This window comes from Primulina tabacum, chromosome 6 (genome assembly GCF_025594145.1).
Source record: "Primulina tabacum isolate GXHZ01 chromosome 6, ASM2559414v2, whole genome shotgun sequence".
Lineage (NCBI taxonomy): Eukaryota > Viridiplantae > Streptophyta > Magnoliopsida > Lamiales > Gesneriaceae > Primulina > Primulina tabacum.
This window is the reverse complement of record NC_134555.1, coordinates 27,847,103-27,919,191: the sequence shown is the minus strand read 5'-3', so window position 1 is coordinate 27,919,191 and position 72,089 is coordinate 27,847,103. Positions and strand designations below refer to the sequence as shown.

General features: G+C 38.0%; 1 protein-coding gene across 2 annotated transcripts; it reads left to right on the top strand.

Annotated features, from left to right (window-relative positions):
* The first annotated feature begins 16,854 nt into the window (after positions 1-16,854).
* Positions 16,855-20,641, top strand: LOC142549215 (zinc finger CCCH domain-containing protein 34-like). 2 transcript variants are annotated; one of them, XM_075658044.1, is made up of 7 exons: positions 16,855-17,157; positions 17,233-17,378; positions 17,671-17,736; positions 18,710-18,829; positions 18,938-19,270; positions 19,347-19,664; positions 19,769-20,641. In XM_075658044.1, the coding sequence occupies exons 1-7, from the start codon at positions 17,064-17,066 to the stop codon at positions 20,147-20,149; spliced, it is 1,458 nt and encodes a 485-aa protein (XP_075514159.1). In that variant the 5' UTR covers positions 16,855-17,063; the 3' UTR covers positions 20,150-20,641. The 2 variants fall into 2 exon arrangements, with proteins under 2 accessions (XP_075514159.1, XP_075514160.1); XM_075658045.1 differs by having other exon boundaries at positions 16,856-17,157; positions 18,938-19,267; positions 19,769-20,638.
* The last annotated feature ends 51,448 nt before the right edge of the window (positions 20,642-72,089 follow it).

Sequence of the window (72,089 nt, the reverse complement as noted above, 5' to 3'; positions counted from 1 at the left end):
GGATTTTTGGGAGCACAATTTAATTAAATAAATGGACATATCCTAGACTAGAAAATGAGCAAAGAATCGGCCACTACCTCCTAGAAGCATCCGCCAACTCATTTGATATCAAACCATAATTCAAAATTCAAATTTCAAAAGAAGAGTGGACTTGGTCTTGATTATTCCTTATATTTTGCACCCATCTTATCTCACTCACCAACCATTTTCTCCCTCCCTCACCACCGAATTCAGCACCATTCAGAGCCCCATTTGTGTGAGAAAAATCGTGAGTCTTAGCTAGAGGGAAAGAAAGAAAAAAACGAGAGCAAGAGAAGCGCTCCACCTTCTCCGTGCCGCGTCGTCGTCGTTTCGTTCGTTTTCTTTCGAAACGAAACCAGGCATGTTTAGATTTCTTTCAAACCTCAATCAAGTCATATTATCATTTATTTTTCAGTACATGATCATGTTTATTCAAGTAAAAATCGAGATCCATGTCAAAACATTTTGAAACCACACATGCAGAATTTTCGATTTCCTTGGCAAGCTTCACGGTTTCTTTTGGTTTGTGAGTTTCAGGTATTGGATCGACTCCAGGCTCCCAAGGTGGCTTATATACATGTAGTAGGATGCATTAGGACCATGTTGGTCCATTCAAACCAGCCCCATGCTTGCTGGAATAACCGAAATGACAGCAAGCCCCATAGGTGCAGAAAATGTTGTTCGAAATTTCAGTTTTTATGTCAAGGGGTGTGGATCTGATCTTGGCTGTCCTAAGGGCTCTTAGCCATGGTTGGATCACTTCCCTAGCATGTCTAAGACGTGACTAAGTCTCCCTTTTGGTGGCTTGGTCCATGGTTCATCGGTTTTTAATAAAAACATCACAACAGCCCCTATACCCCTTCGGCTACTTCGGTTGGACAGCTTTCGGTTGTTTCTTTTGGTTGCTTGGTATGGATCTTGGTTGGCCTATGGCCCTTAGCCACGGTTCATATCATGCTCCTAGATGTCTAGATCGTGCCATGGTCAATCAAATGGCCATTGGAACGACACGAGACATCGATCATAGCATAAACACTACACACGCATGCACGTTGCTCTCGGTTGGACCCTTCGGTTGAGTTATGGTGTGATGCGGATTGTGGCTGGCCTAGGGCCCTTAGCCATGGTTCAAATCATTCCTTGGGATGTTGGTAAGAGTCTCTGGTCGGTGGTTCACGCCCCAATGGCTGGAGTCTCGAAAACAACACAAGTTACACGGGTGTGCAGCTGCTGGAAATTTACAGCAAGTTGCTGTGTCGTTTAGAAGGCTCGTTTGAGTTCTTGGTTGGCTTTTAGCCCATGGCCTTGGACTGGACAGTGCCTCATTGAGTTAGGAAGGTCATGTTTTTGACCGTTTGTCATTTGGATCATTTTTGAGGTCGTACGAGAATTTACGGTGCAATGTGCCAAATTGACTCTCGAAAGAGCGTTTCGTGTTTTGGCCTCCATTCCACCTAGATTTCGACCCTATCATTTTAGGAACATTATTTTGTGATTTTTCAGCGTATTTTAATCATGACTATACGTCGATTCGGTGCCGGTTCAGGTTGGCTCGGAGTCATGATTAAATGCGAAGTCATTAGGCGTCATAGTCGCATCTTTTGAACGTAAATTGCATAGTTGGTCAAGTTTAAGCTATTGCATACTTTTCATGGCACAGTTAGGTTGCAGCGAGCCTGGGAACGATCCAATCCAATCCAGTTGGTAAAATTACAGGAATTTTTCATTTCGTCAGTTAATTATTTTACGTGCATTAAATAGAAAATGATTATTTTTGAGATTTATGCGATATGGCTTGTGGTTCATTCACTATGTGGGAGTGTTATTTTATACGGTCGCCAGTGACCGATCAGTTCAGTATGGTACCACCCGGTCGCCAGTGACCGGCCAGCTCAGTTCAGATTCAGCCTCCCCGGTAGCCAGTTACCGATCAGTTCAGCTTAGTGCAGTGACCACAGGCGTAAAACATAATCTCAACAGAAAATTTTATCAGTTATTTCAGTACAGGCTCCAAGGAGCAAACATTTTTACTGTGATTATCAGTTCAGTTATGCACGTATTATAATTGCTCAGTACAGATTATTTTCAGCATGCCTCAGGACAGGATATGTTAACTCATGCATATTTTAATTCAGATTTTTACTCGTTACCTGTGATATATGCATGCTGAGTCTTTAGGCTCACTAAACTTGATTGTTGTAGGTACTGATGAGGTCAGGGCCGAGGGCGGGGACCAGTGAGCCAGCTTGGGTCGGCAGTAGTGGCACCTGAGGACCTCAGTGCAGCAGTTGTTATGTTATTCCGCAAACAATTTTATCAGTCGTTGGATAATTTTTAAATTGTTGTTGTTGGCAAAAACTTTAATTTTCTTCCGCTGCTATTATTTTAAACATTTAACTTGATTCATCAGTCGATTTTATGAATGAGGCCATTTAAGTTCTTTTAAAAAAAGAAAATTTTTAATTTTCCGCAAATTTTCAAGAAAGTAGTTTTAGGCCCTTTACACTACAGTTCCTGGATATCCTCCAGTATCTAGATAGTCCACTCCAACTATCCGTCAATCTATAAACCATAGATATAACATCATGTTATACATTCTGTCAAAAATTTAAAATCAACCAAAAATCACGGTATGATATAATTAACTTATGGCATTCAATACCATTTGACCCCCTTTTCTGACTTACCTCTCAGTCGTCTTGTCATATCTGTACGTCATCCTGTACAATATACATATGCCGATTTGAACAATCGTTCAATCATAACCACATCCTGGTACATTCTTGGCACGATTTCGGTAAGTCTATCACCAGATCCATAGAAATGTACTCCTATTTCTATTCAGGAATCGATAATCTGTATAACCAATCTCCTGGTTTCTATCTTCCTGTCTTAATCTGTCAGCGATTTAGACATTTCAATACAAATTCTGACAAAACTGATTTCATTTGTTTATATCAAAACTGTCCGTTCGTATTATCACTCATTTCTTTTTACTAGAATAATACGGAATCTACTACTGTGTGCCTCTGACAATACCTGTCATTTCAAATTCGAAATATCTGGCACAAACAAATCAGCTAATTATATAAAATAAAGCATTACCTACCTGGTATCCTGATTGACACACTGTTCTGACTATCAAAATCAAGTTCTGAACAATCTGATCACTGTCTCAACTGTGCTACAATCAATCAGTATACTATCTTCAGATATCACAGACTCTGAATACAATCTGTTGCAATCTGGATTCATAGCCGAACAATTCTGTTTACAACAATCTCAGTTCCCAGAATATCCAATACAAATTTCAACTATTCGATTCAATCAATCATACGCTGCGAATATATCAAGATCTCATAGATAAAACGAGCATAAGATCATCAGAACACTTCGGAACACAGGATTTATCAACCCATACACAGAACAGAAGTATTTCTAAGATGAACACATAATCAGATGTAACTCTAACTCTCAGGCAGTAAATCTTCTAACTGACATTTCGGTTCTTTCAATTCAATCAATATCATTCTGTACAGAAGTCTAAAATGAAATCCATACCTACTATCAAATCAAGGCTGAAGTCGCTCTCTCTGATATAAGACAAACCCGGAATTTCATCTGGAACGACTATAGCAACTCTCCTGCTACTGACAAATCATTCCCAGATAGGCTCAAATTCAGTAATCAACTGAATACATAAGAAATTACTCCATTCTTTTTTATAATCATCGAATCATACATATTACGGATATCAAGGAATTCAAAATCGAGAATCCTTACCGTATATCATTCGTTCATCGGCCATTTCAGGTCCGAATCTTACCATCTCCTGGCAAGAATCTATAATAGTTCTGTATTTGTTAGCATATCAATATCAATAATATAGTCAGAATTAGATAACACAAGTACAATACAATCTAATTCAATCTCATTCTCTTTTTACTGCAGTACACAATATATTACAGAATTCACTGATATCAATTTCTCTCCCCAAAAGGTATAAAGATCAATACTATAGTAGTACAGACCCAGATGGTACAACATATATCAATACAACTCAGTCAAAGATAATCGTAGGGAATGCATTAGTATATATCAATACATATGCAACGTAATCATAAAAGATTATTACCTGCCACTATATCATCACGTGTGTCCTGGGTCTGTTCCTCGATCACTACCACCAGATGATTCTACTCCCTGAAATCTTCGGGAACCTCTCTGTGGACAGACTCTAGCAAAGTGTCCCTGCTGTTTACAAATATTGCACCTACCAGTCACTCCCTGGCACTGCTCCATGGGATGTCTCCCTCCGCAAGTCCTACAATAAACTCCGGTGTAACTCGGGCTAGAACCACTGGAGCTAGATGAACCGCTCCCTATCTTCTTGAACTGCTTCTTTTGAACTTTCAACAAATCTCGCTTCCCACTCGTACTGCCACAATCCAATCGGAGAGGGAATTTTTGTATCTGGAGTTGCATTGCACACAACCTTTCTTGTTGTCTAATCAGACTCGCCTCAGCTCTTTTTGCTTTATTCAAAGTATCAGCAAAATGGTGGGGTCGTTCTACCTTTATCAAGGCAATTATCTCAGAATTTAATCCATTGATGAACTGATCAGCTACAGCTTCATCATTCCCAGCTATCTGAGGAACAAAACGCAGTAAGGTAGAGAATTTAGCAACATATTCTTCAATATTCAGTTGGCCTTGTCTCAAATTCTCAAACTCTGCTCTCTTGTCCTCTCGGTACGATCCTGAGAAGAATCTTTGATAAAATTCAGCTTTAAAGACTTCCCACGTAATCACCGTACCCCGCTGTTCTAGCATTCTTTTGGTTGTAATCCACCAACTCCTAGCGACCTCGTGTAACTGGTTGGGCACCAATTTAATTCTCCGTTCATTTGGATACTCAAGTGACTCAAACAGTATCTCTATATCATCTAACCAATTCTCACACTCCACTGGTGGCTCATTACCCTTCAGAATCGGCGGTTGAAACGATTGAAACCTCTTCATCTGTGTTTCCATCAAAGTTTACGTCTCATCCACCTGATCAATCGAAGTACTACCCATTTCTCTAATTCTTCTGGGAGGGATATCTGATTACCACAAGGGTTAGTACCACATGAGATAAATCAATCTCAGTCCCTTCCTGATCAGCTTACCTTCTGATCAAGAATTGGTTCTGATTCATTTTCAAATCAGACATATTACCAAATCAATTCAGGTATTTAGGTAACATGTACTTAAAAGTAGTAAACATAATATCATGCTAGCATACACAATGTAATTCCACATTATAAGTAAATCACATGCTAGCAATCACATGCAGGAAAGAAAACTCAATCTACCCCGCTCACTCTCTTCTATCTCAATCTCAAGAATCTACAGTTCTAGAACCTACTGTTCTGGAACCTGATGCTCTGATACTACCTGTTGTGGGGACCCGGACGCTAATTCATTCCTTAATCGTCCTTAGAAATAATTCAAACAATTATATATAATAAACAGGGTCTAAATTTTTTTTTTAAATACAAAGTGGAAACGTAATGTAATTCAATTCAGATTACATACTAAACATAAACATATAAATCTTGTATTATCTACAAGAATTCAACTATGTTCAACTATGTATTAGTGCTGAATCCTAAGTTGCTTCAAAGCCCGGATCTCCACGCTATCTAGTCCAGCCTCGTTCTCTTCTTGACCCTGATCCTATCCCACCTGTTGCCATGCACACATACAAACAAGACAACAGCCGGATAACTCCGGTGAGAATTACATTCTCAGTATAAATCATGTTTACATGCAATTATAAAAACAATATAAAAGCATATAGCAGATATGTCTAACATGTATTCAAATCATAATATAAATCCATATCAAGAATAAATCCTATTCTAAACATGTACCATCATCAGGAACATAAATCAATATGTACCATATTCAGGAACATAATCAACATGAATCAATATAACTGTCAATTAGACTCATGACTTCACATTTAAGACTAGACTCAATCCTAGTCTAGGGATCCCGGTTCCCAGAAGTTAGCATTCTCATATCGACCAACAGTAATAGAAAAGACTCCAGTTCTATCCACGTTGATAGGATATCGATCACCAGTAATAGAAGAAATACCAATTCTATCCACATCGATATGGTATCGATCACCAGTAATAGAAGAAGCTCGTATTCTATCCACATCGGTATAGTATCGATCACCAGTAATAGAAAGAACTCTGATTCTATCCACATCGATATAATATCGATCACCAGCAATAGAAGAAGTTATGATTCTATCCACATCGATACGGTACCGATCACCAGTAATAGAAGAAGCTCCGATTCTATCCACATCGATATAATATCGATCATCAGTAATAGAAGAAGTTATAATTCTATGCACATCAATAGCCAAACATCAGGTGACAGACTTTGGCACAATCGCCAATACACTATCTTGTGACATCGTGCAATGTGCCCGTGGCGATCCCACCACTATCGGGCACTTCTGCAACAAGATTACTCGTCTAATATCTGCTATCTATAAATCAAGAGAACAAGTACATCAATCAAATCAATACAATAAGGTAAAGTATGTGATTTAGGGAAACTCGAGCCAAACATCACTCGAGTTGTGCAATCCCAACACAACATTAATTTATACATTTATCTTCTCGGTCCGACGAAGACGAAGTATTGAAGTCAACTCTGTCCATACCCAATCTGATAATGACAATTGCATAGATACAATATCAGTATATAACTCAGTTCAAAACCTGTTCTGATTAATACTCAAATCAAAACATAATCTGATCAATGCCAATCGACATATGAAACCCAATACAATCTCAACCAATACCGAATCTGCTCAATATCAATCAACTGATGTTTCGACGGTATAACAATACAGTCTCGATAACCTCGTCCATTCCAACACCATAGATATAATACCAGAATTCATAATCAATATCGGTGCAACTCATAATTTCAATAACAATACAAATCTGATATCGAATCTCAATCAATCAATTCCAAAAAATCATAACAATCACATAATCAGTCCGTTCTTAATCTGACTTCGATTCTATGATGTCTAACATGTCAAGAACATCATATATGAATTCCATTCAATTCTGTCAATATCATAATTTCAAATCGTATCTGAACGTAACAAAACTTACGTCCAGTTGTAGCCTGCGTTGATAGGAACACACTACTGAAATCGGATTACAATTCAGACGGGCGGATCTTTCACAAAAGGCAAACTTCCTCGACCCTTTTCTCGTTTTTTCTTGCCAAATTTACGTTTGTATGTATATATATATATACATAACTCTTGCATGATAGAAACGTGGCATGTTCTTGTTCTGCATGACTCGCGCATATGCGCGACTCCGAATGGCGCATATGCGCGAGACCTACTGGTCTCCATGCTCGGCTTCGCAACTACTGGCGCATATGCGTGCCTCAATCCAGCGCATATGCTCCAAAGCTTCTGTTCCAAAACGTTGGCTTCTGGACTGCTCGCGCATATGCGTGACATCACTCGGCGCATATGCGCGAGACACCATTTCTCGGCGCGTGTGTCTCGGCATCTCTCGCGCATATGCGCGCCTCACCTCGGCGCATATGCGCGAGGTTCTCTGGACAAAGCATACTACAGCTCGCGCATATGCGCGGGATCTTCTGCCCAACTCGCGCACAGCTCGCGCATTACGTCGCGCATATGCGCGGGATCTTCTGCCCAACTCGCGCACAGCTCGCGCATTACGTCGCGCATGTGCGCGAGTGGCACCTCCCTCGCACCTAATTCGTGTCTTTTCTCATCTGTCCCGGTCTGATCTGTTCCGTCTTTAATCACCTCAATTAATCAAGAAATCATTCCAGATTAATCTCAGATTACGGTAAATACACCCAAATCAGTTCAGATTACGGTAATCAAATTCTCGGGCCTTACATTTATTTTGATTTATAATTAAATATTCTACTCTATTTTTAATAGAAGATTCTATTTCTTCTCTTATTTGAGAAGTAAATGCTCTAGAATTTTGTGGAATATCAACCAAATAATCTAAATGAAAAATAAAAGAATGACTAGATTTTGATCTAGCATAGACAGAAGATGGTAATAATCTATTTTGTTCATTATTAAATTATATTTTAACTTATCTTTCATTATTTTGTATAACTTGTTGTAAATATCTATTTATTATAGGATTTCTTGGAACAGCTTGTTCAATTATCCAGTTTTCTGAGAATTTAATTTCTTCCCATTTTATAGATCTACGAGTTGTAATATTAGATATATTAAAATTAGTTTATATTAGAATAGTTTCATTTAATTTTTTACCTATCCTTTTACACATATGATTTAGTGTAAATAATGGTTTATAATAAATATGATAACAGATACATATTACTTCTGTTCCAAGAGTATAATTATAACAATGTGTTTTAATATTTAATGTTAAAGAATATAATATATTTATATCAGACAAAGATATAGATAAATTAGGATAAACATCAAAATATACTGGATCATGTGTCATACTAGATTGAATTATTATTGTGGGGATCCGGACGCTAATTCATTTTCTTAATCATTATTAAGATTCAATATAACAATTAAGTAGTGTGGGACATAAATTTTTTTTTTTAAATGCAAGTGCGGAAACGTAATGTAATCAATCTGATATACATGTCAACATAAAAGTACAAGTCTTGTACAACATTTCTTTATTTCAAACTAGGGTTCAATAACTATACAGCAAGTGCTGAATCATATTCTACTTCCGAGCCCGGATCTCCATGCTAACCGTAATCTCTTATCCTCTTCCTGATCCTGATCCTGTCCAACCTGTTGTCATGCACATATACAAACACGACAACAGCCGGATAACTCCGGTGAGAAATTCATTCCCGTATAAATCATGTATACATGCAATCATATAACATATATAAAAGCATGAAACCAATATCAATAACATGTATCAAATCTGAAAGACATAGAATCGATATAAAGCTGTAAATAAACTCTGGACTCGTCATCTCAGACTCGACTCATCTCTAGTCTGTAAATCAAACTCTGACTCATGCTCTCTAACTCGACTCATTCCTAGTCTAGGGATCCCGATCTAAATAAGAACGCAACAATCTCCCACCTACTCTCCCGATCGTGGTGGCGGTACGTTCTTATTTACGGACTTTGGTCATGTCCATATCGAATCTCGACAATAAGAGTTGCTCTACTCCTAGACAACATCGATATGACCAAACGTCCGGTGTCTTGGCATATCTGCCACAGACTTGGCATATCCTGCCAATTGGCATCTCCGCCAAATATCAAGCACATCAGCCCAAGGACTAGGCATATCCGCCCATGACTCCTTACATAACATATGCTTAACTATAAATCAATAGAATAAGCATATCAATCTCAAACATTGCAACATATCGAGGCAATGGCAATTCAGTATGTGATTTTGGGAAACTTCAGTTAAATCAAACTCGAGTTGTGCAATCCCGGATCCACATTAATTTATACCTTTCTCTTCTCGGTCTGACGAGGTCGAAGTCTCGAATTTAAATCTGTCCATACTCAATCTGGTAATAACAATATCGAGGAGTATAATATCAATACACCAGTCAAATCATTACTGAATATACTCAGAACTCAATCAAATTCTGTTTCAACGGCATAACTGCATAATCTCAAAATACCCAGCGATACATTATCAATCAGATATCAATCCCAACATCTCATAATCGATAGTAATACAAATCTGATATCAAATCTCAATCAAATCAATTCTGATAATTCATAATAATTTTGTACGGTATCCGTTCTTCAATCCGGTTTCGATTATACGATGTCTAATATATCGAGAACACAATATATGAATCATATCCGATTCTGGCAATATCATAATTTCAAACCATATCAGAACATAAGAAAACTTACGTCCAGTTGAAGCTCTCGTCGATAGGAATACGGTACTGAAGTCGGATTGAAAATCGGACGGACTGATCTTTCGTAAACTTCAAATTTCTAAAATAAAGGCGTAAGAATCTTTCACACCATTTTTCTGACCCTTTCTCGTTTCTTGCGGATGATTCTGAAGAACAAGTGACAATTTGATAGATATATATAGATATATATATACATATCATGCATGTCTCGGCCATGTGGCATATCTCTTGTGCTGCACGTCTCGCGCATATGCGCGACCCTCCAAGGCGCATATGCGCGAGACATTCTGTCTCGGCGCGTGCCATCACGGTAACTCGCGCATATGCGCGCCCTCGCTCGGCGCATATGCACGAGGCTCTTCACAACTCTCTGCCATCCTCGCGCATATGCGCCGATCCATGTCGCACATATGTGCGAGGTCTTCTGCCTACCTCGCGCATATGCGCCCGGCTGGATCGCGCATATGCGCGAGGCTCCTTTGTAAGAACCGATTTTTTTTCATGCAATCAAGAACTATATGGAAATTTTAAGATTTGATTTATTGTATTAAACAAGATATACATATGGGAAAATAATTGATTTTGGAATCTTAAGTCAATCAAATTAGGACCAGGGCATGCAAATTTCGAAATTTTGGGAAGGGGATTTGCAAGATTGAGATATCCCTCAAAATCTAGAAGATTGAAGCATTATATTACAAGCATTTTCGAAATCCTACAAGATTATATGACTAAATATTGTGATGGGTAGATACATGATAAAAATGAAGCAAATCATTAAGGGATGTTCAAAATCATTCCCATCTAGCAACCATATTTTTAGCCAAATCAAGAGCAATGGATTAGGGAATAAAAAACCTCACAATCTAGGTAACTCAATTTTCGAAATTGGGCAAGGATTTAGAGTCAGATTTGTGAGATATGGCATGAATTATGGTATGATTTGAGTGCCAAATTTAGACCTTTTCCCTCACCTATAAATACTCCATCATCCCTACTCATTCTCTACTCAAGATTTTTGAAGTTCCCTTGCTGAAATCTCGAAATTCAGCAGCCTCTCTATAGCCAAACTCTGCCCAAATATCGCCCCAACATTAGCCTTAAAGTCGAACCGAAGCGCTGCCCGGACAAGGAGCGAGGAGCGAACTAAATCCCGAAGCCAATCATCCACGTTTTTAGCAAGAAAATACACTGTAAGTGGGCTATTTTAAAAAATTATAATTTCGGTTTATGCATATGTGAAAATTTTCGGTTTTGTTGTTTTAAAAATACGGTCGAGCACCGTCGTTCCGTCTATACGTTTTTACGAAATTTTGGTACGTTATGTTTGACACTGTGAGGATTCCCTGCAAATGGGTGGAATTCCAACATATGGCCCTTAACAGTGGGATAAAACTTTTTTATGCCTCGCCCCCTTAGAGGATCAAAACTTAGGGACTGACGTCAGTAAACCGTTAAAGGTGAAAAATCGCAGTGTTATTACGCTATGGAATTTATGTTATGATTATGAAAAGCATGTTGTACGTTTATGATATGTTTCGAAAATGTTATTAAGTTGGTTATGTTGTGTTCAAAGTCCCCCATTTACTGAGTATTCCCAAATATTCACCCCCCTTACAACCCTCCCCAGATAAGTCCGAAGAACAGATTGAGGAGGAAGAATCCGAGCAGTTTTGGGGATGGTGAATGTTCAAGGAAATCGATTATGTTTAAGTTGTTATTAATTAGATTTACGTTTCCGCATTAAAACTCTGTCGTCTTATTTAATTCGGTATTGTAAAGACAATTGTTATTTCATTGAGATTATGGTATATAAACTGATTTCGGTTTATACTGTGCTAAGAAAGGCATGTTGTTTTCAATTGTGTGATTGCTAAACGACGCCGGTGTCAATCCCGAGTTTCGGGATGTGACATTTAAGTGGTATTAGAGCCGCAAGGTTCATAATCCGAGTGGAAAAATCGATTTAAAAAAAAACGAAAAATTTTCGGACGAATTTTGACTCGAGGCCGATGCTACCCCCTCCGAAACGGCCCAACGATCGAGACTCACGACCCTAGAGTCGTGAGCACCAGGCTGAAATCGCGAAATTCCTCCGTTTAGGCCTCCGAAACGTCGTTTTTGCCGTTTTAGGAAATATTCGTAGACCCTATAACTTCTCGTAGGAAATTCCGAATTCGATTCCGTCAATCGTTCCAGAATCCTCTCGACATATGCTTCGAACCCATATGTCAAATTCCAAACTTTCCATTTTTGGAAAAAAAAATATATTTATTTAAATTTCGAAAATTTCATATATATTGCATATTCTCACTTGTTATATACTGTCTATTTCGGATTCTGAGCATTTCCATTTTTATTTTCCAGGAAATGGCTCGTTTTCATGTCACTGCCCGTAAGAAAGTAGCCCCGATTACCCATAGGGAGACTATTCAGTTGGATCACCACCAGCATCGCACCCGCGCTCAGGCTGCTATACATTTAAGGGAATTGGCTATAGGACACCAGGATAGGACTATCAGGAGGCTGAGAGCTAGAAATCTTGAGAGGATGCATCAAGTGGAGAATCTGACTACCAAGCTGATGGCAGCGGAAAAGAGGATAGATGAAGTCTTTGAAATGTTTGAGCTCGTTAAGGAACATAACTGCGAACTGTGAGTCATTACAAATAACGATGGGTCAAGCCAAGCAAGATAAGGAGGAATTGGATAGACCCACCATAGAGCTGTCTGAAGCCCGTCAAGCCCGGCTGAGGGATAAGAAAAAAATTGAAGAGTCTTGGAATGTGATCATGCAATTATCCGAGAATAACCAGAGGCTATCCAAGGAGGTAGACGAAAGGAAAGCAAAGGAGAAGAAGCTCATCCAGAAGAATGAAGCAAACTGCGCATATGCAAGAAATGAATTGAATGACGCGATAGGAAAGATTCTGACCCACAGGGAAGAGATTGTTGAATTGGAATCGGAAAATCAGAGTCTTCAGATGCAGCATGCAGAGTTATTAGACCCAGAGATGCCTGAAGATCCCGAAGAGGAAGAAGCCCCACCTGACGTGGCCATGGGGAATGGAGAGATAGCGGATTAGAGCATTTTAGTGAACGATTCTTAGTAGTCTATTTCCATGGTTGCTACATTTTCTTTTCTTCAGTACGATTTGTTCATTCAGTTGTTTACTTACGTTCGAAAATTAATAAAAGTATGATTATTTATTTATCTCAGTCGTTCATCTATATTCAAGTTATGCTTACTTATTAACTTCAGTTGTGCTAGCATAACTCATTTATCCAATCTTGTCGTTATGCACGTCAAATTCTTAGAAGCGTTTAACTTGTAGGAAATGGCCGGTAGACATCCAAGACAAAATCGCAACCCCCGTTACGCTAACAACAACAACAACAACAATGCCAACGAAGAAGGCAACGTACCTCCACCTCAGTTCAGTCTCAATCAAGCAGACTTGATGGCCATAGCCACGATCGTGGCAACAACACTACAAGGGTTAGTGAACCCGAATGCCAATCAACCACCACCACCTCCACCACAGCATGGAGTCAAGTTCCATTATGAATCCCTCCGCAAAAACAGGTGTCCAACCTTCAGTGGGGATGCCGACCCCGAAATTAGCCAAAGCTGGCTAAAAAGCGTGGAGACTCAGTTGCGACTGTTGGAAGTCCGGGATGCACTGAAAGTGGACGTGATAGTGCCTTCCTGGAAGATCGAGCAGGCAAGTGGTGGGAAGCAATCTCGCCAGCCGTGACAGCTGCAGGACCAATCACGTGGCAACGTTTTAAGGAAGCTTTCCTGAAACAGTATTATCCCGCCGAGTTCATACTACAGAAACTAAGTGAGTTTGAGAATTTCAGTCAAGCTCTCGACATGTCAGTTGTAGAATACACCTCCCAGTTCAACGCCTTAGGATCGTATGCTTCGGCAATCATGGCGGACGAAGTTCTGAAATTACACCGCTTCAAAAAGGGTTTGAACAGCAGAATACAGTCGGCTTTGGCAGTCTACCAACCTGCGAACTTCTCAGACCTGATGGGTGCAGCTATCCGAGCTGAAGCTGATATCCAGCGCAGAGAGAAGGAGATTAGGAACAAAAGGCCTATGAATGATCAGTCCTCTCATGGCAGTCAGCCGTTCAAGAAACCGAACCATTCCGGTGAACCATCTAAAGGGCCGTCGCCTGCCTCAGGCTACCAGGCCATTAAGCCTTGCCCAACTTGACACTTACGACACCTGGGAGAATGTCGTAGAGCCAGCGGCGTCTGCTTTGGATGCGGAAAACCAGGACACCGTATGGCAGATTGTCCAGCCGCCAGCAACAAAACAACTGGACTAGGTAAAAGAGACGGGTCGAGCTCAGGGGCGAATGCCAATAAATCACGGGAGAACAAACCAAATGCCAGGGTGTTTGCCATAACGCAAGAGGAGGCAGATGATGCAAGCGATGTTGTGACAGGTACCATATTTTTTCAGCAAGTGCCTGCTTATGTGTTATTTGACTGTGGCGCTACGCATTCTTGTATATCTAAGAGATTTGGTAAGAAGTTAGGACGTAAGCCCGATAATCTAACCGAACCTTTCCAACTAGCCACACCTACTAGTAGAGCCATTGAGACTGACGAAATTACAGAGATTGAAAAAAAAAAATCAGTATTGGTAATTAGATTTTTAGAGCCGACCTGATACAGTTGATCATTGTCGATTTCGGTATCATCTTAGGAATGGATTGGTTAGCAAGAAACAATGCGGTAGTAGATTGTAAGGAAAAGGAATATCCCTACCTATTTGGAGACCAGGCCAACTCCAGTTTCGAGTACGAAACTTCTCATAAGGAGGGAGGGATGTAAGAACCGATTTTTTTGCATGCAATCAAGAACTATATGGAAATTTTAAGATTTGATTTATTGTATTAAAATAGATATACATATGGGAAAATAATTGATTTTGGAATCTTAAGTCAATCCAATTAGGACCAAGGCATGCAAATTTCGAAATTTTGGGAAGGGGATTTGCAAGATTGAGATATCCCTCAAAATCTAGATGATTGAAGCATTATATTACAAGAATTTTCGAAATCCTACAAGATTATATGACTAAATATTGTGATGGGTAGATACATGATAAAAAGGAAGCAAATCATCAAGGGTTGCTCAAAATCCTTCCCATCTAGCAACCATATTTTTAGCCAAATCAAGAGCAATGGATTAGGGAATAAAAAAACCTCACAACCTAGGTAACTCAATTTTCGAAATTGGGCAAGGATTTAGAGTCAAATTTGTAAGATATGACATGAATTATGGTATGATTTGAGTGCCAAATTTAGACCTTTTCCCTCAACTATAAATAATCATCATCCCTACTCATTCTCTACTCAAGATTTTTGAAGTTCCCTTGCTGAAATCTCGAAATTCAGCAGCCTCTCTATAGCCAAAGTCTGCCCAAATATCGCCCCAACATTAGCCTTAAAGTCGAACCGAAGCGCTGCCCGGACAAGGAGCGAGGAGCGATCTAAATCCCGAAGCCAATCATCCACGTTTTTAGCAAGAAAATACACTGTAAGTGGGCTGTTTTAAAAAATTATAATTTCGGTTTATGCATATGTGAAAATTTTCGGTTTTGTTGTTTTAAAAATACGGTCGAGCACCGTCGTTCCGTCTATACGTTTTTACGAAATTTTGGTACGTTATGTTTGACACTGTGAGGATTCCCTGCAAATGGGTGGAATTCCAACATATGGCCCTTAACAGTGGGATAGAACTGTTTTATGGCCTCGCCCCCTTAGAGGATCAAAACTTAGGGACTGACGTCAGTAAACCGTTAAAGATGAAAAATCGCAGTGTTATTACGTTATGATTATGAAAAGCATGCTGTACGTTTATGATATGTTTCGAAAATGTTATTAAGTTGGTTATATTGTGTTCAAAGTCCCCCATTTACTGAGTATTCCCAAATACTCACCCCCCTTACAACCCCCCCAGATAAGTCCGAAGAACAGATTGAGGAGGAAGAATCCGAGCAGTTTTGGGGATGGTGAATGTTCAAGGAAATCGATTATGTTTAAGTTGTTATTAATTAGATTTACGTTTCCGCATTAAAACTCTGTCGTCTTATTTAATTCGCTATTGTAAAGACAATTATTATTTCATTGAGATTATGGTATATAAACTGGTTTCGGTTTATACTGTGCCACGAAAGGCTTGTTGTTTTCAATTGTGTGATTGCTAAACGACGCCGGTGTCAATTCCGAGTTTCGGGGCGTGACATCCTTCCTCGCACATAATTTCATTCTTCTTTTCGGCTTTCCCGGTCTGATCCGTTTAATCTATAATCACCTCAATTATCAAAAAATCATTTCCGATTATAACAACAAAATTCTCGGGCATTTCAATTATCATAATAGATTGTTTTCAATCTGCTAGAAAACTTTCTGGCAATGTTTCTAAAGTTAAAGATCTAAAGGCAATTTGAATTAAACCTATATAAAGAAATCTATAATATTTCCTATAAGGTAAAATATTTTTATTATTTAATAATCTAATAACTATTTCTTCGTTATGATGATGTATTGATGATTCTGTAGTTTTAACTACTTGTTTGAAGTCAATTATTTCAAAGGTTCCTAATTTATAAATTATTTTATATTCTATTTTCGGAATAGTTTATTTATTTAATAAATATAATTTTTATGATAAATCATATTATTTATTTAATCTATTTTGAACAGTTTCTTTTTTACTGAATAAATTCATTCAATAAAAATAATAATAGAAAAAAAAAAGTGCACAAAAATCCCACACAGACAGTAAATGTGAGAGATATAAATGCAAAGCGCATTATAATAATTCCACTAGGAAACCCCACCCACTCTCCCTCTCCCTCTCCCTCTCCCCACCAAACCCCTTCTCCTCTCTCGATCAGACTGCCACCGGTTCTCCTCAAGCACATACACACTTTCACTGCGTGTTTGCTGTATATATATATATATATCCACACGATCGCTAAACATCTATAGATTATATTTGTATATACACACTTCGAGTTTAGGAGTGAGAGTTATGGAGAGGTACAGCAGAGCCCATTTTGTCGAGGCGGCTCAGGTGGATCCTGTGGCGGAATGGGCGGCGTTTGGAGGTGAAACGGGCCTTGAAGGTTCGGGAATTTAGCTCGATTTCTGTAATGCACAAGGGAAGTTTATTGATTTGATATTTGGGTTTGTGAATGCAGAGCCTATGTGGCAGCTGGGCCTCGGTGGTGGGTCCGAGTCGTACGCTGAAAGACCTGATGAAGCCGATTGCATCCATTATCTGAGGACTGGCTTCTGCGGGTACGGTCCTCGCTGCCGGTTCAATCATCCCCACGATCGTGGCGCGGTACGATTCCCCCTTTCTTTCGCTTCGCATTTCTGTCGTGGCTGCTCAATTTCAACCTTTTTGATGCTTTATGGTGTGATAATTGATTTGAGGAGCGTAATCAACGAATCTTTAGGGCATGTTTGATTTTAATTTTGGTAAAAAAATGTTCTTTGCTACTTTCTCGAAGTTGTGTGGTTTTGATTAGACTGAAAACTAGGAAGATCATTTACTGCACTGCTATCGTTTTGATATTTGGTTCTTGATTCATATGACATGAATTGGATTAACGTGGCTGTTCTACTGATTGCAGGCAACGGGATCCTTGAGGTCTGGTGGAGGTGAGTACCCGGAACGCTTTGGGCAACCTGTCTGTCAGGTATATATTTTCATGTCATATCACGAACTTTTTAAAAGAAAGAATCGAACCAGTTCTGGATACGTTCTCACAATGTTTTGGCAGTTATAATGGTTCGACATGTATTCAACTAAGGAAATGATAATTGAATTCAAACGCTTTTTATTACCGGTTGAACTTGACGTGTTAATCGATAATTTAATTTGTCAATCCATATTAACTATATCATGTTCCTTGAATAATTCTTCTGAATCCTACATGTTTTTGAGAGGCCGGTTTCTCTTTCTTGATCTGTGTTTCATTGCTTATTATGTGATATGCTTTTGTTGGATTCTGTTTTAAAGATGTTGTCTTATGCTACCTTCTAATTGCCAAGTCTATTCTTATGGAAAACACTGGAATATTGGTACAGCAATGATGTAAGGATTTAGTTCAGGTCGATGCTAGATTTTGCTATAAAATTTCAAATGGGCTCGTCCTTACCTTTTTGTTTGTCCAGTAGTATAAATTCCGAAGAGTCACTTTCTGAATTGCGTTATTTTGTTTGGGCAATGTATGTTGTTAATTTCTATGATATCATCCTTCTGAGCAGTGATGCAGTTCCTGAATGAGAGAGTCACCAACTCCTGTGGGACAAAACGATGCAATGTTTTCGTTTTCATATTATGTGTCGCCTGCATGCTTACAACTGAATGGTTGCAATTCCCTTCCTTTACTTTGAGTCCTTGACAAGTGTTCTAGCTTCCTGGATCTTTTGTGCTCTTATGGCATGCAATAGAACTGTATTCATGGATTCTCTTTGATCAAGGTGACTGACATAATTGATTAATATTGAAACTTCAGTTTAAGTAAACACCTCTCTTTCCTTAATCTTTCATAAATAATCTTCGTCTTGTCTATTTAAGTTTTAATCTCTATTTTATTTAAAAGTCAGTTATATTTTTATTCATACGATCATTTTATACATATCAAATTGTCTGCACTGAATATGTAGCACTACATGCAAACGGGAATTTGTAAATTTGGTGCTTCCTGCAAATATGACCACCCAAAGCACAGAATTGAATCCTCCGCCGCTGTGACCCTGAATTTTTTTGGATACCCTTTGCGAGAGGTCTGGTACTTACAAACATATTATTCTTGTTGATAATTTCTTTTTCACCCACCCTCTATTATTGGATATTATCATTGCATTTAGCTACTCATCAAGTCTTTATTGCAGGGTGAAAAGGAATGTGCATATTATATTAAAACAGGGCAATGCAAGTTCGGTATCACCTGTAAATTTCATCATCCACAACCCGCTGGGTTACAAGTGCCTGCTCAGTTACCTGGTCCTGGTCCTTTGGCTGGTCCACCAGGTTTGCCAGGAACCACAGTGTTTCCAACTGCACGGTCTCCAATTCAGTCTTCCCAACAATATGGGATAGTTCCTGGAAACTGGCCAGTGGCCAGACCAGCCATACTTCCTGGATCATACGCCCCTGGAAATTATGGTCCATTGATATTTCCTCCTGGAGTTGTTCCTGTTCCTGGTTGGACACCATATCCGGTAGTTGTACATGAAGCAGCTCATTTATGTGAATTTTGTTATCTCATCTTTTGTGCTAACTTGTGAATACCTGGTACAGACTGCTGCTAGTCCTGTGCCCCCTTCAAGTACTCAACCAACTATTGGTGCGAGCCCAATGATTGGAATAATGCCACTCTCAACATCTGCCAGTGCATTCTCAGGATCATATGTCCCAATCTCCTCTTCCACAGGCCACTCAAGTAGCAGTCAAAAGGAAAACGCCTTTCCAGATAGACCTGGCCAACCAGAATGTCAGTATTATTTGAAGACAGGAGATTGTAAATATGGATCCACATGTAAATATCATCATCCACCAGATTGGAGTGCACTTAGATCAGGTTCTCTACTGAGTCCAATGGGTCTGCCATTACGCTCAGTAAGAATTATATTCTCTAATTTTAGATTTCTGAGCACTAATTATCAAATATATTCGCATTTAAAACGCAAAGTGATAACACATTTATAACTTCTGTTTTTCAGGGTGCACCGTTATGCTCACACTATGCCCAAAATGGAGTATGCAAATACGGGCCCTCGTGCAAATTCGATCACCCAATGAGGACTTTGAGTTACAGCACATCTGCATCTTCTCTTACTGATATGCTTGTCGCTCCCTACCCCGTGGGGCATATGAATGCATCCTTGGCTCCATCATCATCTTCGTCAGACTTTAGGCCTGATCTTATTTCCGGAATCACAAAAGATTCCTTTTCAATGCCAATGTCGTCTCTGAATAGTACAAGTGCTTCTTCTGGCTCATCATTCTTAAAAAGGGAGCCTGTTCCAGAATCAAATGTTCACCAATCTGGGCAGGGTTCCTCCTTTTCAAGCGACCACAGTAGCCCAGATCAAGGAGGCTAGCCTCACAATTCAAGTTGAATATGGCACGCATCATGGTGTCTTTCCCGTGAACTCTCTGTGCATCAGCCAACCATCAGTCTTCAAATCATTCAGATCTAGTATTTTCATTCGAATAAGGCATACATACCCCTCATAAATATTTCGAGGAATAACAAGAGGTAGTTTCTGAATAACAAGAAACAAATTCAACCTTCAATGCAGGTAAGTCGCTTCACTGCTCACATTTTGGAGCTTGTTGTATAAATTTATTTCATCTTTTTCATATCGAAAAAGATAAGATGTCTCTCACCATTCTTCTCCCGGATTGATCTATTTTATTCTAGTACATTCTCTTGGATTCCTATTTTGGGATCGATATTCATACTTTAATGGGGAATCAATAATATTAAACCCGATTCTAAGGGCTTTGTTGTGGAAACATAATTCAGACTATGCAATTTACTCCTGCCTCTTAATGTAAAATATGCAGAGGGTTGGTTATTAATTATTAAGAATTTCTCAGTTGCACTTTATGTTAGAAATATGACTTGTCACGGTAAGATTTTGTCATATATTCAGATATCCCCTCCGAAAAGTATCATTCTATCTACTTATATTAATTGCGTTAATTTTGGTGCAATTTTATTTTTGTGTTTTTTTTTTTCGTCGATTTTACTAATTGGAAAAAGAAGTCCGTCTTTGGAAGAATAATTAGGATTTTTTTTATCATGCGATTCTAAATGACATCATGCAGCAGGAATTGATTTTTTTTATTACTTTATAAATTTATCCACAATGACTAATGATTCATACAATAATTAAGTTCAATATGTCTATAAATATATCTATAAAATTTATTATTTTAATAATTACGCTGATATATTTGATCATAAATATTAATAAAATAACATTTATGTTGGCTCAAGTGTGAATAGGCTTAAAATCCCTTAAACAAGATATTGAGTGAGTTTTATGAGAGGTGGGATCCATAATGGTTATGATCTCAACTTTATTATGCAGTAGTTTGAGCTCCATGTTGCTCAAAAAATGTATTTGTAAAGCCAATATGTATGAAAGAGAGCTACCAATTTGCAGATATGCATGTATAATTTGGAGATTAAAACGTAACATCCAAGTCTTTTGACTTCAAAATACATTAATTAGTTCCGTCTCTATCAGTAATACTTGTGATCGGGCGTGATAGCAACAAGTGAACGCACACATTTAAGAAAGATCCACTGTCAGAGCTTAATTAGTTGCATGTTGGGACCAGCACCTGCAAAATAACAAGTCTACACGATCTTGTGAAAAACTGTGCTATAAATACTTTTCCTAAAAACCTTGAAAAAAGAAAGATTTATAGGAAAGAAGATTATTAAAGGGTACGCAGTCAGTACTCGAAAGATGGGAGTGTATGCCAAATCAACTGCATCTCCAAAAGAAGAAAACTTGCTGCTGAAGGGGCATTAGCACTAATGCAGGCCGGATATTTCATCATCGATATCTCAGACATTTGATTCAAGTCTGAATATCCCATGCATTGGTTTTCCACCATTAAAGGGTCGTTTATAATAGCTGAGAGCTCATCCCACAAGTGATTTATATCCCAATATCCGTTACCAGCTTCTTCATAACAAGATTTAATACAAGGGTTTCGAAGAATATTGAATCCTGCTGCCTTCCTCGGATTCGAGTTCGAGCTTCAACTCTTATTCTCCTCAACTTTCTTGGAAGCGATTCTGGCAGTAGAAGTAGAAGTAGAAGTAGAAGGGTTCAGACAGTTTGTAGGAACTATGCAATCTAGGTACCCAGAATCCGCCAGTTCTGGAGAAAATGAATAATCATTAAATGATGAGTTGTACAAAGAAAATTAATGAGAACGGGCTTGTCTTCGTCTAATTGGGCTGGTTCTCGAAAAATCTTGTTATTAGGAGGTGGTATATGGAAAAAGGGTTGTTTAGTTTTAGCAGTATAATTATGATGAAAATGGTTGAAAACAGATTGAAAAGTTGATCGCTCAGTGTAAAGAAATTAGTTCTAACTTGAGTGCCTTTGATGGAAAGGGCAGCCCTGTCATAAGCAAAAGCTGTTTCGTACTCGAAGACAACTAAACTGATCAAAGCTAACTGAAGTTGGGTAGTTAACTGGACGATCAGTTAAACAGTAATCAGTTAATCCTATCGGCTATAAAGAGTCGACTAAAAAATCAACTTGACACGTCATCTGTAACGTCCAAAAATCAGTTCACGCAGATCGCGTGTATGAAAATTATTAAATTACTAAAATATTTTAATTAAATGATTTTAGATGCATGAATGATATATTTTGAGTGACTAAATGATTAATTGCGTAATTTTGCTTGAATTCATAATTTAAAGTTTTCAGACGAATATCGATAGTTGGCCGAAACGGAGGACCAGAGACGATTAAGATGTTAAATATTTGAAAATTAAAATTTTATTTTTAGTTAAAAAAATATTATTTTAAATATTTTAATAATTTTAAAATTGTTAAGGTAAAGTTTAAATTACTTAGTGGGAGCAATGTATTTTATAGATTTCATAAAGGATTTTTTTGTAAATAGATATTTTTAAATCACTTAATTTAAGGCCTAATGATTTTATTAATATTAATGGGCCTAATTAAATATTTAAAAAACTTGACCTAATTAAGCACATTAATTAAGTGTTTATGAAACCTTTTTAAATTCTTTTTAAAAGAGTCCTACACACATCTAAACACACACACACCTAAACACACACACGTACATGCCGAAATACACACAAACACTTCACGTCAAATTCAAACAAGAGAAACGGCCGAACCTTCAAGGACTTGCAAGGGGGAAGTTTCGATTTTTTTTGTTCATCTGTTCTTCGATTTTCTTCATCGTTCTTCCTTCCAACAACGATCACCTGACTCCCGTGCATCCCAAGGTGGGTTTTGAAAGAGGATCGATTTAGGTGCCCGAATGCACAACAGAAGTTTCAAAATAATTTTAAGGGCAAAAACCGAGCACCCTAATTCTATAATGTGTAGCAAATACGAAAAACACGAAATGTCATACATGGGGTGTTTTAAGAAAATTTTACCTATCAATCACAAAGGATTGATGATGACTCCAACTTAGTTTTAAATAACTAAGCTCTTGAATGGAAATACAATTTTCAAGCTCTCCTTGCTTCAAAATTAGGCCCACCACTTGCAAGCTAGAACCCTCCTTATTTTGCACTAGAAAAATAAGAGTATTTTTCAAAGAGAAGTGTAGGATTTCCTCAACAAAATTGAAGAGAAAAATTGAGGAGAATGATGTGCAATATTTCGGCCAAGGTGAGGTTAAGAGGAGAGAAGGAAGAACTTTCTTGGAGCTTGAAAAAGTGATAAAGGTGCATGAGCATGCCATACAAACTTTTAATGAAAAAGTAGTCCCCAACTCTTCACCTCCCAAGCATGCAATTTAAGTGGGCTTGTAACATTTACAAAGCCCATGGACGTTAGTTTAAATGTCTCAAACATATTTGAGACCATTTAACCTTCACTTGATATTACTCAAGTCCACTAGTTTAATAATTATTTCTAATTGGGCTCTACAAGGCCCAATGTTATTTAATTAATCCAACACTTGAATTAATTTAATTATTCGGACTCTATTAGGTCCACTAGTGTTTAATTAATTCAACACTTGAATTAATTTAATTTAGTTCATAATAATGTTTATGAAAATCACAATTTTCAAATACATTATTTGTTTGACCAACTTTTAATTTAGGAACACTTCCTCAAATTAAAAGTTACATTCTCCTTATAGAAGTCATACTTCTATTTTATTTACGCTTATAAACGCCTTTATAATCCGTTCAACATATTGAACTATTTTAACTTCTCAACGGGATCTAGAAAGCTAGCACTTGTGTGGCCCTCAATGGTTCTTTGATACAACTAGCCGTGGGTTCACATCTCCATGTGATTCGGACTAAACATGTCCTTATATGAGCATACCCCAATTGCTCCATTCTTAATTATCAACTCCTTGATAACAAGAACGTCAGAACTCAAGTCTGACAGTACCCAACCAATCATGTTAAACGCCTAGCAGCATCGCTTACAAGATTCCCTAGGCATCAAATGATAGTGCCTGCAAGAACCATTCAATTATGGTTAGCGTACAGTACGGTCCCTTCAACTCATATATCCCGACCGATTCGACAACCATTGGTATATCGAGAGTTGTCAATGAATCGATACTATGTGTCATGTCGTAGTTGCATCGATGGTGTAATATATGAAAGCCTTTTCATAATTACCACCATACTCTGATCAGAGATTTCATACTACATACACATGAGATCACATAGGATATCTGTAATAGACAAGCCTGGTGTACGGTACGGTTTAAGTTTTCATAAGTTTATTGACTACTTGGTCAAGTTTAGGTATAGTTTGGATGTTAAGAGTTTCGATTTATGATTGATAGTATGGTTGGTTATAGATGATGTGTAGTACTTTTGTAGCGGCGTTACGATTAAATTCATGATAAATTGTATATTGATTCAAATGAGGTGAGGCCTTTTCCATTAGAAAGATAAGACATAGAGGTGTAACTTTCTTATTTTGAGTTTTGTTCAAATCATTGTGGAAGGTAAGCCAAAAGTGCCCTGAAGTGTTTCGTGTGTTTCGACGTTCCTCCAGTGACACATGTTGGGAGAATGGGCATAACGTTTTACTCAGACGTCTAATTGATCTGAAATTTTGAGGAATTCAAGATAAGACATAGAAATACAACTTTGTAGTTTACCACTTTTCCAAATTATGAAGGGAAGAGGCGTTGCAGAAGCGATCTTTGGAGTGGCAGTGCGCAGAGTGCGCGCCCGAGCGGGAATAAATGTCCGCCCGGGCGAGCCTACTTCGAAAATTTTGGATTTCTGGCCAAGAGTTCTGCGCTCGGGCGGAAAAAGATGTCCGTCCGAGCGGCCAGCGATTTTTTAAAAGCGTGTTTTTGGAGTTTTAAGTGCTTATATACAAGTGTTGCTCCATTTCTCTCATTTCTCACCTCTCATTTTCGGATTTCTCTCCTTGGGAAGGCTAGGGTTCCTTATTTCTTTCACTTCCTATCTTCGATTCAAGCTTTTAGTTGGTGATTTGAGTTAAGATCGAAGTTCTTCTTGGTGCTAGGAAGCTAAGGTAAGCTTTTGGTGTTGTTATTTCTTGGTTTTGGAAGAGAGATGATATGGGATTGTTGTTTATGTTGGTTTTATGGATTATTTGGCATGGGTTTATGATTATTGAGTTGTTGATGGTTCAATACATGGTTTATTGTTGTAGGTTTTGTACCAAGATTATAGATTCAAGGTGTTCTTGTGGTTTGTAAGTGGAAATTCATCCCTTGTGCTCACATGATGTTATATGTATTGTGTTTCAAAGGTTGTAATGTGTTATTCCCTTCATTTGCTTCATAGTTATGTATTGATTCATTTGTTATATCTATTGGAGGCATTGTATGTCTCAATTGTATTGAAAGGGAATACAAAGATATAGTATTCAAGGTGTTTGATAAAATGTCCCAAAGAAAGAGTTTAAATGTTTTATGGATTGATATATACATAGTCAAAGATTGCATGCAATTAGTTGATCAACGACCATAGGCTTATATCCCTCAGAGTTGTCGATTTATATCGATGGGATAAGAGAACCACAGACAGAGTTACTATTGATATCAATCCACCATAGTAAAGAGAAATAACATCTCATTGTTATGCTATTGCTACGATATACATGTTTCAGAGTTGATGGTATTTTATGTTTTCAAAGCCATGTTTTTCAGAATATACTATGTATCATTGCTATGTAAGAGTTCCACTTGCTGAGTTTTATACTCATTTCAGTTATTTCATGTGATGCAGATAGGAGCGACGGACCAGGACGTTGATTGTGGCCCGGAGTCAATGCATACGAAGTTGGAAGGAAGATGTTATTTTGCAAGTATTTTTGGATCATGATCTTAGGAATGATATTTTGTATTTTGTTATATCATTTGAATGATCATTTATTTACTTTTAAATATTTTATGGTGATGTATTTTGAAACTCCTTCCATTTGATAGAAAATTTTAAATTACGCTGCTATTTTTATTGTAAACGGGTCGAGGTGCCACATTTAGTGGTATCAGAGCACCGTTCTTCGGACTAATGCATATGACTTCGTCTACTTTCAACTGTCCGGGTATGTTTTCTTTTGCATCTATTCATTGTTATTTATTGATATGTCTTTTGCGAGCACATTGTAGAGTATGCCTCCTAAGCGTAAGGCGTCAGAGGGTGAGGATAGTTCTTCCTCGAGAGTTGTCGACGAGTTCGGCAAGTTGCTTAAAGAGCAGGCCAAAGTCTATAGCGAACAGATCCAGCAGTTGCTTCGTATGCAAGGAGCAGGCCAGGGTAGAGGCCAAGTGAGAGGCCAAGTAGCTCAGGCAGTTGGCACTGATGCCGTCTTTTCTGCTTTTAAGAGGATGGATTCGCCTGAGTTTGCAGGGAGCACCGATCCGTTAGTGGCTGTGGAGTGGATCAAGGCTCTTGAGGCTATCTTTGATCATCTCAACTACGAGGACAAGGACCGAATCAGTTGTGCAGTGTTCATGTTGGTCAAGGCTGCATGTATTTGGTGGAATGCGACCAAGGTTAGTGTTGATCTACCGGCTTTGAAGTGGTCAGAGTTCACTGATCTGTTTTACGACAAGTACTTCCCAGACGCACTTCGAGCTAGGAAGGTGACAGAGTTCTTGGAGCTTCGACAGGGAGGTATGAACGTTGATGAGTACATCTTGAAGTTCGAGGAGGGTTGTCTATTTGCTCCGTATATTGCTTCCAACGACAAGGACAAAGGTGCTCATTTCATCAGAGGTCTTCGAGCGGAGATCAGAAGAGATATCAACATGTCCAAGGCTGTGACGTTCAAGGAAATTGTGTCTAAGGCTTTGTTGGCTGAGCAAGATGAGAAAGACATAGCCAGAGAGAGGCAAGCGAGACAGCAGGCCATTGCTCAGAGAGGCCAGGGATCGAACCAAAGAGGCAAAGATCGTTTCAAGGGGAAAGGCAAGATAGAGCCGAGTCCTAAACCACCGGCAGCTCCATTTGATCCCGAGAAGCCTTTGTGTCCCAAGTGCAGCAGGCATCATCGAGGAGAGTGCAGATTTGGCACTCATATGTGTTATCGTTGTGGCACGGCTGGCCACATTGCTAAAGATTGTTCAAGGGGAGCGAGCAAGGATAAGGTGCAGGGTCGCATCTTTACGATGACCAAGGAAGGTATAAACCATGATTCTTCTGTGATCTCTAGTACTATTTTAATTTCAGGCAGAGTAGCTACGACATTGATTGATACTAGTGCTACTCATTCTTTTATGTCTGAATTGTTTTTGAGATCTTTGGGTATAGTTCCTTCTGTTCTTTCCCTCCAGTTCAATGTTGTTTTGCCTTCGGGAAATGTGTTGTGCCCGACATCGATTGTGTATGCGTGCTCTGTTCAAATTGATGGGCGTATGGTTTTTGCTGATTTGATTGTCATCCCGATGGTTGCATTTGATGTTATTCTTGGCATGGATTGGCTATCAACCTATCGTGCAGTGATTGATTGCGTTGCTAAGACGGTGACTTTTGCAGATGATGGCAATAGGGAAGGTATGCTCGCCAGTGCAGGTACTTCGCTGGTCCTTCTTTTTATTTCTTGTCTTGAGGCTGAGAAGTTGCTGTGTAGAGGTTGTGATGTGTTTCTGGCTTCGATTGTGGATATGGATAGAATGATTAAGTTGAATATAGATGATATCGATGTTGTGAGAGAGTTCGCTGATGTGTTTGAGGATGATGTGCCGGGTTTGCCGCCGGACAGGGATGTTGAGTTTGTGATTGATCTAGCTCCAGGTACGGTTCCTATTTCTAAGGCTCCGTATAGGATGGCTCCTACCGAGATGAAGGAGTTGAAGACGCAGTTGTAGGATCTTTTAGACAAGGGTTTTATTCGACCGAGTTCTTCGCCTTGGGGAGCTTCGGTTCTGTTTGTCAAGAAGAAAGATGGGTCGTTGCGGCTGTGTATCGACTATAGGGAGCTCAACAAAGTGACTATCAAGAACAAGTATCCGTTGCCACGGATAGATGATTTGTTTGATCAGCTGCAAGGTGCTACTGTATTTTCGAAGATTGATCTTCGGTCTGGCTACTATCAGTTGAAGGTTGGGGAATCTGATATCCCTAAGACAGCGTTCCGGACCTGGTATGGTCACTATGAGTTTCTTGTGATATCTTTTGGTCTGACCAATGCTCCTTCAGTTTTCATGGATCTGATGAACCATGTGTTCAAGCCGTATTTGGATAGCTTCGTCATTGTCTTCATCGACGATATCTTGATCTATTCCAAAACCAGAGATCTTCATGCAGAGCATCTCAGAGTTGTTCTTCAGTTGTTGAGAGAGAAGAGGTTGTGTGCTAAGTTGAAGAAGTGTGAGTTTTGGTTGGAGCAGATTTCTTTTCTAGGCCATGTTGTTTCGAAGGATGGCATAGCTGTTGATCCAGCAAAGATTGAGGCGATTCAGAAGTGGCCTATTCCTACCACTGTCTCAGAGGTACGCAGTTTTCTTGGGTTGGCAGGTTATTATCGTCGTTTCATCTCAGATTTCTCCAAGATTGCCCTGCCGTTAACCAATCTGACGAGGAAGACTGTGAAGTTTGAGTGGTCCAATGAATGCCAAAGTGGATTTCACGAGTTGAAAGATAGATTGACGACAGCTCCGTTACTTGCATTGCCCAGTGGTTCAGAGGACTTTGTTGTTTATATTGACGCGTCGAAGAAAGGTCTTGGTGCAGTGCTGATGCAACGTGGAAAGGTTATAGCTTATGCTTCTCGCCAGTTGAAGGACTACGAGAAGAATTATCCTACGCACGATCTGGAGCTGGCAGCTGTGGTTTTCGCCTTGAAAATCTGGAGACATTACTTATATAGCGAAAAGTGTGAAATTTTCACGGACCACAAGAGTTTGAAGTATTTGTTCTCTCAGAAAGAGCTCAATATGCGGCAGAGGAGGTGGTTAGAGCTTGTCAAAGATTATGATGTGACGATTAGTTACCACCCAGGGAAAGCGAATGTTGTAGCAGATGCTTTGAGCCGTAAATCGAGTTCTTCTTTGAGTTCGATGATTCAGCAGCCGTTGTTGTTAGACTTGCAACGAGAGGAGATTTCTTTGGTAGTCCCTGGAACCATTGCTCGCCTTTCAGCGTTGGTCATTCGGGCTACATTGACGGACAAGATCCGTAGAGAGCAGACTGTTGATGTTCAGTTGACAGAGATGAGAGCTAGAGCAGAGGAGAAAGGTAACTCAGAGTTTGGGGTGAATGGAGATGGTTTGGTGACTTTCAGAGGCCGTATTTGTGTTCCTATTGGCGATTATATTCGACGAGACGTCTTGACAGAGGCACATACCGCACCATATTCGATACATCCAGGCAGCACCAAGATGTATCAGGATCTTCGTAGACTCTACTGGTGGCCAGGTATGAAGAAAGACATTGCCATGTTTATTTCTCAGTGTCTAACTTGTCAGCAGGTGAAGATTGAGCACCAGAGACCTGCTGGGACATTGCTATCATTGCCGATTTCTCAGTGGAAATGGGAGCATATTACGATGGATTTCGTGACTGGTCTTCCCAGAACGCAGAAAAGTTTTAACTCTATTTGGGTTATTGTCGATCGATTGACCAAGTCAGCGCATTTTCTCCCAGTCAAGACGACGTATTCCATGAACCAGTATGCCGAGGATTATATAGCAGAGATTGTTAGACTTCACGGTGTCCCTGTGTCGATTGTGTCTGATCGTGGCCCTAGATTTACCTCAGAGTTTTGGAAGAGTTTGCACAGAGCTATGGGTTCACGGTTAGCTTTCAGTACATCATATCACCCTCAGAGCGACGATCAATTAGAGAGAGTTATTCAGATTCTAGAGGATATGCTCAGAGCTTGCACTATTGATTATTCTGGTAGCTGGGATTCTAAATTGCCTCTTGTGGAGTTCACGTACAATAACAGTTACCAGGCGACGATTGGGATGGCACCGTACGAAGCACTTTATGGCAGGAAATGTAGATCTCCCTTGTATTGGGATGAGATTGGTGAGAGGAAGATGTTGGGTCCAGAGTTGGTCCAACAGACTGCTGATGTAGTTGCTGTTATTAGAGAGAGGATGAAGACAGCGCAGTCGAGACAGAAGAGCTATGCAGATGTGCGTCGTAGGACGTTGCAGTTTGAGGTTGGCGACCATGTGTTTTTGAAGATAGCACCTCTTAAGGGTGTGATGCGGTTTGACAACAAGGGAAAGTTGAGTCCGAGATTTATTGGTCCATTTGAGATCTTGGATAGAGTTGGTGATCGAGCTTACAGATTAGCCCTACCGCCAGATCTTGACAGAGTCCATAATGTTTTTCACGTATCGATGCTCAGGAAGTATATTGCGAATCCTTCCCATTTTCTTCGCCACGAGCCATTGGACTTGACGCCGAATTTGACGTACCAAGAGATTCCGGTTCAGATACTGGACCGCAAAGTTAAAGTTTTGAGGAACAAAGATATCGGCATCGTTAAAGTCCTTTGGAGGAAACATTTGATCGAAGAGGCCACGTGGGAACCAGAGGATGAGATGAGAGAGAAGTATCCTGAGTTGTTCGTGCAGTGACGTCAATTTCGAGGAAGAAAATCCTCTAAGGAGGGGAGATTGTAATAGCCAAGCCTGGTGTACGGTACGGTTTAAGTTTTCATAAGTTTATTGACTACTTGGTCAAGTTTAGGTATAGTTTGGATGTTAAGAGTTTCGATTTATGATTTATAGTATGGTTGGTTATAGATGATGTGTAGTGCTTTTGTAGCGGCGTTACGATTAAATTCATGATAAATTGTATATTGATTCAAATGAGGTGAGGCCTTTTCCATTAGAAAGATAAGACATAGAGGTGTAACTTTCTTATTTTGAGTTTTGTTCAAATCATTGTGGAAGGTAAGACAAAAGTGCCCCGAAGTGTTTCGTGTGTCTCGACGTTCCTCCAGTGACACATGTTGGGAGAATGGGCATACCTTTTTACTTAGACGTCTAATTGATCTGAAATTTTGAGGGATTCAAGATAAGACATAGAGCTACAACTTTGTAGTTTACCACCTTTCCAAATTATGAAGGGAAGAGGCGTTTCAGAAGCAATCTTTGGAGTGGCAGTGCGCAGAGTGCGCGCCCGAGCGGGAATAAATGTCCGCACGGGCGAGCCTACTTCGAAAATTTTGGATTTCTGGCCGAGAGTTCTGCGCTCGGGCGGAAAAAGATGTCCGCCCGAGCGGCCAGCGATTTTTTAAAAGCGTGTTTTTGGAGTTTTAAGTGCTTATATACAAGTGTTGCTCCATTTCTCTCATTTCTCACCTCTCATTTTCGGATTTCTCTCCTTGGGAAGGCTAGGGTTCCTTATTTCTTTCACTTCCTATCTTCGATTCAAGCTTTTAGTTGGTGATTTGAGTTAAGATCGAAGTTCTTCTTGGTGCTAGGAAGCTAAGGTAAGCTTTTGGTGTTGTTATTTCTTGGTTTTGGAAGAGAGATGATATGGGATTGTTGTTTATGTTGGTTTTATGGATTATTTGGCATGGGTTTATGATTATTGAGTTGTTGATGGTTCAATACATGGTTTATTGTTGTAGGTTTTGTACCAAGATTATAGATTCAAGGTGTTCTTGTGGTTTGTAAGTGGAAATTCATCCCTTGTGCTCACATGATGTTATATGTATTGTGTTTCAAAGGTTGTAATGTGTTATTCCCTTCATTTGCTTCATAGTTATGTATTGATTCATTTGTTATATCTATTGGAGGCATTGTATGTCTCAATTGTATTGAAAGGGAATACAAAGATATAGTATTCAAGGTGTTTGATAAAATGTCCCAAAGAAAGAGTTTAAATGTTTTATGGATTGATAGATACATAGTCAGAGATTGCATACAATTAGGTGATCAACGACCATAGGCTTATATCCCTCAGAGTTGTCGATTTATATCGATGGGATAAGAGCACCACAGACAGAGTTACTATTGATATCAATCCACCATAGTAAAGAGAAATACCATCTCATTGTTATGCTATTGCTACGATATTCATGTTTCAGAGTTGATGGTATTTTATGTTTTCAAAGCCATGTTTTTCAGAATATACTATGTATCATTGCTATGTAAGAGTTCCACTTGCTGAGTTTTATACTCATTTCAGTTATTTCATGTGATGCAGATAAGAGCGACGGACCTGGACGTTGATTGTGGCCCGGAGTCATATGCATACGAAGTTGGAAGGAAGATGTTATTTTGCAAGTATTTTTGGATCATGATCATAGGAATGATATTTTGTATTTTGTTATATCATTTGAATGATCATTTATTTACTTTTAAACATTTTATGGTGATGTATTTTGAAACTCCTTCCATTTGATAGAAAATATTCAAAATTCCGTTGCTATTTTTATTGTAAACGGGTCGAGGTGCCACAATATCCATACCCGAAGGTAAGCGATGAATCCCCGACTACAATGCATCGACTCCTATATGTTTCGAAAAAACACCCAACCTTGCCACCTGATGACCCTATGAGAGTCGGTAAACAAGTCAAAGTGTAATGCTAGCATATAGAGTCTCAATGTTGTCCCGGGTCATAAAAACTAATGGTGTACAACCATAAATTAGGATGTTTCCACTCGATAAGTGAGAACCACTTGGAAAGTCCTTTATGGAGGGTTGTTTAGTGCACTCTACTAGGAGCACCTATCTGCATGCTCGGACATCATAATGTCTCCTACCAATGAAACATGGTGCTTACATCGCAGATACTAGTCTCAAACTTGAGCGGCATATATCCTTCTTAGCGACGGCTGAATCGACTAGGAACTATTTAGAATATACAGTATTGCAAATATGAGTTTCATGATACTCATCATATGAGCATCTCATATTCTTTCTACTATTTGTATATTCAAGGACTTTATCTATGCAACTAGCATGGGTATACAGATATAGATGTGCCAAAACAATAATTTCAAATATTATTAAAATAAAGATTGTTTATACATAGAGTTTAAACATGAACCCTCAGCCAAAACTTGGCTCGACGGACACCTACTCTAACAGGTTTTTGGTAGAGTTTCGGCAAGAGAAAAGGGTTTAAAAAAAATAGAAATCGTCCTCCGTTCGTCGTCGACTTTCACCGCTACGGTATTCGTATTTCGAGCGTTTTAAATGCAAAAGCACGCCATACTTCTTCCTTTTCTCATCTTTCACACCATATTATGTATGTTTAATCATGTGTGCATGTAAAATATGAATCCCTCCATGTATTTTCGTTTTTATGGCTTGTGCATACCAAAACTTTGATTTTTATGAATTAAAACTTATGGTTATGATGCACAAAGGGGCTGCCATGGTAAGGCTATTGGAAGAGACGTTTTTCCACACGTTTAAGGGTCCTTAGGTGCATGTTTAAGGTTTGGACAAGATAGGGTAGCAACATGAACGAAAATATCGAGTTTCATGGGCTAGGTTTTTTGGCTATGGTTCCTAAAATCACACGGCTCTTAGTTGCTGTTGGAATGTGTTCAACGGTCCTAAGAGAGTCTAGTCATGGTCTTATACGGGCTGTGCAAGGGCTGTAAGGGAAGGGTGAAGGGTGCTAGCCTTTTTGGTGTCATGGATGGCATTGAGGGGGGCGGGTAGGGCCGTGCTTGAATGGGTTGTAGAGGATGCTCCAGTAGGTGGTTAAGGGCTTCATCGTGGTCCTAGAAAGGGTACACAAGGGCTGGTTGGGTCGGCCAAGGGCTAGGGTCGAGGCAAGATAGGGTTCGAACAAACTAGGGCTTCGAAAATTAAGTTTAGAAAATTTAGTAGCTTCCTAGGCTTGTTCAAGGGTTATAATTGGCTTGATTTGGGTTGAATATGGGTTATTTAGGTGTTATTAAGCTTGGTTTCAAGTTTGGTTAAGTTTCAAGTCAATACGAGTCAAAACCGGGGTGTACGTCTAAGGACTAAAAATGAATAAACAAGAATTAATTGAAACGCCTAGATTTAAGCTTAATAAAATTATGAAAAATTATATTTAAGCTCAAATAATTATTAAAAGCCTAAGTTTTTAATTTGGAAATTTTATATTAAGGTTTGGTTTAATTCGGAATTAAAATGTATTAATACGTTATATTTAAAGATTAATTTAAAAGTCATTGATTTAAGCCAAATAAAAATATGGAAAAAATAATCTAAGCTTAAATAATTATTTGGGATGGTATAGAGTCGACGAAATTAAGAAAAAATCAAAAACGTGAAATTTTACGTCTAGGGATAAAACGGTCGTGGGTACGTCAGGTGCGTCAGGTGCGGAAATAAATTGACCAAGAAAGCCTGACACCCTTATGAATAAGTCTTAGTGCCTGCATGCAAGAGATCATGCGAGGGAAACTCCTCCATCTATCCGGCTCAAAGAGAAATTGCTCCATGCCAAACGGTTTTACCAACACTAATCTTTTATGAAATCAATAAGAACTTTGTTCTTCGTTAGCCAGTCCATTCCCAAGATAATGTCAAACTATGGCATCGGCAACACAATCAGATCGGCATACATAGGTGGCCCTAGAGTTCAAGATCAATATTTCTGACCATGCTAGTAGCTGATAACTCTTCCCCTGATGGGACTATCACTGATTAGTTCACGTCGAGTCCAATGGACTTAACATCCAAATGATTAGCGAACGTCTCTGAGATAAAAGAGTGTGTGGACCCGGAATCTATCAAGGCCTTCATGGCCACTCTTTTTATAAAGATATTTCAAGTCAACAAGGTCGTGTCTGGGTTCGCCTCCTCTGCCTGCATGGCGAACACTCTCCCCTGGGTCTGCTGCCTCCACTGCGGGCAGTCTTTCAGCATATTATTGCTGGCTCCACACTTGAAGCATTTGCCCGATCCCCATAAATACTGTCACGCATGCTGGCGTGGCACTTCGAGCACCTGGTACTCATCAAGCCTCTGAGGAGCCTTCTACTGAGAAATAGGACCCTTGACTTTCGACAGTCCATGAAATGGCCTCTTCCCCTGCTGTCCCTGAAAAGACCTCTTAAACTGAGGCTGCTGCTAAGGTGCCTGATAGGGCCTCTTGCCCTGCCTGTCATTCTCAATGTCCTTCTGGTCTTGCTCTGCCGCCATGGCTCTTGACACGACAACATCATAAGTAGTAGGACCAGCAACTCTCACATCACGGCGCAAGACCGACCATAACCCATCAATAAAATGCCTTAACTTCTCTCAGGCATCATTCGCAATGAGGGGCACAAAGTGACACCCCTCTCAAATTTCCTGACAAATTCTGCCACGCTGCTGTCTCCCTGTCGCAACGTCATGAACTCCCTGTTCAGGCGGGATCGTACTTCCTCAGTGAAGTACTTGGAGTAGAAGACCTCCTTGCAAGTTCACTGACACATATGCGCTCTCCCACCACAGTCTGTGTTCTCCGGTCAGCAGGAAAGTGGCACACTTGACCCTGTCTACATCCTGCAGCTCCATGAAAGCAAAAATTACCTCGATGGACTTAATCCATCCCTCAGCTATCATCGGGTCAGTAGCCCCCAAGAACTTCTTCGGGTCCATCCTTCTGAACCTCTCATAAACCTCCTCTGGTCTAAGCCTTGCCCATGTATCTACGACAACATTGTTCCCCGCAAACTGTGCAAAGAACTGAGTCATCCTTGCAAGCATCTGAGCCTGCATAGATGGGGGTGGGTGAGGAAGAGTGGCCCTCTCCCCAACCCGAGCTTTTCTATTCTCATCCCTTGCTCCACGGGAAACCATACGTCTAGGAGGCATACTGTTCCAATGTTTACCCAAAAGGTAAACCCAACATGCATGAACATAATATCAATATCATAAGATGCACGTAATTCGAGCTTAAAACATGTACATTATGAATTCATGACTGGATGCTTACTACATGAAAGAATTTAAAACTTTAAAACTTACAGACTTGAGGTGTGACTTCGTGAGCTTCTCGCTACCGGCGGTAGGCATAACCCTATACAAGAACAACGCTCTGATACCAATTGTAATGCCCCATATTTGACGACTGTCCTCACTGTGCCAAGACAAGTCTTTCCAGCGTGCTTATGTCCTCACTCACATGCACCCTAGGAAACTTCCCAGGTGGTCATCCAGAATTTCACCAAGTCAAGCACGCTTAACTTTGGAGTTCTTATGTGATGAGCTACGGAAAAGAATATGCACCTTCTTGATATGAGTACTACCAATAAAATCTTTTAAGCCCTCCTCAACTGCACAGTCTCATAGCGGAACAGTTTTGGAATTCCTCTCCTTCCGGTGTAAGATCGGTTCATTCATGTTCCCTCCGCCTAGAAGCCTGCCAGGAGCCGCTCATTGTCCGTGCAACCTCATGACACTGGCGATCACCCCCAACCCTCTTCGGCCCCGGGCCTCACATGCCCACCAGCTTCCGCTTGGTTCGTCCCCGAACCACACCGTACTAGGAGAGAACCTGGTTCTGACACCAATTGTAACGTACCGTATTTTGAACTACTTAAAATTTGCGGAAAAATAAAAAATTTTCTTAAATAAATAATAATATTTAAAATTGCGATAAAATAAAACTGCTCGTCTAAAATATTTGAAATAAGAACGATTACAAACAACATTTGCCAAAAAGGTACTCGTTTAAACATCGTGAATGTTAGAGTAGATGTCCTGTAAGCCAACTGTTGGCTAGGGAATTTATTGAATCAAGTGTAATAAACAATCTTTATTTTAATATAATTTACTTTTTAATGGTTTCATTTTACTTTATCTGTATACCCATGCAATCAACATAGAAAAAGTCCTTGATAATGCTTTAATACAAATGAATCGTAATTCGATGTTGAAACTCATTTGTAAACACTGCATATTCTAAATTCGTTCCTAGTCGATTCAACCGCCTAAAGTAAGGATAAAGGCCGCTTGAGCTCGAGATTAGCATCTGTAATGTTGTGTACTGCATTTCTTGGTAAGGGCATAAAGATGTCCAAACATGTAGATGGGTAGTCATATGATGATTATACCGAACAAACCTCACTCGGACTTTCCAAGTGGTTATCATTAATCGAGAGGATAAGTCCGTAGTTATGATTGTACACCATTAGTTCTTACGACTCGGGACAACACTGAGGCTCTATATGCTAGGGATGTGTTTTGACTCGTTTACCGGCTCCAGGAGAGTCATCATGTGGCGAGGTTGGGTATAGTTGCGACACATATAAGAGCCAGTGCATTGTAGTCGGAGATTCACCGCTCACCTATGGGCGTGGATATCCTATGTGATCTGATGAAATAAAAGTGCGTGGAATCTCTGGCCAGAGTATGAGATGTACGTTAGAGAAGGAGTTCTCCAATAGTACATGCGATGCCACTATTTATATGTATCACATAGTTATCGAATTATTATGCAACCCTCGATGAACCAATGGTTGCAGATTCGATCGGGATATATGAGATGAAGGGACCGTACTGTACGCTAATCATAATTGACTGGTTCTTGCAGGCACTATCAATGATACCTAGGGAATCATGGGGCGATGCTACTAGATGCTCTTACCATGATTCGATGGGTTTAATCAGAATATGATTTCTGACATTCTCATGATCAATAATTGATATATAGAATGGGTTAAATAAAGGTAAGCCCGAATAAAGGATTATGTCCTGAATCACAAAGAGTTGTGAATCCACGGCTAGCTGTATCCCTGAACCATTGAGGGTCAAACAGGCACTGGATCGTTTGTTCCCGTTGAGAAAATAAATTCAAGGAGTTGAATTTATATTATGATATAGTAAATTCAAGGAGTTGAATTTATGATAATTAAATTTTGAGAGAATAAATTCAAGATGTTGAATATATATTATGATATAGTAAATTCAAAGAGTTGAATTTATGATAATTAAATTTTGGGAGAATAAATTCAAGGAGTTGAATTTATAATTTAAACAATAAATTCAAATGTTTAATTTATAATCGATTTAATTTATTAAGCTCAAAAGTTGAGTTTATTAAATATTAAATTAAAATTGGTGGGAAGTATGTTTAATTGGCTTGTAGGAGTACAAATCCAACATACTAAATAATTAAAATTCTTAATGGACTTTGATTAATTAATTAAACTAGTTGGACTAATCCAATTAATTAATCAAGCCCATTAATGTTAATTATGATTATTAGGTGATTGCTTAATTATAAATAGGAGTTAGCATGGCATAACCTTAGCCTCCACCACCATATTTTCGAAAATCCTCCTTCTTCTCTCCATAAAATTTCGGCCACTTCATTTGGAAGGAAAAGTTTGAGCCGTCTCTCGTTTTTAATCTCCTACGAAAAAAATCTTCTAAATTTCTAGTGCAATTTAGAAGAGGAATAAATCTTCTAATCGTGGACCTGATTTGAAGATTGAAGGAAGGAATTTTTGAAGATCTTTCGTAGAGATTCATCAAGAGCTATATTCGCCTATACCGGATTAATTGGAGCCAAGTGATTTAAATCACTAAAGGTATAATTCTAACACCATATGAATGATTGATTATAAAACCATACGAGTGTCCAAATATATCTTGAATGTCAAGTTCTAATAAAAATTTTAAAACTTCCACTGCGTTTTGGGCAGGAGAAAACCGAGATCCAACAGTGAAATAGTTTCATTAAATCAGAGTAACTAAATAACATGTTTGAAAATTCTTGAAAACATAGGCGATCCTCGGGTTTAGCCTCCGCGCAGTCCGAGCCGACTCACTGGTCCCCAACTCTCGCCTCCTCAAACCCATCTTCACCTGCATCGATCAAGTCTAGTGAGTCTAAAGACTCAACATGTATAAACTGAGAATAACAAGTAATACATAATAAAACCACATGCATTTTAAAGTAGGACATACATACTTGAACATTAACGTACTTACATAAACATAGACGTGCCATCATATCGTAAAACTTTTCATAAACGTACTTGCATAATACATACGTGAACGTACATAATCATCATTTTGCGTAGAGATATGTTTCAAAGCAAGTGATCCGTACATAAATGCATTTGATCAGACTAAACCACAGTACTGGGCAGGCAGGGATGTCCATTTCAACAAACATAAGATCTCCGGTCATACTTTATCGGGTGGATTTGTCTCTGGTCATACTTTACCTCTTTCCAATCCCGATCACAACCCGGTCATACTTTACCGAGGTGGAAAGGTCCCCGGACACGTTCTCCGGCTTCCTGACCCGTTCATAATTGGTCACAAGACATTTAGCATACCTAAAAAATAAAACAATTTTTTTTGCACGTCGAACATACTATTACATTATGAATGCCTCCCCAAGACAAAAATTTTAATTTTTTTTCTTTTTTTTCCAGAATGCTTTGCGCTAGGGCGGTAAAATCTCGTGCTCGATCGCCGCCCTGCGCGAATTTTTTTGAAAATAACACAGTTTGAGCAGTCACACGATAATGACCATAACTCACACGTTTCTTGTCCAAAAAATATGAATTTATTGTCAAATCGAAGGTATCGAAGAGTACTAAATTTTATATGTTGAAATATTTTCCAGAAAATCGACCAAAAAAGTACAATACACGAAATGACAGCAACATCTGATTTTTATTTAGGACGAGTTGCGACACAATTTCTTGAAGGAAAATGGACTTGAATTGCTGAAATTTTTGAAAGGGAAGGGTGGAGGTGTTTCTGCTAAAGAAAGAGCCTAAGAACCCTACAAGTTCTCTTCACAAAACTGAAATGAAATTGCAAGAGACTTTGTGTGTGTGTGTAACATGAAGGTGTGTGTGTATGTAAGGGGTGTGCGCGTGAGTTTTAGATAAACTATGGAATAAAATTTGCTTAATTAATAATTAATAAGTTAATTAAATGTTAATCCACACTAATTTACCAAAAATCCTCTAAGTAAAATAAAATATACAATTGATAAACTTTAAAAGTTTAAAACCTTAAAATTACTTAATAAATTAAATTAGGATTTAAAAATGCTAGAAACTTAATTAATCATTTAAAATGTCACTTTCTTGACTTGAAATAAAATACCACATTTTACAAATCGCCCAACTCGTCGCCGACCTCATTTCCCCGAGCCCGCATCCAATAATCGCCTGAAACATGAAATTCAAGAAAATATTTTAATATGCATCACATAAATATAGATAATTTAAAATAATGTCAATTCATAAATTATGTATCGTAAAAATAATTCTAAACTTAAATAAATAATTTAACAATTTAAATAAATGCATGAGTTTTACGTTTATTGATTTTGGGCTCTACAAAACGCATTCATTGTTACCATTGGAGAACAAAGCCTATAAATAGTCGAGAATATCAGCTGAGAAAAACTCTCCAAGCGCGTACATTCATTCTCGAGTTCAAAAGTTTCTAAAGATCAGTTACAAGAAGCTCACACTTATCAGATTTATTCATAGCGTTAACACTATATTTTGAGCACCAATATAAGCACTCATAGTTATCTTATTCGATATGTTTAGATCAGTTGTGCTTATAAACATATCAGTTGCGTACTGATAAAAGTTTTAAAGATACTAAGAGTTTCAGTTTGACAGTGTTAAGTCTAAACTAAAGTGGGTTATTACAGTTGCTGTAATTAATCAAAGTGTTTTAGTAAATATAATATCATTGAGATAGAAGAGGTGACGTAGGATCATTTGAAGTCTCTGAATGTCCACAAATCTTGTGTTATTTATTCTCAGTTTTATTCAATCTGTCTTTCAGTTATTTCCGCACTTTCATTAGTTAACTGATTGACATTGACAACAAGATTCGCGAATTCAGTTTATCACTAAACTGATTCATTCATAAAAAAGTAGTGAAAATTGTTAAGTGTTTATTCAGCCCCACTTCTAAAAACTTTCAAACGCCCAACCGATCCTAACAAGTGGTATCAGAGTAGTTGAATCTTATTCCTGAATATTTTTCATCTACAGATCTGATTACCATGCCTTCCTTCAATAAGATTCCAATATTTTCCAGAGAAGAATTCGACGATTGGAAGATAAAAATGCAGGCTCACTTAGCTACACAAGATGATGATATGTGGTACGTCATAACTGACGGACCAAAGAGAATATTGAAAGCAAACACTGCTGTTGCCATAAATGATGGTGCACCTCATCGAATCGACAAACCATGTGAAGAGTGGACAGTAGAAGATATATAAAAGGAAAGCTAATCTTGATAATGTGGCTAAATATATTCTGTACAAGACGTTGGATAAAATTACTTTCAGCAAGGTAAAGATGTGCAGAACAACAAAAAAGATATGGGAGAATTTGATTCACCTATGTGAGGGCAATGAACACACAAAAGAAAATAAACTCTCAGTTGCTGTTCAGAAGTTTGACAACATTAAAATGAAGATTGGAGAGTCCATGAACGAGTACGAAGAAAGAGTCAGCAGCATTATAAATGAACTAAATGCACTTGGAAAAGTGTATTCAAACAAAGAAATTGCAATGAAGGTGGTTAGAGGTGAAACGTTTACTACTCGTTTTTCTTAAAAAGTACAATTTTTTTCATCTATTCTACTAATTCGGTCGAATATATATATACATACACAAATATTTTTAAAATAACTTTGCACCATTAAAAAATTAAACAATCAACTATATTTGAAAATTCAAAGGAAAGAACTCAAAACATAAAATCGTCATTCGTTTACCAAACATAAATCAACAATATTTCAAAATCAAACTTAACTCTAGCATCCTCTCAAAAAAATCACAAGTCATAAAAGCTTTAACAACTTAAATCATAAACATAATTTTATTTGCAGAAAACTAGAGACGGTCCTCGGGTTATGTGCATCTTCAGCCCAACTAGTTCAACCATCAAGACCTCCATCATATTCATGCTCACCTGCATCGATCACATCTAGTGAGTCTAATAACTTAGCAAACCTTAACCATTATAACAAGTAATACATATATATCAACATGCAATAGTGAAAATACTTTTACTTAAAATAACTTACCATGAGCATAAACATAAACATTTTTTCTTTCAACATATCATATCATAATTCCTTTCATCATATCATATCATATTTTCTTTCATCATATACATATATGTTTTTCTTTTTATTGAATTCGGATCATTAATTGTGGCTTTCGTAACAGCTGAAGGTAGATGGATCCATCTACGTGTAACCACAATACTGGACAGCGGGGACACTCTCACCCGTCAACTGAGCCTTGGCCTATCATATCATCATATCATGTCAATGGAAATACGATCGTCGGGCTCCTTCTTAAGCCTTCTCCCGTAAACGGGCTCCCATTGGGGCCTTTTCCCTCACGTTATCTCCAATCATATCCTCGTATCATCGTATTAGTCACAATCACTTCACCTCCTCCAACGTTTCATATTTTCATCACTTATAAAATTTCATGCATATATACAAAAATCATTTTTCTTTTTAACCAAGCATGCAACACGTCTTTTAGCGTTAATGTTTCATAATAAAATTTCAGAAACATTTAAAATAAATATTTTAACATTTATTACAGCATTCAGGGCACTGTCAGGACCTCTACTATTTTTAAGTGTAAAATGACCGTTTTATCCCTAGAATCATAACTTTCCATATTTATCCTTAGACCCAAACGACGTCATAAATGAAAAGTCTGCCCTTTTATTGCTTTAAAAGTACTAGAATTTTTTTAAACACTCAATTTTCGGTCATATACATATTCCACATGAAAATATTAAAATATTTTACCCCTTAAATAAAACATCAACCAACTAGTATTTTAAAAATCAAGTAAAATAGTCATAAAAATGAAATCGTCGCATGTTTTACCAAACCTAAAAAGCAATAAATTTGAAAAATATAGCCCATACTAAACCTCCCAAAAATCTCTCAAAAGTATAAATAAATAGTCTTAAAATCTTTAACGTAAATCATGAATCATAAATCGTAAGTGCGGAAAAGTAGAAGCGCTGGTCCTCGGGTTGTGTGCACCTTCAGTCTAGACAAATCATCCACCAAGACCTCCCTCAAACTCACCTACATCCATCACACCTAGTGAGTCTAAAGACTCAACAAACTATAATCTTTATAACAAATAATACGTATAAAACCACATGTAACAGTGAAAATACTTTTACGTAAAAATAACATTTCATGACATTCATAAATAAACCTTAACTTTTTTCTTTTTCCTCAACATGACATAACATAAAACCTTTTAACATGATCATAAACATTTTTCTTTTTCCTTTTCCTTTGTTGAATTCAGGTCGTTAATTGTGATTTTTCTTAAACCTCAAAAGTCTATGGATCCATCTACATGAAACCGCAGTACTGGGCGGCGGGGGACACCAGCAATACTCTCATCGGTCAACTGGGCCGTGGCCTACCCTCTTTCGAATAGAATACGATCGTCGGGGCTCCTCGGACTTTTCCCATAAATGGGCTCCCTCTGGGGTCTTTTCCCTCACGATATTCCCATTCTTACCTTTACCTCATATCCTCATATCCTCTATGGTAACAATGAAAATACGATCGTCAGGATCCCACTGGGACCATAACCCTCACGATATATCCAATGTAAACACATAATAGTCACAGTTACTTCACCTCCTTCAACGTTTACATTCTCATTACTTTATAAAAATTATGCATAAAATATAATTTATTTTTTGAAACCAAGCATGCAACATGTCTTTTAAATGTCTTTCTTAAATCATAAAATTCCCATAGACATTTAAAATTCATAATTTAATCATTAAAATTTCATAAACATTTAAAAACAATCATAATATCATAAAATATCATTTAGAGCACTGCCATGACGTTTACTAATTTTTAGGAGTAAAAAGACCGTTTTACCCCTAGACGTAAAATTCCTCGATTATGACTTTTTCTCGAATTCATTGACTCTAACATATCGCAAATAATTATTTAAGTCTAACTTAATTTTTCCATAATTTTATTTAGCATAAATATTTGACCTTTTCATTTATCTTTAATTAATTGTTTTGATAGTGTTTTAATCCCAAAAATCCCAAAATTTAATATAAAATTTCTAAATCAAAAATTTAGTCTTTTGATATTATTTTAGCCCTTATGAATAATGACTCGACCCCCGTGAGCCGTTTTTCAATTTATTCTAGTTTAGAAACCCTACTATGACACCTAAACTTCGACCCCGGGCCATCTTTCGATTTTCTCGAGTCACTTCCGAACCAAGTTGATCCAAACCATTACCAACATCCTAGAGTACCCTACTGGACCCTTACCACTTAGAAACCATACCAAAACCCAGAAACGAAGTCCCCAACCCCATGCAAGAGATGGCCGAGAACTCCTATTGTGGTAGGACTCTACAATTTTGCTTCTAGACCTCTACCAGCGAGCCCAGCCCCTGAACCAACCACCTGTGCACCCTCCTAGGACTCTAGTGCATCACCTTAGCCCAGCCTTTGAACCACAGACCGAGCCCCAAGCCCCTGGAAGCCTCCAACTTCCTGCGCATGCACTGCGCGTTACTTGGGTGGGAGTCCTAGCAGGCTAGGACTCCTTCCCCAGCCCTTGGTTCGAGTCCTAGCATGGCTAGGACTCTTCCCTCGACTCAACACCATCCCTGGATAGCCCTAACCCCAAGCCAAGACCCAAACAGCCCCTTCACGTGAAAGCCGAACCCCTGGACCCCATGACAGAAAATTCGGCTCCTGCTTTGTTTCTTGTTTCTTTCGACTTTGGTGTTTAAGGTGTGTGTTAGGACTTTAAATCATGTATAAACATCACTTGTTCATCACCTAAGATCATGGCAGCCTCTTCACAATATTAAACATGAATTTAAATCATAGAATCATGAGTTTACCTCTTGTGCATGCCATAAATCCGAAAATACAGAAAATAAGTTCATGTTCTTCATGCATACAATATTTAAAACAATATTATGATATGATGGATGAGAAAAGGAGATGTATGGCGTGCCTTTGCATTTTATACGCACGAATTAACGTTGACGACGAAGAACGGGCATGAACCTTGGCTTTGAATCCCCTTGAGCCTCACGAAAACCCTTTTACTATGTGGTGTGCAAGTGTGTATCGTGTAAGGGGTGGTGGGGAGCGTTTCCGAATTTGTGGAGTGTGTGGCCGTGAGTAAGTGTTGCAAGGAGTAGGGTTTTAACCTTTTAAATACTAATTAAACTACTATCTAGGCTTAGGCCTATTAAGCCACTAAATTAAGCCCATTAGTCTTAATTAGGATTTAATAAAATATTAACAAAGTTTTTGTTTAAATAAATTTGTGAATTTATTAGCCGGGTTGCCAAAAAGCTCGCATTTTTATTGAAAAACCAACAACGATAAAATTTACGTCCCGGGGTATAAAATCAATTCAAAACCCTTTATTTTCAAAAATATGAAAAAGCAACACTCATATTTTAAATAATTAAAAACAATTATTTAATAAAAACATTTTACGTTTTTCAGCCCTCAGTCCCCATTCCTCGATCGTCACTTGAATAACCTTTAAAAATATATTTTAATGCAAGCATGTAGAAAAATATATTTTAAACATGTAAATATGCACAAAATAATTAATTCATGCAATTAAAACATATAATTAAAATACAAGAGAATTTAATAACTTGTATGCATGTGGTTCGCGTAGACCTTTAAATTTTCGGGGCGTTGCACCAAATCATTCAAAACTTAACATATAACCTTAGAACACTCCCATCAATATTCCTTAGACGTAAACCTATGTTCCTTGACTAATTTCCCAAATCGTTTTTAATGCTTAGACATATATCTCGGTTTTGACTCGTATTGAATCGAAACGTAAGCAAACGTTACCAAACTTGAACAAAAGCTTTCTAACACCTAAATAAACCATATTCGACCCAAACAAAGCCGATTATAACCCTTGAACAAGCTTAAACCTTGCTGGAATTTTCTGCTCAAACTCGAAAGAAACCCTAGCTTGCCAACTCTTACTCCCTTCGACTCCAGCCCCTAACAGCCATGTACATAACCATTATGATAGCCATGTACATAACCATTATGACCCTCCTGGGACCATGACCAACCCCTAAGGACCCTACTGGACCGAGCCTAAAATACCTAGAACCACGAACCGCCAAACCCAATCCCTTGCATGCACAACTCTACCTCTCACGGCTACAGCCCCTTAGCCTCAAGCCAGCCATCGTGCAGCCTATCTAGGACCATGGTTCAGCCCCTTAGGATCCCTAGACGTGCCCTAACAGCCATCTAGTAGCCGCATGCCGTAGGAAGCAAAACTGAAACCCTAGGACTCTAAAATCTCCAAATATCGTTCAGCATGCTTCACCATACTGTCCAGCCCTTAAACCTTCATCTATAGACCCTTAAACCTTCTGGAAAATGTCCCTTGTGATGCCACTACAATGGCAACCGCTTTGTGCATTGTTTTCACAAGTTTTTTATCTCAAAAACTAGGGTTATTGACATTATATGTCTTAAAAATGAAAATAAATGCAAAGTAACATGTTTTTCATGTATACATAATCAAATATACATAATATGGTGTGAAAGATGTTTCAAAGAAATTTAAGGCGTGCTTTTGCGTTTATTACGCACGAAAATAATTCGATGATGCGAGGAACGTTGGTGGAGAGGCGACCCTTGCTGAATTTTTCTTCAAAATTACATGAACTTGCTTGAAAATCATGTGTGTGATCGTGTAGGTACTGCCCTAGGAGAGTCCTAGTGCTTTGATGTGGTGTGCGTGTGCGTGTGTTATTCTGTGTGTGTAGGGTTTTTGCAGGCTTATTGAATATATAAAACACATGGCACAAGTGTAGGCCCATTAACCTAGTATAATAGGCTCATTAGATAATAATTAAAATATATAGTTTAGGAAAGTTTGTGAAAATATTAGCTGAGTTCTCGAAAAGTTCATATTTTCGACGAAAATCGAATACCGTTTAAAAATACGTCTCAGCGTGGAAAAACAGCCCAAAGTTGTCATTTTCGAAAATACCATTTAAATTATATCATTCATTAAACAATTTAAAATAATCAGTTAATAAAAATATTTTTGCCTCATATGGCCCCCGGTCTCCGTTCCTCGATCGCATTTCGAATAACTTTTAAAACACAATTTTATGCATTCTAGTTGAAAATCAAATTTTAAACATGTAAACTTGCCTACCAAATTTACTAAATGCAATTAAAATAAATTAATTAAAATACATAAGAAATTTGATAACTTACATACATGTGGTTCGCGTTGGCCTTCAAAGTTTTCGGGACGTTACAATTTACACCCTTAAATTGAATTTCGTCCCCGAAATTCGCTTATCCTTGATAATCAAAAAGTTTAGACTATTAATCCTAGTGTCCCAATAATCCACGCTTCCGCTGCGTTTTTCTGATAAAATAAGTTTTAGGTTGTACTTATGTCTCTTCAATTCAATTTAAATTCACCTTTATGATCCCCGTTTGCGAATCGCGACTTAAAATGACATATGGTGACTTAGTTCTATTTTACTATAACCTCGAGTTTCGACTTTTCTTACATTTCCCAGTATTAGAAATGGTGATCCAAACTTATCGCAACTTACTTTCCTTATACTACACCCAAGTCGTTTAACAACCTATTATATTTCGATATTAAAACCCCAAAAGCATCCTCTTAAATTTATTGACTCAAGGTATGCTAAGGCTTTAAATCCAAAATTAAGCTTTTATGTAGTTCAACTTAAGAGATCTTAGCACCAAAATTTACCAATCGACTTCTATCCTGGCACTACCTTTACAAGTTAAACCTTATCTCAACCCCATCATAATATTTGCCTAAGATTCTTGAATCGAATATTTAGCTTACGACACCAAACTAACGTAGCTTAACTATCTACAAGTACATTCAAAATATAAAATTGTTGCCAATCTTAAATTTAGCCCAAAATTTTCATATAAACACCCATCTCATAAACTTGTAATTGAAACTTACAAAACCCATATAGTCTTTAGACAACATAATTTCAACACACATATTCACTTATTCCCAAATTTTTTAATGACTTTAAAAAATTATCGCTTTTGACTTACTCTTACCTTTATTGACTCGAGCTTAACTCATAGTATCATATAAGCTTAAATTTGACTTCTAATATTTTTCTTAGACGTAAACCCGAGCCTTTCGATTTAATAACTTAATGACTAAACCATGAAGCGTTTTTATCCCGAATAAATTCAAAACTTAATATTTTATTCTCAAATTTTAAACATAAACTTTTCATCCTTAGACTTAATTAATTGATCAACTTTACCTTAAATTGTCCTCCCTCTAAATTCTTAATTTTCCACAACATTATTCCATTAACGCTTAGATTTTCGAGCCCAATATTTATTTATTCTACAATTAATGCCCTCTATTACCATTTCTTATAATATTATAATTCAGATATTTCAAGGTTCTAAAAATCTTGTCAAGCCTAAATCCTTGAAAACTCCTATCATTTAAACCATTTAATTCTCACATATTGCTAAACTAGTTCCCAAATTTCTCACCAATTGCGAAATTAATTCCTAATTTCCTCGAAAATCACAATTTCACATGACATAATTTTCGAAAATTGTTTTTCCATCCCCTAAGATTTCGAAATCTTACCATTTAGTCCCAATAGTTCCGACGATTTGTATCTTAGCCTCACGAATTTCACATCCTATCAATTTGGACCCTAAACTTTCAAAAGTCATTGTTTCAACCCCTAGTGTTCCAGAAATTTTGAAGACAGCCCCTATTTACCTAAGATTGGCAAAGCAGCCCCTAGAATTTTTAAAATTTGCAACTTAGTCCCTTAATTTTCGAAATTCTAGGTTATACCCAAGAAATTTCGGTTGTCGCAAATTCAATCCCTGGACTTTTTAATATTTTGGATTAGTCCTTGAAACCTCGGACAAGTACAATTAGGCCCTCTAAGTATTCGATTTTTGCAATTTGGCCCCTACGTTTTAGAAAAATGCCATACATGCCCTCAAATTCTTAACAATTGAAAAAAAAATTTCTACTTTTCTCGAGTATTATCCAATTGGTACTTAATTTAAAAAATTCTACAATTAACCCATAAGTTCTTAGCATTCTTAATTCTCTTTTATAGGTTTCCCGTAACATTAACTGAATGCACTTGGAAAAGTGTATTCAAACAAAGAAATTGCGCTGAAGGTGGTTAGAGGTGAAACGTCTACTACTCATTTTTCTTAAAAAATATATATATTTTCATCTATTCTACTCATTCGGCCGAATATATCTATATATATATATATATATATATATATATATACACAAACATATTTTTAAAATAACTTCCCACCATTTTAAAAATAAACAACCAACTATATTTGAAAATTCAAAGGAAAGAACTCAAAATATAAAATCGTCATTCGCTTACCAAACCTAAATCAGCGATATTTAAAAGTAAAACTTAACTCTAGCATCCTCTCAAAAACATCATAGGTCATAAAATCTTTAACGTAAACTTAAATCATAAACATAATTTTATTTGCGGAAAACTAGCGACGGTTCTCAGGTTATGTGCACCTTCAGCCCAGCTAGTTCAACCATCAAGAAATTCATCATATTCATGCTCATCTGCATCAATCATACCTAGTGAGTCTAATAACGTAGCAAACCTTAACCATGATAACAAGCAATACATATACATCCACATGAAATAGTGAAAATACTTTTACTTAAAATAACTTACCATGAGCATAAACATAAACATTTTTCATTTCAATATATCATATCGTAATTCCTTTTATCATATCATATCATATTTCTTTTCATCAAATACGTATACGTTTTCCTTTTTATTTAATTCGGATAATTAATTGTGACTTTCGTATCAGCTAAAGGTCGATGGATCCATCTACGTATAACCACAATACTAGGCGGCAGGGACACTCTCAACTGTCAATTGAGCCTTGACCTATCATATCATCATATCATGTCAACGTAAATACGATCGTCGGGCTCTCTTTTGGGCCTTCTCCCGTAAACGGTCTCTCTCTAGGGCCTTTTCCCTCACGTTATCTCCAATCATTTCATCATATAAGTCACAATCACTTCACCTCCTCCAACTTTTCATTTTTTTCATCACTTATAAAATTTCATGCATATATATATAAATCATTTGTCTTTTAAACCAAGCATGCAACACGTCTTTTAGCGTTAACGTTTCAACATAAAAATTTAAAATAAAAATTTTAACATTTATTACAGCATTCAGGGCTCTGCCAGGACATCTACTATTTTCAGGTTTAAAATGATCGTTTTTCCCCTAGAAGCATAACTTTTCATATTTATCATTAGTCCCAAACGACGTCCCAAATCATTCAAAACTTAACATATAACCTTAGAACACTCCCATAAATACTTCTTAGACGTAAACATATGTCCCTTGACTAATTTCCCAAATCGTTTTTAAAGCTTAGACGTACATCCCTGTTTTGACTCGTATTGACTCGAAACTTAACTAAACTTGAACCAAAGCTTACTAGCACATAAATAAACCATATTCAATCCAAACCAAGCCAATTATAACCCCTAGACAAGCCTAAAGCCTTGCTGGAGTTTTCTGCTCAAACTCGAAAGAAACCCTAGCCTGCCAACTCTTACTCCCTTCGACTCCAGCCCCTAACAGCCATGTACAGACCCAAGCTGACCCTCCTAGGACCATGACCAACCCATAAGGACCCTATTGGACCGAGCCTAGAAGACCTAGAATCACGAACACCCAAACCCGTTCCCTTGCATGCACAACTCCACCTCTCACGGCCACATCCCATTTGTGGTGAACCGTTCCAGAATAACCTACTAATAAAGAGCTAAGCATGCAATTAACCTAAATAACAATAATTATAGATAATTTTGGGAACAGTTAATAAACAATAGTTATACAACCCAATCGAAGTCCAGAATAACTCAAACCAAAATATACGGTACAACCATATCGAAACAAAACAATACTGATAAACTAAATCAATCGGCTACCCAACGTCCTCCTCTTCCTCCTGAGCCATCCAACCTAAGATCTGTCCCGTGGGAATGGGTTGTCCAAGATGAACAAAAAACCGAGGATGTGAGCGATAAGATCGCCCAGTACAAAAGCATGAGTATACAAACCTATATGACATGCACATGCTATGATATGATACTAGCGTAGTCAAGAAACAAGAAACACAAAAGATCTCAACATGCTCAGTCTAGAGGTGCTAAGTGGATAGTGCCGCGCGGTACTACTCTGGGTCATTACATCTACTACAAGATAAGACGTGGACCTGAAATGTCCCGGATCACCGAAGCCCTCCCGACCCGTCGACCATTGTGTACTCTCGGTGTCCATGCGTCCACAAGACAGGGCTGAGCGGCCCCAAAAGATATTGCTTATGTCGAAAGAGATACATCTCAACAGTAAAGGCTATCTCGAAGGAGATACGGATCAACATGAAATGCAACATGCATCATAAAGCCTGACATAATATCATGCATCATATGACATATATCAATGCAGCAAATAATCATGCAACACATATAAGAATTTATACAGAACCAGGATATATCGGATAGTACTTTCGTACCTCTATTACTGCAATCCTAATCCACAGGAAAAACCAGAACAACCAGGTCAAGTCCAAGCCTAAACATCAAGTGAAAACCATCACTAAAACGTATCTACCAGACTTAACTAGAGTATCAAATACTCCTGAAATAATAATGATACAATTCCAAACCTTCGTCTGTCGTCAGCCGCTGATGACGATGCTTTCAATTCAACCTGTCCGAGTTCGAACAGTTCGTTCCCTGAAGGCTTCGTTCCCTAGCTGCCCCGTCCGGACTTCTCTGTCCTGTCCGGACTGCTCTGTCCTATCCGAATTCAATAGGATGGCTAGGACTTGCACTTAAAACACACAATACCCGTTCACAGTGAGAAATCCTATGGTCTATTTATAGACCTCAGTTCGAGACTCTCGAGCCCTTTCATGCATGGACGTGTCAACACAATTCAATGCACTTCGACACCTGTCCGGACACCTGTCACTCGGCCACATGCACCAAGACACCTGTCCCGACTTGTTGCACGTTACTGAACACCTCAGTTCACTATCCTGACCTCCATCTTCGCTCCTTAACTAACATACCAGTTTAGACTTATTCCCTAGCACCAGCTCGGTTCGGACATATTACCTAGCACCAGCTCGGTTCGGACATATTCCCAAGCACCAGCACAGTTCGGACTCTTCTGCTCAGCCATGTTTTTTCAGCCACTACCTAGGATGCCATGACTTTTGAAATCAGGTATGGCTTCTGAAATCAACTATGGCGGTTCCAATGTCAATTAACACATGATTTACTTAATTAAAGACACTTAATCATGTTTAGCTAACTTAGTAGAATTCGGGCTACTACATTCTCCCCCACTTAAAAAGATTTCGTCCTCGAAATCAGTTTTAGAGGAAGAACAAAACTGAATAATAACATCGTTATTACATCTCAATTGTTGTTGAATACAATTTATATTTGGATTGCAACTGATAACACAAATATATCCAAAGTACAACTACAGTACATCTAAAAAGAGCTCTGGATGCTCTGAACTCACACGACTCTCGAACTCCCAAGTGGCTTCTTCAGTGCCTCTGCGCTGCCACTAAACTAAGACAAGAGTAATGATCTTATTCCGCAATACCTTGTCTTTACGATTGATAATCGGAATTGGTCGCTCAAGGTAAGACAAATCCGAATCAAGTTGGAACTCAGATGGATGTAAGATGTGAGACTCATTTGCTACATACCATCTCAACAAAGATACGTGGAACACATCATGAATACTCGATAGGTACGGCGGCAATGAAAGTCTGTAAGCCAAATCTCCAACGCTTTCCAATAACTCAAATGGACCAATAAACCTCGGAGATAGCTTACCCTTGAGACCAAATCTCAAGATCCTGCGAAAAGGAAAAACTCTGAGAAACACTTTATTACCTGGCTTAAACTAAAGAGGTCGACGCTTGGTATTCGCATAACTAGCCTGTCGATCCTGTGCAGTCTTAATCTGCTTCTTAATTATTGCAACCTTATCAATAGCCTGTTGGACTAACTCTGGTCCCTAAAAATATCGTTCCCCAACTTCGTCCCAGAATAATGGCGTACGACAACGTCGCCCATACAACGCCTCAAATGGTGCCATACCAATACTACGATGATAGTTGTTGATGAACGCGAACTCAATCAAAGGCAAATGATCCTGCCAAGCGGTTCCGAAATCCATAACACAGGCACGCAACATAACCTCAAGCGTATGGATAGTCCTTTCTGACTAACCATCAGTTTCCGGATGATAAGCAGTACTCAGACTCAGAGAAGTACCCAATGCTGACTGGAAACAAACCCAAACCATGAGGTAAAACGAGGATCTCTGTCACTGACAATATTGACTGGCACTCCACGCAAACGTACAATCTCTTGAATGTACAATCGAGCCATACGATCTAAAGTGAATTCATGGTTGTATGGCAAAAAATGACCTGACTTGGTGAGTCGATCCACCACTACCCAAATAGCATCATTGTTCCTCCAAGACAATGGCAAGTGAGTAACGAAGTCCATCGTGATATGCTCCCATTTCCACTCAGGAATAGGTAGATTATAAATAATCCTCCAGGTCGACAGTGCTTTGCCTTAACCCGCTGACAAACTAGACACTTGGAGACAAATTGATACACGCTGCGCTTCATCCCTTTCCACAAAATCGCGTCCTCAAGTCTTTATACATCTTGTTGCTTCCTGGATGAACACTCAACTTGCTTCGATGAGCCTGAGACAAGATATCTTCGCTCAAAGTTTCATCCTTTGGTACTACAACCCGACTAGGCAAACACAGAAGACCATCAGACTGTTAGTGGAAACCGCTATCTCTATCAACTAACCGAGCTAATATCTAAGTCTTGAGATCAGACATCTGCGCATCTCGAATCCGAGTGAACAAAACTAGCTCAGATAAAATGGTAGCAACACAAAATCTCTCCATACCCTTCTGATGTTTGAATTTAAACCCCAACGAACAACAATCCTAGACAACACTAGACATAGCACTAGTATGAAGTGCAAAAACTCTCACCTTGCGACTAAGAGCATCGGCTCTGAGATTCGTAGAACTTGGATGGTACTTGATCACACAGTCATAATCCTTAAGTAGATCCATCCAATGACGTTGTCTCATGTTCAACTCAGCCTGAGCGAACAGATACTTCAGAATCTTATGGTAAGTAAATATTTCAAATTGAAGATTGTACAAATAATGACGCCAGATCTTCAGCGCAAACACAATAGCTTCCAACTCCATATCAAGTAAAGGATAATTCTCCTCGTGAGATTTCAATTGTCTAGAAGCATAAGCGATCACATGACCATTCTGCGTCATCACACATCCTAAGCCCTGCAAAGAGGCATCGGTGTAGACACTGAAACCATCAAATCCTGATGGTAATGCCAAAACAGGTGCATAAGTCAGAAGTCGGCGAAGCTCTCTGAAACTATCTTTGCACTCAGATGACCACTCAAATGGAACATCCTTCCGAGTAAGCTGCGTCAATGGTCAAGCTACCTGAGAAAAATTCACGATGAAGCGGCGATAATACCCTGCCAGACACAGAAAAATACTGTTCTCGGCCACTGTCGTCGGACGTGACCAATTCAGCATTGCCTCAATCTTGCTAGGATCCACAGAACTGCATTCTTTGGAAATCACATGACCAAGGAATACTACACGATTAATCCAGAACTCGCAGTTATTCATCTTAGCAAACAATTGCTTCTCACCAATAATCTGCAGCATAATCCTTAAGTGATGGGCATGTTCTTCCACACTATTAGAATAAATCAAGATATCGTCGATGAAAACCACAACAAACTGATCCAGATAATCTCGAAAGACTCGGTTGATCAGATCCATGAACACCGCTGGTGCATTCGTCAATCCAAATGGCATCACTAGAAACTCGTAATGCCCATATCTAGTACGGAATGCAATCTTGGAAATATCATCATCTCTGACTCTCATCTGATGATAACAGGATCTCAAGTCAATCTTGGAGTACACAGAAGTACCCTGAAGCTGATCGATCAAGTCATCAATACGAGGTAATGGATACTTTTTTTTGATCATCACACGATTCAGCTGGCGATAATCAATACACAATCGCATCGATCCATTCTTCTTCTTGACAAACAAGACTGGAGCTCCCCAAGGTGAAACACTCGGGAGAATATAACCTTTATGAAGAAGATCCTGCAACTGCTGCTTCAATTCCCTCATCTGACGGCGCCAGACGATAGGATGCACGAAAAATCGGTGCAGTCCCTGGCACTAAATTGATGACAAATTCCAACTCTCTAATCAGAGAAAAACCAGGAATCTCATCTGGAAAAACATTAGGAAATTCGTAAACCACTGGAAGATCATCTATACCAACATTACCTGTGGATGAATCAATCGCATAGATGAGGTATCCTTCCCCGACCGACTCTGAAGCACAACATGCTTTCAGAGCGGATACCACATGCATCGGAGGTTGCACTCCCTCACCATAGAAAAAACAATTAGAGCTCTCAATCGTACGAAACTAAACGAGCTTCTGGTAACAATCCACAGTAACTCGGTAGGTGGTCAACAGATCTATACCTAGAATACAATCGAAGTCTTCCATCTCTAGGATCATAAGATTCGCAGCCAACTCGTTACCCTCAAAATCTAAAGGACAACCCATCACGAAACGCTTCGCTAACACCGAATGACCCATCGGAGAAGTAACAGAAGGAATGACGTCTAGAGAAACATACGTAACTTAACCGGACCTCTTCTTTCCCCAAGGTGCACTTCCGATAGTTCTGACCCGCAAAGTGAGTTCCGAAAACTGGCAACCTATGACCAAAAAGCTTCAAATTAGGCACAGTAGCTGATAGAGTAGAATGTGATGCTCCGGTATAAAAAAGAACAAAATAAGGAATACCGCATAAACGAAAAGTACCTCCTATGACTCTCTTTGTCTCATTTGCAGCCTGATCTTGGTTTAGAATAAATACCTAACCAAGGGCACGAGGTCGAAGACTCGAACCGCCCACTGCCTAACCATGTTTCCTCTGATGAATCGTCATTTGAGATTCGGAACCAGATCCCGTTCCACCTCGCAAATGAGGACAATTCTTCTTAAGATGACCCATATCTCAGCACTGAAAACAAGCTCATGCGGTTGTCCGGAGCTGTTCAGATGGATTGTTCTTCCCACAATACAGAAAAGAAAACTTTTCTTACCAAAGCGAAAAACAACGCAAGATCGAGATCCAGATCCAGAAGAAGAAGAGCCGGACTTCTTGAAAGACTGAGATCGAGGGCTCAAAGTACTTGGAGGTCGAGAAGACAGAATAGACCTACCACGCTGAATACTGATCTCTGCCTGGTTCACTAACTCTTCATAAAAAGTATGATCATCACAGACAGTGAATCGATCAAAGATCTCCTGGTTAAGGCCCTGAAGAAAATGGTCATACTTGGCCTAAGTACTGCCACTAATATGAGGAGAAAAGGGCAAAAACCCGAAGAACTTCTGTTGATACTCATCAATAGACATACTCCCCTACTTAAGACTCAGAAGTTCAATCCTCTTTTCCTGGCGTAGGGCTGGAGGAAAATATAGCTGCATGAAAGCTGAACGGAAGTCGGCCCAAGTCACCCTGCCACGAGACTAAACTATCGGTGCAGAAGTCGATCGCCATCACTTGCGCGCACGCCCCTCAAGAAGAAAACCAAGGGTCTACATTTGCTACTCCTCGGTGCACTGGAATGCACATAAACAACTCTCCATGTGGTCTAACCAATCCTCCGCAACATCATGAGTCTCACCACCGACTAAAGGCTTAGGCACCATTTGAATGAAATGGTGCATCTCAGAACGCCTAGGTCCATCCCGACGATGATGATGCTCACGATGACACCTCCGGTCATCCTAGTCACCCCAACGACCTACACTGCCTTGACTACTCTCATCACCAAGGAGGTCAGCCATCGCTACAAGAAAGAATGGTGGAAAACGGTCAAACTGTCAACGGAAATCCCAAAACAGAATCTATATCCTAAAAATAATATTCATGCTCTGATACCATCAATGTAGTGACCCGTTCCAGAATCACCTACTAATCAAGAGCTAAGCATGCAATTAACCTAAATAACAATAATCAGAGATAATTGCGGAAATAGTCAATAAACAATAGTTATACAACCCAATAGAAGTCCAGAATAACTCAAACCAAAATATACGATACAACGATATCGAAACAAAACAGTACTGATAAACTAAATCAACTGGCTACTCAACGTCCTCCTCTTCCTCCTGAGCCATCCAACCTGAGATCTGCCCCATGGGAATGGGGTGTCCAAGATGAACAAAACAGAGGACGTGAGCGATAAGAACGCCTAGTACAAAAGCACGAGTATACAAACCTATATGACATGAACATGCTATGATATGATACCGGGGTAGTCAAGAAACAAGAATCACAAAAGATCACAACATGCTCAGTCTAGAGGCACCAATTGGATAGTGCCGCGCGGTACTCCTCTGGGTCACTGCTACTACTTAAATTTTTATTCACCCAAGTGTAGGTTGTCTGCAAGTAATATATTTCGTAAGTACGAGATCGATCCACATAGAGGTTATTTTAAGTTTAAATATATTAATTTATAAATTACCAAATGCAAGAATGAAGTTTACAAATTATAAATTTTGTCAAGGCTCAATGATTTATTATTGGTTTATGTAATATTGTTTAACTAAAAGTAGAACAAAGGAAACCACTATAATTAATGGTTCCATGAAAAAAAATTAAATATTTAAACACATACATAATATAATATAGTTCCCACTATAAAAAATACCGAATTAATCGATATTTTATATATGATACCTATGATTATATATATAACTGTATAAATATAAAATTTCATAAAATAAATGTTAAATTAAATCATTATATTTCATTTAGAACAACCTACAGAGCCACCCTATTGCCTAAATGAAATATATGATTTAATAAGTTAGTTGCGGTAAAGTAAAATTTAATTGCGAAAAATAAAAGTTAGTTGCGGAAAAGTAAAAGTTAGGTGCAATAAGATAAATGTTAGTTGCAATAAAGTAAATGTTAGATTGTTAGATGTTAGTATTAATTCATAATATTTCAATTAGAACAACCGGCAGAGCACGCTATCGTCTAAATTAAATATATGATATACTTATATATATATATATATATATATAAGTATATACAAAATATAAACAATCTTACTTCACCAAGAATTCATCCTCTTCACCTTGACATAGTAGATTTAGCTTTCCATGAGCTTACTTTTGATTCACACTAAAATCCTCACTCATAGTTGGGAAAGAAAATACATAAACTTAGAACTTTTATACGCACAAACTTATTTTACAATGAGATATGATACTCCTCAAGCTATCATAAGGCCTCTATTTATAGGGCAAATGAGAGGAAAGGGAAAAATTTCATTATTGCCATGTAGTTGTAGTAATAGCTTTTGTCTTCTCCAACTTCAATTCCTTGGCTCTTCTTTAAATGCTATGTACCATGAATTTAATATCCAAATTGGACTTTGCTCAAAACAGCAATGTGGGGAATTGTCTGTAGATGTCTTTTACTATTTGGTTCACGTCATTCGGTTAAATATTGAAATAGTTATGATTTTTTTACTATATGTTGGTCATAGTAAAAGTAAATATGTCATCCTTTTGATATTTGCACAATTTGATTATCTTAATGAATTTTTTAGGCATTCATGTATTCTGTAAAGTTGTAGATAATTCTTCAAGGATTCCAAACATGCTTGAATCACCGCAAATTGAATTTTGTAGCTTGAGTTATCATTATTTTACAAAAATGTAGAAAACCTGAAAATAAAACATATTTAGTAAGAAAATTAAATATAAACAAACAATACTAAAATAACATAATTTTATAATTTTAATGAAACCTAAATTTTAAAATTTAGATTTTAACATATAATAAATTATTAATTTTAAGTTTCATCACACCCCCACACTATCTTATTACTGGTCCCTTAGTAATAAAATTTATCAGAAAATCACAAGCTAGATTCTTTATTCCTTTTATATATTCAAATATACAAACATATTTATTTTAAAAACAAAAGCATATACCGATTTATATATATATATATATAAATATAATTTTCATTTAATATAATTATATATAATTAGATGTGTTAATATTATTATTCTTATTTTCACATAATATATAAAGTAGGAATATATATTTTAAATTTCTAAATTTTTTATAATAATACAGTCAAAAAATAATTCACACCACCCACCATGTGGGGACCGGACGCTAATCGTGTTATTAATCATTATTGGGACTAATTAATCAATTATAAAACAGGGTCTAAATTTTTTTTTTTTAAATGCGGAACGTAGTGAAATAAAACATATATACATCTCAGTATAAAAGTACAAGTCCTGTACTACATACATTTATTCAACTAAGGTTTAACAGCTAACATCAAGTGTCCAACCCTATCTCTAATGCAAGTCCGGAGCCTCCACTCTAATCACGATCTTTCTTCATCTCCTAGACCCTGAACCTGTCCCACCTGTTGTCATGCACACATACAAAACAAGACAACAGCCGGATAACTCCGGTGAGAATAAATCCCAGTATAAACAATGTAAACATGCAATCATATAAAAACATATACAAAAGCATATAACAAATATCATTCACATGCAGCCAATCAACAAACATGAATGATATAAAACTGTAAATCAACTAGTCATCACAGACTCGACTCAAACAACGCGTCGTCTCAGACTCGACTCAACTCTAACCTAGGGATCCCAATGTCTGGAATTATATCGAATCTCAGTCGATAGGAATGAATCATCCCTAAACGGCATTGATATAATTCATATATCCAGTGTCTGGGCGAAACAGCCGCAGAATTGACGAATCAGCCAATAATTAGACGAATCAGTCAGTAATGCGAATCAGCGAAAGTTTAGACGAATCAGTCGATAACTAGACGAATCAGCCAATAACCAGACAAATCAGCCGGTGACTAGGCGAATCAGCCAATGACTAAACGAATCAGTAGTCAATACATGCAGTGGCTATAAATCAATAGACTATAAACATCAATCTCATCAATTACAAATATCAATGTAATAAACTAAGTATGTGATTTAGGGAGACTCGAGTCAAACCTCACTCGAGTTGTGCAATCCCAATTCAACATTAATTTATACCTTTCTTTCTGATACTCTGACTCTGTCGAAGTCTCGAGCTCAAAGCCTGTCAATACTCACTCTGACAACAACAATATTGAGGGTACGACATCAATACACCACTCAATCAATACTGGATAAAATCAGAATTCAATCAAATTCTGTTTCAACAATATGATGTCATAATTTCAATATATCCAGCACTACCATATAAGTAAGATATCAATTCCAACACCTCATAATCGATAACAGTTCAATTCTGATATCAAATCGACTCCAAAACTACTCCGAAAATCATAACAATTTAATATGGTATCTGTTCTCCAGTCCGGTTTCGATTATACTATGTTTAACATGCCAATAACATCATATATGAATCATATCAGATTCTGACAATACCATCATTTCAAAACATATCAAAACGTAGCAAAACTTACGTCCAGTTGTAGCCTACGTTGATAGGAATTCAATACTGAAGTCGGATTCAAAATCGGACGGGCGGATTTCTCCCGAAAGGCGTAAGGATTTTCGGAGCTTGTTCGTTTTTCTCTTTTCGTTTCTTCTTGTCTGAAGAATTAAGATGTACATATATATATATATATATACATCCACGCACATGCAATAAGCCAAGTGGCTCGGTGTGCCTACTGCACGTCTCGCGCATATGCGCGAGACCTACGGGTCTCGTGGATAAACTTCTCGGCAGCTCGCGCATATGCGCGACTCATCTCCGCGCATATGCGCGAGGTCCTCTGGACTTCGCTTGTACAGGCTCGCGCATATGCGCGAGGTCCTCTGCCCATGTCGCGCATATTCGCGCATCTGTGCCGCGCATATGCGCGAGGGCTACTGTTCCTCGCACATTTTCATGCATTATCTCGTCTTTCCCGGTCCGATCCTTTCCGTCTATAATCATATCAATTATCCCCAAATCATTTCAGATTAATAGGATAAAATTCTCGGGCCTTAAACACCATAACATGTATAATATCAAGAATATTTTCGTTAAAGCCTAAACTCCATATTCTTTTATGTTAAATTATTTAATGAATAGCTGATTTACACTCATGGAATTGGAATGAATATTAACTCTCATTGAAAAAGACTAAGTAGTATAGTAGACAATTAAATAAACTAATATTGAAAACAAAATAGAAAAATTTACAAAGAATAAAATCCCTTTTTTTTAACGTGACTGCAAAGTTTTACAATAACATAAATCGGATATCTCTGACTACCTTTGAAACTTATCCAACACAAACAAATCTTTTTTTTTTTAGAACACATTGATAGTACATCAATCAAATCTAAAAAATTACAATGAATAAAGTGTTTTGCAGTCCGTTATTTATTTACTTTTTTTTAAAACTAATATATATTTTTTATTGGAGTTATATTCTTGTAATTAACCATTTTTTAATAATCAATAAAATTTATTAATTTTTTTTCATTTCTCACCACTTACTCACAAAAGATGTGTGAATATATATTATACTTTTACAAAAAGAATTCTTTCAATTATACATGTTAACAACCATACAAACCATATCTTTTAACTATATTTTCATAAAAATTTTAGAATTTCTTTTATTTGTAAACACACACAATTATATATGTATATATATATAAAAATAAATAAGCACATCTATTATATATTTTATATTATTTGATCAAATATACATATATATATATATATATATAAATTGGTATATATGAAAAGATAATTTTTCTTGTTATCTGTAATTTGAATATAATGAATATTAAAATCTAGCGTATTGTGATTTTCCAATGATTATTAACTAATGTGTCTCAAGTACATTTTACTGACACCTTACTCGAAATTGAACTAAAAATTATTATTATTATTACTATATATTTATATACATATTTTTTTCATATATAAAAAAAACTAAGAGAAGAAGAAGAGATTATTCATACCTTAAAAAAACATTAAAACATACTGTTGAATCACATGTTTAGCATCACATGAATTTTCTTTTCTTACTCTTCGATATTGGCCAATTAAGTTGAGATAAGATTGGATTTGGTTCATGACTAAATCATTGCAGTAAATCAATAAGTTCACCTTCATTTGGTTCAGAACTTAGCTTAAGCAGAAGTTAACTTAACGTCATTTGTTTGAATCGTTACATTCTTAAATGTTACCTTTATTTTACCTAGTACTAGTATTGGTATGTAACAAGACTAATTACTCTGAAGCTTTCTGCAAGATCTTTTTTTAGGTATTAAAGCTGATTTTACTCAGGAGCCTCAGAAGCTGTTTTTGATTATAGATATTGGACTCAAGCTTTCTATATATATAGAGGTCAATCCTTTGTAAAAAAACAACGTTATTATCATTATCCACGCAACGATTATTCCAACGTGAGTTTTGAGCTATCATCAACTACTAATCTTCAAGCTCAACATACAGAAAAGCAGCACACGCTTTATTATCTATATCTGATCTTCTGAGATCATATTGTGCTGCTGTTTCGTAAATCTCTTCAAGCTAAACACTTTACTATATCTTATTGAGAAGAGTTTGTAATCTGTGAAAGAGGCTTTTCCAGATCTTTGTTGTATTCGTTTTACTGAGTTGTGTAACTAAGAGTTTCAGTAGGCTAAAGGTAAGCCCTACTGAAGTGGGTGTGTTCAAGTGTTGTACTGTAATATCCAAAGTCTTTTAATGATACCTTCTGGAAACAGAAGAAGGGGAGATGTAGAATATTTTATCTTCGAACTTCCAGAAACAACAACTCAGATGGTTGAGAGGCATAGACGAGAATGGACAAGTGGAGACAAAAAGAAAGCTAATCTTGACAATGTTGCGAAGGACATTCTTTACAAAACTCTCGACAAGAACACCTTCAATAAGATCAAGATGTGTCCTACTGCAAAAGAGATTTTGGAAAAACTCATCCAAATCTGTAAAGAAAATGAACAGACAAAGGAGAATAAGTTGTCTGTAGCAATGGAGAAATTTGAAAATCTCAAAATGAAAGTGGGAGAAACTCTGAATTAGTTTGATGAACATTTCAGCAGTTTAGATAATGAGCTAGCAGCTCTGGGAAAGAACATGGCAACAGAGAAATAGCACTCAAAGTAATGTGAGCTTTACCCAGAGAATGGGATGTAAAAACTATGGCTATGAGAGTATCTAAAGATTTGAACAAGTTAGAACTACATGACTTGTTTGCAGACTTAGAATCCTATGAGTTTAAACTAGAAGTGAGAAGTGGAGAAGAGCCTTCATCAAATCCACCTACCAATGTTTTTACTGCTACTGCTGCAGTTGTTCCAAGTGCATCACCTGCTACTGCCATTGAAATCAAATCTGAAAAGACTGCTGAACAGATCAGCAACGATGCAATGTCTTTATTTGTGAAGAAATTTTACAGATTCAAGAAGAAGAATCATTGAGCTTACTAAGGTCCTAACCGAAAATTTAAGAAGGATTCACCACCTGATGACATGGCGTGTTTCAATTGTGGAAAAGTTGGGAATTTCATTGCTGATTGCCCGAAGCCCAAGAAAGATGATCAGAAGAAAAAAAAATACAAGAGGAATGACAAGAAATCTAGAAGATACCTCAAAGAAATGATTGCTGAGGAAAGCAAATCTAAATGGGCGGATTCTAGTTCTGAGTCTTCTGACTCAGAAAGTCATTTCAGTGATAGCGATGCTGAAGAGATCAAATGTCTCATGGCAGACACTGAATCAACCTCGACATCTGGAGAGGTATTTGACTTTGACTCTAATCTGATTTGGTTAAAGCACTGCATGACATGGTACTCGAGACTTTCTCAGTCATTCAAGGAAGTCAAAACTGAAAATCAAAACTTCAAGGATCAAATCATTACGTTCACTTGCTTGCAAGAGAACAACTGTAGAGATATTGAAGTTGAGATGAGTAAATCAAGAACTGAGAATGACAGGTGAATGCAGATTACCAGAAGATGAAGTCTGAGAATCAGAAGCTATCGGCTCTGGTAAATGAATAGAACAAGTCTTCTGTTTCATTAGAGAAGATGAAAGAATTGCAAAAATAATCTGGAGACAGAAGTGGTCTCGGATTCAGAAATAATAACAGCACTTCTGAAACAAATACCAAGCCAGAACTGGATACAAGCAAAGGGAAATAGATTCATTTTGTTAAGTCCAGTGTGGTATATGAACCAGTAGTACCAACTGTTCGAGTTGAAAGGATTGTAGATCAGACAAACAGAAGCAAGCATTATGGTCTGGATTATGTTGAACCTAAGGGAAGAGTCCACCAGAGTTCTGGATCTAGTAGAGGATTCAACTAAGGAGGACAACCCTCTATGAAGTTTAAAAACTACCAGTACAATAATTCTAGACCTGTTCAGAAGAGATGCATGCCAGATAACAAAAACAGAAGAGAAGAACAACATTCTATGATGCATTCTGTTAGAAATAACAGACCTTCTGTTGCACAGACTTCTGTGGATACCCGAAGTACAAGGTCAACTAGAATTGTACAAATGTGGGTTCCTAAAGGACTGATAAGGCTAGGACCAAAATAGATTGGATACCAGTTACTAAAACTTGTGCTTGTAGGAACATGAGAAGAAAACTAAGATAAGCAGCTCCACATGGTATCTGAACATTGGATGTTCCAGACATATGACTTGACAAAAAAGTCTACTTTCAGAAATAATGAGTTGTACTGGGACAAAAATAACTTTGGGGGACAACTCAAAATGTAAAACCGTGGGTGAGGGTAAGATTATCCATGGTAACGTTACTATAAATGATGTGCTCTTGGTTGAAAATCTTTGTTATAATTTAATCAGTATTAGTCAACTGTGTGATAATGGTTATCAGTAGCTTTTCAGAAGCACACAAGCACAGTTAAAGATGCTGATGAGTCTACTGTATTAACTGAAAAAAGAGAAGGCAACACTTACAAAGTATCATGGAACATAGATCATGTTAATGTTCTTACATGTTTAGTTGCCTCCCTTAGTGATAAACATTGGCTATGGCTATGAGAGTATCTAAAGGTCTGAAAAAGTTAAAACTACACGACTTGTTTGCAGACTTAAAAGCCTATGAGTTTTAATTGGAAGTGAGAAGTGGAGAAGAGCCCTCATGAAATCCACCGACCAAGGATCTTACTGCTACTGCTACTTCTACTGCTGCAGTTGTTCCAAGTGCATCACCTGCTATTGCCATTGAAAGCACATCTGAAAGGACTGCTGAACAGATCAGCAACGATGCAATGTCTTTATTTGTGAATAAATTTTCCATATTCATGAAGGAGAATCATTGAGTTTACCAAGGTCCTAACCGAAACTTTAAGAAGGATTCACCACCTGATGACATGACGTGTTTCAATTGTGGAAAAGTTGGGCATTTCATTGCTGATTTCCCGAGCCAAAGAAAGATGATCAGAAGAAAAAAGAATACAAGAGGAATGACAAAAAATCTAGAAGAGACCGCAAAACAATGATTGCTGAGGAAATCAAATCTAAATGGGCGGATTCTAGTTCTGAGTCTTCTGACTCAGAAAGTCATTCCAGTGATAGCGATGCTGAAGAGATCCAATTTCTCATGGAAAACATTGAATCATCCTCGACATCTGGAGAGGTATTTGACTTTGACTCTAATGAATTTACACAAACTGATTTGGTTAAAACACTGCATGACATGGTAGAAGAATACTCTAGACTTTCTCAGTCATTCAAGGAAGTCAAAACTGAAAATCAAAACTTAAAGGATCAAATCAGTAAGTTCACTAGCTTGCAAGAGAACAGCTGTAGCGATCTTGAAGTTGAGATGAGTAAATTAAGAACTGAGAATGACAGGGTGAATGCAAATTACCAGACAATGAAGTATGAGAATCAAAAGCTATCGGCTCTGGTAAATGCATGGAAGAAGTCTTCTGTTTCATTAGAGAAGATGCAAGAATTGCAAAAAAATCTGGAGACAGGAGTGGTCTTGGATTCAGTAATAATGAAAGCACTTCTGAAACAAGTACTAAGCCAGAACTGGATACAAGCAAAGGGAAATAAATTCATTTTGTTAAGTCTAGTGTGGTATATGAACCAGTAGTACCAACAGTTCGAGTTGAAAGGATTGTAGAACAGACAAAAAGAAGCAAGAATTATGGTCTGGGTTATGTTGAACCTAAGGGAAGAGTCCACAAGAGTTCTGGATCCAGTAGAGAATTCAACTAAGGAGGACAACCCTATATGAAGGTTAGAAACGACCAGTACTATAATTCTAGACCTGTTCAGAAGAGATACATGCCAGATAACAAAAATAGAAGGGAAGAAATACATTCTAAGATGCATTCTGTCAGAAATAAAAGACCTTCTGTTGCACACACCTCTGTGGATACCCGAAGTACAAGGTCACCTAGAATTGTACAAATGTGGGTTCCTAAAGGACTGATAAGGCTCAGACCCAAATAGATAGGGTACCAGTTATTAAAACTTGTGCTTGCAGGAAAAGGAAAAGAAAATTAAGATAAGCAGCTCCACATTGTGCGGAGCGCGGCCACTGCGCGCATCGTGCGCACACGTTGCGCGCCTGCTGCGCGTAGTAAACTGCCCAGAAAAGTTTCGGGCAGTCCGAATTTTTTTTTATTAAAAATCAAATTTTTATGGTGAATCCATTTTCTGTAAAATTTTCTTATGTGGTTAGAAATAAAATATTCAACATGAAATTAAACCATACGATATAGAGAACCTGTCTCTGATACCACTGTTGGATCTCGGTTTTCTCGTGTCCAAAACGGATCTGAAGTTTTAAAATTTTATTTTGACGTTCAAAATATTTTGGACACTCCTATGGTTTTAATTGAATAAACATAAGAAGTATATGATATACCTTTAGCGAATATTCATTTTGTACCAACTACTCCGGTATTAGCGGAAGTAGCTCTTATTGTAAATCTCTTCGAACTTTCTTTGATCTCCGAATCAGGTCCACGACTGGAATATTTCTTTTTTTTCTAACTTGCACTGAAATTATAGAAGATTTTTGTTAGTAGAGATAGAACACAATTTTTGTTTAAAACCTTTTGAGAGTATAAAGAAATTGGAAGAGCCGAATTTTTTTTTTTCTCTAAGAAAAAGTTTTGGATGCCTTTTGTCCAAATAAGAATCAAAATCCTTATTCCCTTTTTTTGAAGTTTCGGTGATCTCATACAATCAATAAATCAAAGTAACAAATATGTTATTAATTTAATTAACTAATTGTCATTTCCTTAATTAATCAAATTAATTAAATAATGAATCTCAATAGAATCCATGACTAACGAGAATAGCACACAACAAATAATCCAATATTTTTTTCTTTGTGTGCAAATTTTTAAATCATGGTATCATGAATATTTTCATATTACATAAATCAATACCATATTTTATAAAAACTTAATAGGCTATATTTTAATTCAATTAAAATAGAATTTAATTATTAAATTTCATTTGAACTTTAATAAATTTGCATGATGGGGTTATACTCTTACAAGCCCGTGATCCATGCTTCCCTTATTTTAATCTCATCATAATCTCGATCGAAGATCCAATATCATCGATGTGACAAATTCAACTTGTTTGTTATTACGATGCACACTTTAATTTCGAAATCACCAAAATCTAAATAAGGCAAGTGTACTTCTTTTGACTGTCTTTAGCAGTCATGCTCTCAAAATTTCTATAAGCTTTTATAAATTTTATTTATAAGCTTATCGATTGATCATATCAAACTTATTTCTTATAAATTCAACTCATTGAATTTATTATCTCAATGAGAACAAGTAAACCAGTGCTTGTGTGAGCCTCAATGGTTCAGAGATGCAGCTAGCCATGGGTTCACAACTCTTTGTGATTCAGGACATAATCTTTTATTCGGGTTACCCTAATTAGCCCCATTCTATGTATCAACTCTATGTATCAACTATTGATCATGAGAATTTCAGAAATCATATTTCTGATTAAACCCATCGAATCATGGTACGAGCGTCAAGCAGCATCGCCCCATGATTCCCTAGGTATCACTGATAGTGCCTGCAAGAACCAGTCGATTATGATTAACGTACAGTACGGTCCCTTCATCTCATATATCCCGATCGAATCTGCAACCATTGGTTCATCGAGGGTTGCATAATAATTCGATAACTATGTGATACATATAATAGTGGCCTCGCATGTACTATTGGAGAACATCTTCTCCAACGTACATCTCATAATCTGGCCAGAGATTCTACCCACTATTATTTCATCATATCACATAGGATATCCACACCCGTAGGTGAGCGGTGAATCCCCGACTACAACGCACTTGCTCCTATATGTGTCGCAACTGTACCCAACCTCGCCATGTGATGACTCTCCTGGAGTCGGTAAACGAGTCAAAGCACAGCCCTAACATATAGAGCCTAAGTGTTGTCCCGGGTCGCAAGGACTAATGGTGTACATCATAATCACGGACTTACCTTTTCGATGAATGATAACCACTAGGAAAGTCCGATGGAGGGTTGTTCGGTATAATCATCATATGACTACCCATCTGCATGTTTGGACATCTCTATGCCCTTACCAAGAAACGGAGTACACAAAATCACAGATGCTATTCTCAAGCTCAAGTGACCTTTATCCTTATTTTAGGCTGCTGAATCGACTAGGAACGAATTTAGAATATGCAGTGTTTACAAATGAGTTTCAACATCGAATTACGATTCATTTGTATTAAAGCATAATCAAGGACTTTATCTATACTGATCGCATGGGTATACAGATAAAGTAAAACGAAACTATTAAAAATTAAATTATATTAAAATAAAGATTGTTTATTACTATTGAGTCAATAAATTCCCTAGCCAACAATTTGCTTACAGGGCATCTAATCTAACAACCTAAATGCTCCTTATCAGACTAAACCACAGTACTGGGGTGGCAGGAAAAATCTACTACCACATACATGAGATCCCCGGTCATGCTTTACCGTGTGGATTGGTCCCTGGTCATGCTTTACCGTTTTCTAATCCTGATCTAAAATCGGTCATGCTTTACCGGGGTGGAGAGGTCCTCGGCCATGTTCACCGACTTCCAAACCCGTTCATAATTGGTCACAAGACATTTACCATACCTCAAAACATAAAAATATATTTTCCTTTGCACGTCGAACATACTTACATGGCGTTGAGAGATTAGTTGGATCTCTCTTGAGGCCGCTGCTGCACATACTAATATGAGTTCAAGCACTTATCCTTCATAACTTAGATGTATTAATCATGCTCACACCCAAAAATGACAAATTTCTTATGACGTTCTAAATCTCTCGAGACTTGACCTCGTTTAATCATCGTACCGTGTACACATCCGGGTCTCGGTCCGTGTAGCCTCTGCAAATTTAACCTACGGAATTAACAAAGGATCGGACCCCGTGTCAGGGTCTGGCTCTAGGTCCGTGTAGACTTTGGAATTTCACACTCCAAAAGAAACAAGGGCACGGATCCCGTGTCAGTATCCGCCTACGGGTCCGTGTAGACTCTGAAAAATGGTAACCAACGGAAATCATTACACTTGTTGCTTAATCCTCTTAACTCGATCGTGCGGATTGTGAACCAAACCTCGAGACCCATCCTAGGATGCTATTGCAATGTTTCAAACTCCCAGGACGCCTCAAACAACGATACAAATCATGCAACGCAACTCAAACCATGAACAAGCTATTTTGACACCAAAATGCTTCCTATAACTTCTAATGCAACCAAGTGCCTATCGACACGAAACGATGCACCAAAAATCATCCCAACATCATACTCACAATACTTAAATGCAGCAGCGATCACCCAATGGTTCCCAACGAAGCCTGCAACAAATAAACTTCAAGAACACGTCAAGAACACATTTTGAGAAAATTACAGTTTGAGAAGTCCAATGAAAATGATCATAACTCACTCGTTTCTTGTTGAAAAATTACGAATTTACAGTCAAATCAAATGTATCAAAAAGTACTATGTTTTTTATGTTGAAAGTTATTTCCAGAAAGTCGACCGAATGGGTTGGATCGTTCCCAGGCTCGCTGCGACCTAATTCTAGCATGAAAAATATGCGAATGATTTAACTTGACTAAAACTTCGTAATTGAATCAAAAAAACAAGACAATTACGCCCAAAGACTTAGTATTTAATCATGACTCCGTGCCAACCCGAACCAACACCGAAACATCATTTAGTCATGATTAAAATACACCTAAAATGATGACATAATGCTCTTAAAATTACAGTACTCCAAATTTGTGGAATGGAGGACAAAAACATGAAACGCTCTTTCGAGAGTCATTTTGGCACATTGCACCGTAAATTCTCGTACGACCTCTACACTTAACCGAATCACAATCGGCCAAAAACATGACCTTTCCAACTCGATGAGACACCGTCCAGTCCATGGCCACAAGCTAAAAGCCAACCAAGAACTCAAACGAGCCTCTGCACCGGAGCACCAAATTGCTGTCAAAAATAAAGCAGCAGCGCTTACGCTCGCATGCTTCTTTTTCGAGACTATCGGCCATTGGGGCTTGAACCACCAACCAGAGCCTCTTACCAACATCCTAAGGTATGGTTTGAACCACGGCTGAGGGCCCTAGGCCAACCACAATCCAAACCACACCGGAACAACTCGAAACTCTCACCATAGAACGCATATGCACGCGTGGGGTGTTGCAATTGTTCTTGCTGTCATGGACCATTCCAGTGGCCATTTGATTGACCATGGCATGATCTAGACATGAAGAGGTATGGTATGAACCATGGCTAAGGGCCAGAAGCCTACCAAGATCCACACCCAACCACAAAACCGAACACACACTTACACAGCCGAAGATGAAAACGAAGGGGCTGCTCTTGTTTGTTTTTAAAAACTGATGCAACCATGGACCAAGCCCTGAAAGGCCGACTTGGTCACGTCTTAGACACACCAAGGAGAGGTTCTAACCATGGCTACAGCTCCTAGGGCAGCCAAGATCAGAATCTTCACCGTAGACAATAAACATGCAAATCGAGACACAAAAATGACATGCTGGGGAGTTGCTGTCAAAACGTGATGCAAGGGGGAAATGGGCTTAAACCAATGGACAACTCCCTTCCTAACACACCCTATATCATGTCTAAAAGCAGCCTTGAGACCCTGGAAATCGAACCAACCCTGCAACGACAAAAACAACAAGGAACGTGAAGTGCTTGTGGGAAGAGCCGAAAATTCTATACATGTTTTCCGAAAGTTGTTGTCCACAAATCGATTTTTTTTGCTTCATGATTCATGTACGTGTAATGTTTTAAATTATTTATATAACTTGATTGAAGAGAAAACAAACGTATATAAATGCCTTGAAATTTGTTTTGAAAGAAAACAAATGATTACGACGACGCGGCGCGGAGGAGACAAAGTTGCTTTGCTTCTTGTTTTTCTCTCTTATTTCTCCCTAGGAACTCACGATTTTTCTCTCTAAAAACATACTGAATTTTGATACTAA

What these genes read in the sequence shown, in the direction of transcription:
- LOC142549215 (XM_075658044.1), top strand. Translation starts at nt 17,064, where the DNA reads ATGGAGAGGTACAGCAGAGCCCATTTTGTCGAGGCGGCTCAGGTGGAT. An exon ending in AGGTGAAACGGGCCTTGAAG is followed by an intron (nt 17,158 to 17,232) that starts GTTCGGGAATTT and finishes TTGTGAATGCAG; the next exon opens with AGCCTATGTGGCAGCTGGGC. An exon ending in ATCCCCACGATCGTGGCGCG is followed by an intron (nt 17,379 to 17,670) that starts GTACGATTCCCC and finishes TACTGATTGCAG; the next exon opens with GCAACGGGATCCTTGAGGTC.